Genomic DNA, 69763 nt, shown 5'->3' on the forward strand with positions numbered 1-69763 from the left:
CCAACCAGCCTGACCTTGAACATCTGGTGAGGGCAGTCACAACTTCCCCAGGCAACCTCTTCCAGTGTCTCACTGCTCTCTCAGGACAGAATTTTTTCCTCCTATCTCTCCGAGTTTCAAACTTGTCCTGTCGCTACACAACACCACACCAGCTCCAAGCAGGGCCCGCACTACCAGGAGGAAGGGCTCTCCCGGCAGAGCTGCCCCCATTCCCTCAGGCAGCCGCCGCCTCTCAGAGCCCTGAGGAGAACGGGAGACGCAGCCTCACGCTCGACGCCTTTCCCGCCTTTCACCCCCTCCCCTCCTCTGCGCAGGCGCAGCGCGTTGGCCCCGCCCACCCGCCTCTCGTGGCGTCGCTAGGAGCCCGGATGTGTCAGTTTAGGGCAGTGTGAGGAGAGCGCAAGGGGAGGAGCGGGCAGCGGTGTCGTTCTCAGGTGAGGTGGGAGGGGGGCCGTGCGGGGAAAAGAAGCAAAACCGAAAATACAAAAGGAGGAAAACTCCCCAGGGACCGGGGGGGGATGGTAATGTCGTCTTCCCCCTCCACCGCAGCTCTCCCCTGTGCCTACGCGCGACTGGAGAGTTGAGAGATCCCCCCCCCCCCTAGGGCCCCCCCTGTGTCCGCAGAGCTGTTTAAGTGTCACTGCGACAGGCGTCAGCTCCTTGCCAAATGGTGAACCCCCCACACTGGAGGGGACCCCAAGGCACACAGCGCATGCTCCGTTGGGGAGGGGAGCGCTCGTTGTTTAGCGTCTCCGGCGCATGCGCGGAAAGCATGAGGGGGTGGGGGGGGCGAGGAGAAGCGGGGGGGGGGGGGGGAAGAGCGGAGCTGCGCGGTGTGGGGAAATGCGCATGCGCGCTGTTGCGCTGAGGGGCTGGGGAGGCGCTGTGGTCGCGATGCGCATGCGCGGCACTGGCCGGGGAGGGGAGGGGGCGGTGGGAGCAGCCATATCCTGGGCTCCCGGTGGCGCATGCGCCGTGCGCTGCTGCGGGGACCTGCGGGATAGTGAGGCAGCGCGGGGGGGGCCGGAGGAGGAGGACATGGTGCCAAATAGTGATCCCCAGCTGCTGGTGTGCTCCTAGGGGGGGCTGGCTGCCTGCGGAGTGGTGGTGGTGGTGGTGTGGGGGGGGATAAGGTAGCATTCCCCGGGGTGCCATCCCCACCCGCCGCACCTGCTGAGGAGAAGGCGTCTGGGGCTTCCCGAGCGGCCTCCCCGCAAAGGCTTCGCTCGTAGTGAAGGAGTCACTCGTAGGGCCGGGAGGTAAGAGGGGTGGGGAGGGAAATGGGGTGAGAATGGAGGGGGAAGGGGAAGTGTGAGGGAGGAAACAGGGTCTGAAGGGGGGGGAGAGGTGCGTCTGGGAGAAGTTGGGAGCAGGCCTGGGATTCCTGGAGATTCTCCAGGTACGGGTGAGAGGTTCAGTGGTGTGACAGGAACTGAGGAAGGAAAGACGAGAAAGGAAATAAAAAATCTGAAGCGGAAAACCTGAGGTGGCTTCATAGCGTCACCAAGTAAGGGATTGACAGGTCGTGACTTGGTCACATTGGGCTGTGAGGCAGATTTCTAAATCAGGAGGGAACTTCCTGGGAAGGAGACCCCAGGGTGTCTGGGATCAGTCCTCAGCTGTGTCTCAAGGCCTGTGGTGGTGTTTAAAGGAAATGGTGCATCATGATGCAGTATGGAAAGCCAAATGAATCCCTTCTTACAGTGAAATGTGTCACTAATGGGATGTGAGAGCAGAGTGCTGATGCTGATAGCAGGCACTGTTTTGAGGAGTGGTAGGTGGGGTTGTAAAGGTAAAATCTTCCTGTAGTCTTGGCAAAGCTCTGTGTGCAATTAGAATTGTCTTTTGGGGAGGGGAGATAAAAAAATCAGAGTGTAATTTCATTTGTCATCATCTTTCTGTATCTCAGCATTTTAAATGTTTACGTCCGTGATGGTTGATCATCATCATGACATAATGAAAATACATATTTTTTTGTAATTTCTTTCATTTTTTTGTCCTTTGCCTTCAGAGTTGCAGCTGTTTATATCTGGGGTGGCTTCGTGTGAAGCCCTACAAAAGTCTGAAGAATTTTGCTGTTATTTATGCTTTATAAAATAGAACTCTTTGGTTATAGAAAAAAACCTAAATTACTTAAGTAAAACATACAACTGGCTTGCTTCATTTTCACTGATGTTTTCTAACCAGATGCCCGGAAAGATTTGGTTTCATTATGTCACTTGCTTTGTTATGGGCTGAAGACAAAACAGATTGATTTTTATTTCTTAATGCTACTTTGGCATGAATGTGTATCAGGATCAAGATAACATGATAGCAGAAGTACATCACAAGCTGTCATCCTGTCACTGGATCAGTAGAGGACAGTAACACAAAACTGTACCTACCATAAAATTGTGGGAAGTGCTATGAAATCTGATCTCCTAATTTCCTTGAGTATAGTTACTGCTAGTAAAGCTAATTGTGTTTCTTCCCCATAAACCTCCAGGATTTGCACATAGATACAGATCAGGAAGGGAGTTAAATGGAAGGAGTTTGGGTTTGACACATATTCTCAGTGAGCAAGACCATCCCTGCTTGCACAGTGGGGTGCTTAAAAATACTGTTTCTTGTGTAACTGATCTTAGAATTTGCTAATGTTTTACCACGGAGAAGATACCAGTACTGGCACCAGTATTGGGCTGATTAGACCTGATAAATGTTAAAAACAATTCCATTCACCAGTGTCTTCTCTCAGTTAGTTTCCACAGGCAGCTTGACTGGTGTGGGGGGAGGTTTACAGTTAATGTCTAGATTAACACTACCCGGACCTAGTGTTAGGTGTGGAGTGTGAGTGGAGTGTGTTGCCCTGTGTGATTTTTCTAGATGCCAGGCCAGTTTACAATAAAAAGGACTTAACCAGCTTTATTCTTGGCACCCTCCTGTTCAGGATTTTGTCATGGGGTTTGCCATTCCACTGCCTGGTTTACTCTGGACTTCTAAACTTGCATCTACTTCATTTCTTCCAGGACATAATTTCTTAAAAACTTGGCATAAAGCTGGGAAAGATATCTGTTTCTTGTACAATCAGGAGCCTATCTGTCTGTGAGTGGTTGCATTCATAGTTCCACGTTTGGAAATATCTGCTGTAATTTTGTTAAATTCCTTCTTCCCAGCTTTGGCTTGATTTGTTGCACAGTTGTATTATGTAAGATCTTGCTGTGTTCCTCCATGCTCTGACTGCTGGTGTTTCCTACTCAGGAAATGGAACAAAAATGTGTTTAGAAACCCAAAACAACCCAGAAACCTTTATGGAGAGCATTGTTTCTTGATTCTCAGATGATCAGATGGTGCTGCAGCATTCTGTCTTCTACTTTGTACTTGAGGACCTCTTAAACAATGCACGTGTCCCAAGTTCTACAAACACTTGGTGGTGCAGGAAAAAGAGAATAAAGTAGCATGAGAGTGAAGTATTTGTACCCTTGAGGGGGCAAAGAAGCTGTTGTTTCCCAGAAACTAGATCTATAAGTATATCAAAAGATCTTGATTTCCTGTTGTAAAGTGTCCCTTTACTGAACTCTGTAGTAGTGTTTTGGAAGGAACGAGTTGAGGGATTCTGGAAGTCTCTTTGCTGATGTGCATAGCTGAGAATTCTAGAAAATCCATGGCACACATAAAATTTAATTTGTGGTTTGGTGTTTGTTTTTTTCCTTCACATTTTTAGGACAGAGAAGATGCAGAACCACTGACTGTGTAGCAAATGCCTGGAAAAGACTTGGGAATACATATTTATACTGTGAGTAAATTCTTTGGCTGAAGGCAGGAGTTGCACTGTTGAGTTCTGTGAGGTATAGCTGGCCTGTAGATTTTTAGATCTCTGTAGACTTTTTAAAGTCAGGAATGTGGGAGGGATTAAACAATCCCAACACCAAATTCACAATTGGAAGGATCTCTTTTGACCATTGATGTCACAGAAGCCAGTAGGGTACTGGTGACTTTAGGTGGACTGATTACAGAAAACAGCAGTAACATTTTCATCCTGAGATCTCTGTCCAGCTTTTCTAAGCCTTTATTGGAGGCCTTACTCAGTAGGTTATACTACATGACTTTTAAAATGGCTTTCATCAGAAGTCTTGTGTGTATGTTGTGCATTTTAAATTGTGTCTGATGTAATGTCTGAAGGACTACTTTTTCTCTGGAGATAACCTCCCAGCCTTTGAGGTAATAGAGGTACAAATGTAAAAAATCACACATTTTTATCTATGAATATGCAGGAATGGTGCTTGTGGAGGTGGACAACATTATTTGTGGGACTTAAACAGTGATGTGTAGTTATTCAGGGCTTTTTTAGCTTCTTGCCATGAGAGCTACATCCCTACATTTACCAGTAAACAGCTATCTCCAAAATTAACATGTGAATATCTCTGTTAGGGTTGTGACAAGAACTGACAGTTAAGCTAAGCTGCACCAGCAGAGAGTATAGTCTAGAAAAATGTTCTCATTTTAGAGCCATACAAGGAGTACAGGTTTAGAGGTCCTGATCATGTGCAGAAGTAATTTAATTGATATATGTATATTTTTTTAAGTGTGGCTTTAGTTAATATTCTGCCCACATTCTTTGCTAATCACTAGAGAAATTTGTTCCACAGCTCCTAAATCAGATCAGAATTGTATCCAGCAACTTTTCTCTGACAGCAGTTGTTTACTAGTGGAAGACTTCCTGAGATGATTAAGTTTTATTTCTTCAGCTTAGATTTTAAAGGTAGTAAGGCCTCACTTACCTTCTCTTTAAAAGAAATCCTTTTTATTTTATTTTTTTTGCTTGAGAAGAGGGGGTTTGCCTTTGTGTCTGAAAGAACAGCTCAGATGACAGCCCTGGTTTTAGAGACACAGCAGTGAGGCTGGAGAGCAGGTGGAGACAAGTACACCAAGTGTCTGGAGCTGCTGTATGGCAATGCAGAGAGGCTGCCTGGCTGCCTCCCAAGTGGTGCTGCATCCAGAGGCTCCAACAGGCACTGACTGCATCGAGGGAAAAGTTTTCAGTTCACATGGCTGGAATCATGCCTGCAGATTAACTGTGGGGACTGTTAAAGAATGTCATCCTCTCCCACCCTGCCCAGAGTCCTTTATCTTAGGGTGAAAAAACTTCCTTAGGTGCGTGGAAGGCAGGCTGGTGTGGGCACCCTGACCTTATATCTGCCTTTGTCACTTCAAAAATCACATTGAATGACACCCCTACATGGGTGACTTCATTTCCTGAGCTGCTGTTTTATCAAGGTGTGCAACCTCAACAAGTTGTGCTTAAAAAAAACATTTATCTTTTGGGTTAAGTTCAGAGAAACACTTGTGGGAAGTCAGTGAAATGCAGGGAACAGTATTTGACTGCTGCTTATTTGGGAGAGGGATGGGTTTCTTAACATCTGCTGTTAGCTTGTGATTTTCCTCATCCTTTGTGCCAGAGAGAACAGTGTGTCAGTGTGTTTGAGTCCAGAAGTTTGGAAAATCTCAGTGTTGTGTTCTACCATGCAGACTTCTTTCTAGCAAGAAAGATGACAGTGAAATGGTTCTTCTTTAAGGTTTTATAGAATATAATTTTAATAAAAGCATTACAGTAGATTGTGTTCAGCCATATCCTGGCAATGATCTGCAACATCCTTGCTTCTGGTTGATGCCAACTCTTACCAACCCTGCAAGTGTGATGAAAGTCCTTGTGTTACTTGGTAATAAAGATTTATAACTTGTGTGAGTTAGAGTTGTTTCTTGGCTAGCAGATAATTGTTGATTCTCTTTAGGTAATATTGCCCAATAGCTTATTAAGCTTTTACTATTGGAAAACAGTAAATTGAGAAAAACAAAATAAATAGAAAAGAAATAAATAAAATAATAAAAATAAATTAAATAAATAAAATTGGGAAAATAGGAGGAAGAGTTTTTAAAGGCTTCATAAGAACAGAAGGGAGTAACAAGAAAAAAATCAATAGCAACACAAACTGGTTTCTTCTTTGAGGTTGTTTGTGGAGATGGTTCCTTGGTGTAAAACAGGACATAAATGCAGTTCTCTTCTGGGAATTTATTCCCATGCACTTTAACATTTCTTACTGTTTTTTAAAGATACAATAAATTGCTGATGCCAACAACAGCTTAGAATATGTAATTAAAATTAAAAGTCAGCAAATCAGTTCCCTGTGTCCAAGATAACTGCCTCTGAGGAGCTATTTTCCCCACTTGTAATGCAAGTTACAACTTTAATGATGAAAGCAATGGGATAAGTGCACCTTGCTGCCCTGCTTCCAAAGTGTCACTGATAGAAATAAACGTATAACATGGCCTCTGACCCACTCTTTTTCCTGTTGACTAAGACCATATTTAATATAGAATACCTAAGCTACCAAAATTTTTCTTTTTTGTCTTATTAATTCCATAATCTTGGTCTTGAATAGTTAGGATATTGAAATGTGGGTGTTTATGAGTGTCATAATTGTTATTTTTAGAGTGGTTTATGGTAAATTTTTATGTTAATGGGGATAAGCTTATTAAAGTTATGCTAGGAGAACTAACACACCTTATTGAAGTGACATGTTTTATAGAAAACATGGAAAATGTAGATGGGTTGGAAGTGGAAGTTGGCTGGAATTTGACTCCCATGTCCTCCTTCTTGTTCCTTCTCATGTTGATTTATGGTGAGGTCAGAGAAAAGACTAAACAAACTAACTTTGCAAATTAAGGACTCTTCCTGCCTGTAAAACCAAAAGTGTCAAAGTGACATTATCTGGTAGGATAGGCTGCAAACACGGAGTCTTTTCCACTGCTTGTAATTGCCATTTATTATATACTAGAAATCAGTCCCTGTGTGAGCTTTCTTTTGCAATAAAGCAAAGAGTTGGTTTCTTTTCATGCTTTTCCAAAAAGCAGGGGTTTGCATGCTGATTCTGTGTCCTTTCATTTAGTGATCAGATGATCTTTACACCTAGCAGGTTAAAGTAATTCTCATAACCATTTTAAATCATGCTGCAATTGCAAGTAGTTGAAAGAATCCACTGGTTTGATTTGTCTGGTTTTGACCACGCTTCCTATTCTCTAAATCTGTTGTTGAAAGCTTAGTTTCCAGAATAATAATGGGAGAAAACTGTATTTTAGCTCTGGTTGGTTTTGATAAGCTCTTAGGAATATTAGGGCAAGATGGCAACTGGAAAATGTTGTGTGAAGACTACCAGATGTTTGTATTACTGGAAAGTTGATATAAATAAAAGGCTCCAGGGGGGATTATAGTCTTGGTGGTTTGATAGAGGTCAGCTCAGCAATCTCATTTGAGTGCTTCAGTGGTGTTTGGTTCCAGGTCTCAGCATAGTAGGCTGAAAAATTCAGCCCTGCTTAATTTTCAGCTTTTGCTTGGTCTCTGATTAGACACCATACCACTTAGGCATTTTCTTCTACTTATTTTCAACTCCCCAGGAATCTGTTGGGATTTTAGAGGTGTGAGGTATTTCTAACAGTGTGTTGCTCTTACAAGAGATAAGTTACCTACAGAGGGGAGAAAACCCCCCTGCTGCTGCCAGCCTGCTTTCAGAGCCAGAGCCTTCCCCAGGATGTTAGGAAGTTTTCTGGGAGAGAGTAATTTGCATGGCTTTCTCTTTTTAATTTGGAAGAGGACTTAGGTGCTGTGAAAGTGCAAATGTTTTGCAGAAAAAAAATCCCAAATAATAATTGCTAAAATGGCAGCTGGGTTACTTGACAAGAAACAGAAAACAATTTACCCTACAAATAGAAACTGAAGCTGTAAAAATACATTTTATGATTTGCCCATGAGAGAGAATCTAAAATAAGAGTTCATGGGCCATAAGAAAATCCTGCTTTTCAAAAATAAGATCAGGTTTCTTACTGAAGACAGAAGTCTGCTCAGGCTGGTTGTTTCTCTCTAGAAATGTTTCTCCTTACCAGAGGGGAGAAATGAGCAGGAGTAGATTGGCAGCAGGGGAAAGAAAAAAGGTGAAAAGACAAATTTTGAGAAAAAAAGCAGCAAGATTTTTAACATCCTTATGATCTGCATTAAAAATTATGAGGAAGGTTAACTTCCTGAGACCTGAGAACAAACAGTTTTGAAGGTTTAAGCTTTAACCATTTAGGGCTGTATCTCAAGAGTATTAAAAATAGCAATAGAAATGAAGAGGCAAGCATCTAGTTAAAATAGGAGTGGCAACTTAAATGAAGCAGTAACTCTAAGAAAGTTTTGCTAGCTTTTAAGAATTTGATTACTTCTTGTATTTACTATACTTAGGGTTGGATGTGATTAAAGGGGATCAGGTATTATGCATTTCTTCAGACACCAGCATGATGCAGTCTTAGAAGAATGTCAAAAATATGACTAGATTTAATGACTCCAGAGCAGAAATTTGCAGTGGCAGATTTGTTTATAAAGGCAGAAAGTTATTTAGGGAACTTACTGACTTCCCCTCTTCCTCCTTGATTTAGTTGTTTGGTATTTTATCTGGTATATTTGGGGAAAAGGGGGAAGGGAAGGGAGCTGGGCAAGAGCTAATGAAGGATAGTGATTTTTTTTTACCAAGAATATATAAAACTTGTCATTCTCTTTACGGTGCTGATGTTTCACTGGCAGTTGTCCTATCCTGTAATAGTTTCATACAAGTTATGATTTTTGTGGGTGACCAAGCCCTCCCCACCCTGTTTTTTAACTGGAGAATTGGTCTAAGGAAAAGAAAAATTAAAAGCATTACAAGAATGGAAAAGAAACACTTAGTTTTGGAGCATTTCTCCAGGTGGAATTTTGGTTAGGCTACCAGTGTTCAGTGCATTTTTTTGAGAACTCCATCGTTCTGTCTTACTGTGCTGAGAATTATTTTTATAGGTATCTGAAGCGGGAGGAGCCCTTCTTGCTCCTAGGGCTGATCCTGAGGCCTCGGGGTTTAGCCCATTCCTGGACGATGTCCTAGGGCTGTTCCTGTGGCCTCGGGATCTACCCCTTCTTGCCTGCTCCTGGGGCTCCTCGAGCTGTGGGCTTCTCCATCCTCACTGAAGAGTGAGAGCCCTCTCCGTGGGTGTCAGCTGCTCTCTTATTGGCCCCCTGCTCCTGCACATGCTCAGGAGGGAGGCCAGACACAGGTGAACCCACACCCACTCATCAGTAACTCAGGGCACCTGGTCCTGTCTCACTACAGGTATCTCTTCTACATTTTCATCATCTGTCATCTCAAAAAAACCCAAAAAACACAAACCAACAAACAAACCAAAAACCCAAACCAAACCCCACAATAACCGTGGATGTTCCGACTACATAATGAGTTTTCTGGAATAAACTAAATTAAGGTGTCTATGTTGGCCTTAATTAAAATAATTTCTTATGCAGTGTCCACAGGGCCCTGTTGTGATTTCAGGAATCTGGCCTTTGGTATAATGGAGCCAACTTAAAATCTGAATTAGGACTGATCTGTATTGCCTTCAAATGAAGTGAAAAGCAGGGCACTCTCAGCTGTTGAGAGAGTTTCTCCTGTATTAAAAAACCCAAAAACCATATTATCTCTGTTGCTTCTGTCTCCCAAATGAGAAGTTGTAGGTCCTTTAGCTTGGTATGCATCTTCCCAGTTCATTCCTTTTATCTCACTGCTATGATTGTGTTGCTTTTCCAGTCTGTTCTCTTATGACTGAAGACTGTAAATGAAACTTGGATGTGTCGTTTTGAGCTCAGCAGTTTTGTGGCTCTTAACAGGGTACAGGTTAAGTAAGATCTGGTTTTGGATTGAAGAGCTCAGAAGGTAAAAGTATAATACACTGTTCCCAGATTTAGAAAGTGTTCAAGCTTAATACACCAGCCACTTTCTTTTGGCATAGATAATGCTTCCCTCTAAGGTACAATTAAGTCTGTATATATCCCACTCAAGTCACTCCTTCATAGTTTGTTTTTTCACAGGCAGTGATTGGCTTCTTGCTGTAGAGATGTTCACATTTCTTTGTTTCAGAAAGATAAGCCTCTATCTTGTGTAATCTAGAATTCCTTCAGAGATGTGGCTTTTTGGTATGGGTCACTTCCATCTTTCCTAAGTGTTGATTTTTAATCTCAATCTATTTTTATTGGTAAAGTTTGTTTACTACCTTGGTGCAGTCTGTTCAACACCACCATGTTAATGATTAGGCAACTTGGTGTAACCTCTGGAATTCACTGTGCCTGACTTGTAACTTGCATTTGCAGCTAAACGAGATTTCCAGGCACATCAGAGACATTGCAACCAGTATCACTTGGCAGGCTGGGAGTGCTTTGCCCATCATTGCTTTCTTCTCTGGTATGACAAGTAGGAGGAGAGGTATGATGCCCTGTTTAGTGTGTACACTGAAATCTGAAAACTTATTCTTCCAGTAGTTACATTACATTGCATTGCATCCTACTTTGCTCTTGGAGTTAACTTGTCATTGTCTTTTTTTTTCCCCATGTCTTATATTTCTTTCTCTACTGCAGCAAATTCAGACCTTCCGTTGTCCTTTCCAAGGCTTTGAAGAATGCAGGAAGATAGTGGTTTTTTCCTGTGCTTCCATATCTCATCCCTTTGTTTTATTGCTCCAATTACCTTTGTCCTGCTCCTTCCTCTGTCCTGTTCTTGGGTAATCTTTGATATGTTGCTGGTCCAAGAAGCAATCCCCACAGAAACACTTAATTAAAAATATACTTTTACAGACTTCTTTAAAATATCTTTTGCTGAATAGAGCTTACTGAAAAGGAATGTACTTGGAAACTTCACTTGGAAACTTCACTAGTAGTTCACTTGGTGTGAACTACTGGTTTTTTAAAAGGTAGCTGGTTAATTTTGAAGAAGTAGAACCTGACAGGCTGTTTAGCAGATTATAGTAATTTTGAGGCCTCTTTTAGAATTATTTGTTGAGTTTCCTCACCTCTCTCGGGTCAGAGCTGCTGACAATAGTTTTAACTGTTGATATCTACAGGAGATGAAGTTCTGAGCTGAGATGGTCAGATGGCTTGGTACAGCTGCTAAGTCAGAGGATTATTATCAGAACAAGGTGGCAAGGGAATATTTCCTGTGCTTCAGAAAGCACTTCTGGCTCTGGTTCTTAGATAAAATGTCTTCATCTGGAAGTGGTTTTAAGTGAGGTGAAAATTACTCTTTTTGTTAAATGTAATCTTAACTATATCCAGAGACAAGTGCTCTTTGTTATTTATATCCAAAGAAGTAAGAGACTGGCAGGCTGTACGTGGGCTCACAGGGGTCCATAAAATAATTTATTTCCTGTGACTTGGTATTTATGCCTGTTCCTTCAAGGCTGTCCCTGCCTCTCCTAACCATGAAGAATTTTGATATCAAGACAAAATGTTTTCAGATTTAAAAAATGTTTTCCTTAAAACCTCTGGCTGCAGCACTTTTAAATTCCCTCTTAGTTCAGAGGTGCCAGAGCTGGTAGTGAAGATGTGTGAACTGGTGAAGTGTTAAACATTCATGAGCAAATAAGCACCGGGAGTGCCCTGCTGATTTTAGAAACTTTACCTTAAGTCAACTGTGGTTCCTCTTAAAATGCAGTTTTAAGTCCATTGGAAGGTGGAACAGCATGTGGCAATTTCTAAGCCACACTTCTGAGAATATATTTCAGTGACCTTTTATGTGTTTCTCTTGTTCCTGTGCTTTCTAAGCAGGGCAAGCAACAAGCTTTTCCTTACTGGTAATTTTTGCAAAACACAATTATGGTTATTACCTCTTTTTTCCCATTCTAACTTGCTACAGCAGTAGAAGTCTCCGTGATGTCACTTGATGACAAGTTATTTGATGGTTGGTTGCTGTTTTAAGGTAGGAATGTGTTGGGTTTTAACATCTTAATTTTTTTTAGCTGTATTCTGCAGCCTCGCAAAGCAACTGTAGAAAGCTTTGACATGCCAGACTGAAAGTATTTTTTCAAATAATGGAAAACCTTTAAAATCTAAAATCTTTGTCCCCTTTGGGCCATTTTGAAAGCATCATGAATGACATGCTGACATGCAGCAATTCTATTAGCACGTTGTCATAACTTTTATTACCACCTGCCTATCCAAGCCATCTGGGAGGAAAGGCTAGAAGATACAAAAGTGACAGTTATTCAGAGAAAATTAAATAGTCCTGAATATCTCAAGCTCATTGATTTCTCTTGCCTTTAGACCACAGAGGCTTTCTTAAAACTTCTCTACCTGTGTAAGATGGAGGTATTATTTAGGTACATCGTATTGAAATACAGAAAGTAGCTGTTAAAACTTTCAGGTTTTGAATCGTGGTTATCTGTTTCCTTCCCCAGTTGTATGATTGATGGTTACAGTCTTCTGGAGTGTGCTCCTTGGAGACCTACTTTGCCTTCCATCCAGGAAAGCAACTCCAGTGTGTTCCACCAGGCTTGATGCATGTGCCACTGAAATATAAAAAGTTGTTTTCTCTTTCCCTCCTCATGAATCCCTCCTTTTCCTGCCATAAAGGGAAGTGTTACCATGAAATTTACCAGTCTGTCTTTGAGAAGGACCCACTGGAGTCTTTTAACTGTTTAATTACCTTTGGTGTTAAAGCACTTCTCTAATGTGCATGTTGAGATATTTTATTACTTCAATTCATCTGGAAATAGAAGTCACCTTACAGCAAACTGCTTATTGCTGATATATACCTTACAGGGAAGGTGCTTTCTTAGCCAAGCTCTTCTGGATTTGTTCCTTGTAATTACTCCAAAGCCAGGCAGGGAAAACTGCATTGTTTAGCATGCTGCTGATGTTCTCCAATTCATCTCCTGCTGAAGGAGTTGGTGGATGTTATGGCAAGACCCATCTTGATCATCCTCCAAAGGTCTTGGGAGCCTGGGGAGGTCCCAGCAGACTGGGAGGTAACCAGTGTTATTCCAGTTTACAAGAAGGGTGTGAGGGAGACCCAGGGAGCTACAGACTTGTTACTCTGACCTCAGTTCCTGGAAAAAATTGCAGAGTATTATTACACATCTTACTCTCCTTTCAGGAGTTTGTGTCCCTATTGGTTGTATCTGTGGCATGAAACAGATCACTAGAATAATGTAGATTAAAAATTGCTGTGAACAGAACAATATAAGAGCCTAGGTGGAGTTGAGCAGTGCTTCTGTGAACCAACCCCAAGGCCACTGAAAAAGCTTGGGTCTCTTCTGCCCATGGACTAAAAGAGGCAAAAAGACCTCATCCTCCCAGCCAAGGAGAGGAGAAGATATTTCTTGTTGTTTGTGCTGGAATTTCAGGTTTTATCTGTTCACCAAACAGGATGGAGGTAGTGAATGTCCAGAGGCAAGACTGAATGTTGCCCATGGAAGGGGCAAAGTATTCAGAACTCGTGTCTGCTAAATTTGGCTTAATTTGAATGACACAGAGTGGTTTAATTGAATTTCTTTGGAGGAAGTACAGTAATTTCAAGTTTAATGTAATAAAACCTGCATTAAGTACCTAAAAGGCATATTGATGTCCCCTTTCTTTTTTTCTCCTCATTCCACATTCACAGCACACACTACAAAAGCAAGAAGTTTGTAAAGCAGTTTCCTCTGAGAGCACTGGGTTTTACTCTTGTGCTGCTTGTCTGCAGATCAGATCCTACAGTTATTTGTTTGCCCCTGAGCTCTGCTCTAGGAAGTAAATTTCCATCGAGTTAAGTGTGCATCTCTGCTAGGTTAAATGCTTATTTCTTAGCTCCTGGTAGCCAGTATTTCTCTTACAATGTTTACATGGGTTCATTTGTGCTTTTTTTTAAAGGAAATTACACTGGAAATATCTCACTCGTGTTTTACTGTTAGATGATACCTGCGTGCCAGTGTTTCCAGGTAATTTCTGAAGGTACCCAGAATTCAGAACCCAAGTACACAGCTGTCAACTGGAGAGGAGGCTGATGTGAGCCCTGCTTAGAAGAGGTCTGGGCTGCAGCTGGAGCCTGCACTTAGATTCAGACTTGCACTGCAACTGTGCTTAAAGACTCCAAATTATGTTGGTAGCAGTTTTGGACAGGGAAATATGTGCCTATGACTGTGTTCTCATTCTGAGTACTCTGGTGTTGTTTTGAGATGTAGCATTTTTAGGTATGTATTCTCTAGGCTTTCAACAACTACTGATTGAAGAGCAGGAGCCTGTGCTTTTACTTTTCTCCTCCAACAAACCTCAGGATCAGCCTTTGATTTAAAACAATTGCAAGATAACAGTTCAATGTCTTACTCATCATGGTTTTTTACCCTTTTGGAGGACAAAACTAAGAGCAGTGGAGGTTCTGTGGTTCACTGGCAGTTCTGTGCAGATAAATAGCACCTGTGAAACAGAAAGTGTTTAGCAGAAGGCTTAGCATGGAAGTCATGTGGTGCTTTTCTGTCTGCCAGAGTTATGAATCCCAGTTTCCAAACTCATATTTGAAGAAGTTTTCTATATTTGCCTTAGGGAATAGGTCTTGGAGATGGTTTGATTATTCTGTTTGGTTTTCAAATCTCCTGGTAGTTTGGTGCCTGTTTTATCAGTTGTGTCTGTGTATTTATTCAGGTGTGTTGCAGTTAAAACATACAGTTTTAACCCCATATGTTCTCTGCAGATGACAGTTTGGCACATGAAAGCTTGGAACTTCAGGAGCATATAAAGGAAATGAGACTTTCCCTCTGGACAAAACTATTTGGTTTGAAGTAAAGCAATAATAACCAAAACCTTCCCTAGTAGTAAGGCTTTGGAAGAAGGTTTAACCTATAGGAAAATTTTCTGTTGATGTTAGCAGAGCCACTGTGAACCTAGAATTTTGTTTTGCTGTTGAGTTTGGGTTGCATGTTGATGCCTGTGGCTTTTTCAGATTAAGAACTTCATTTGTCACATCTGATCTGTGCTAGTCTGAGACTCTCAAAATGAAAATAGGAAGTTGAAATGGTGGCCTCAGGATAACGTAGTAAATCCCAAGTTGAGTGGAGAGTCTTGTATTTGAATCTTGGGCTCCTGAAAGGAAATTACATGCTAGGCTTACTCCTTTAAGGAGCTGCATATTGAAGGAATGAATGGAGGTGGTAGGTCAGTAAAAATATGGTACTACTTTGAAATGTTTAAATGTAACATATTTTGAAGGTGCTAGGGAGAAGGGAAAAAACATCCCTCAGGGGTCGGTGCTGGGACCGGTGTTGTTTAATATCTTCATCAATGACTTGGATGAGGGTATAGAATGTACCCTCAGCAAGTTCGCTGATGACACTAAGCTGGGAGGAGTGGCTGACACACCAGAAGGCCGTGCTGCCATTCAGAGAGACTTAGACAGGCTGGAGAGTTGGGCAGGGAGAAACATGATGAAATTCAACAAGGGGAAGTGTAGAGTTTTGCATTTGGGGAAGAACAACACGATGTCCCAGTATAGGTTGGGGGCTGACCTGCTGGGGAGCAGTGTAGGTGAAAGAGACCTGGGGGTCCTGGTAGACAAGAGGATGACCATGAGCCAGCAATGTGCCCTTGTGGCCAAGAAGGCCAATGGCATCCTGAGGTGCATTAGAAAGGGTGTGGTTAGTAGGTCAAGAGAGGTTCTCCTCCCCCTCTATTCTGCATTGGTGAGGCCGCACCTGGAGTATTGTGTCCAGTTCTGGGCCCCTCAGTTCAAGAAGGACAGGGAAGTGCTTGAAAGAGTCCAGCGCAGAGCTACTAAGATGATTAAGGGAGTGGAACATCTCCCTTATGAGGAAAGGCTGAGGGAGCTGGGTCTCTTTAGTTTGGAGAAAAGGAGACTGAGGGGTGACCTCATCAATGTTTTCAAATATGTAAGGAGTGAGTGTCAGGGAGATGGAGTTAGGCTTTTCTCAGTGGTGACCAGTGATAGGACAAGGGGTAATGGGTGTAAATTGGAGCACAGGAGGTTCAAGTTGAATATCCGGAAAAATTTTTTTCCTGTAAGGGTGACAGAGCCCTGGAACAGGCTGCCCAGGGGGGTCGTGGAGTCTCCTTCACTGGAGACATTCAAAACCCGCCTGGACACGTTCCTATGCGAAGTGCTCTAGGTGGCCCTGCTCTGGCAGGGGGGGGTTGGACTAGATGATCTTTCGAGGTCCCTTCCAACCCCAAGGATTCTGTGATTCTGTGATCATGGCTTTAACTTGTGTCCTAGGAGATTTAACAGCACTTATGAAGATATTTTTCTCTCTTCTTAGTTTTGTTGTTATTGTTTTGTATTTTTTTTTTCTCTTTCTTGGGGTCCAAAAGAGTGAAGATCAAATCTAAATTTCTTCTGCTGAGTTGTGAAATTCTGTTTAATCTTCAAACTGGCGATGTCAAGGGTTCCGAGTCCTCCTCCTCCGGCAGAAATGTCGAGTGGACCTGTAGCAGAGAGCTGGTGCTACACCCAGGTAAATCCATGATATGCTGTGAGATTCTTTATGTGACACAATTAGAACCCAAAAGAAGTTGAAATCAAAAGAAGTTGAGAGCCTGGATTTTCAGACAAGGTCGTGCAACAACAAGCACTCACTAAAGCAAAAGCAGAATGTTGCCTTCTGCCCTTGGCAGAACTTTGGAGGAGGCAGTTGGAGAAGTTGGAGCAGACATGGCTGCCACTACCAGCTGTTTCCAGGCCCTATTGTCTTCTGCTGGGGATTGTTTGTCATGCAAGTGACTCAGTAAAACGTAGAGGTGTTCAGTTTTTGCCTTTGGAATGGTGAGGTGAATGAGCATAACCCTGAACCACCTGTTCTTCTGTTTTAAGATCAAGGTGGTGAAGTTTTCATACATGTGGACCATAAACAACTTCAGCTTCTGCCGAGAAGAAATGGGTGAGGTCATCAAAAGCTCAACCTTTTCATCTGGAGCCAATGATAAACTCAAGTGGTAAGAACTAAAGCAGATGAGTTCACCCTCTGTGTACAACTGGGTGAGAGAATTTGGGGTTCTGTAACAGAGGAAGTAAAATACTTGTAGTGAACACAGGATCTTGTTTTGGATATACAGTGTATGCACAGGAAGAAAGTACTGTTGCTTCAGCATAGTGTTTGGGCACACAAAACAAATCTGAAGAAATCTGGCTGTTCACAGTGTTTCTCTGTTAATGGAAGCCATCAGGTATTGAGAACCCATAGCTGGAAGGGAGGCTACATCCTGCCTTGAAGCAGAGATCTGCTGTGGAGGATTATTAATGTCATAAATTTGGGGATTCTTTTTGCCTGATGTTTTTCTTGACCATTTTTTATAGACCAGTGAGAGTCAACAGCCAGTGTATTCAAGGGCTTTTTCAGCCTCTCAGTTTCAGTCATTAATACTCCATGTTGTTAAAAAGTTAATTTTTCCCTGCACTCTAAATCCTGCAACTTGAGGCTCTTGCTGCTCTATTACCTTGCTCTTCATGGTGGCTCTTTCTGAATTAAGAGACTTAACACAGAGATGATTGAAGTACCCATGTTGTATAACTCCTTCTGCCCAGGAGGTTCTGCTTCTTAAAGATGACAGTTTTTCTTGCCCTTTTTCTTTCCCTTAAAACTCTGCTTATCTTCCTGATCTCTCAAGTAATTTCCAGTAACTCAGAGTGAACTTTGCTCTGAATGTGTATCTATTGTTAGCTGTGTCTGACATAGTAGGTCTGTAGACACCTGGTTCCTTATATTTTGTTGCTGATATTGTCTGTTAACATTTTTCTTTAAACCTCCTTAGTACAGATTGTGGAAAACCAGACACAAGTAATTCTCTGTGTGTCACACAGTTTGTGTTAGTTTCCTTTGGGTGGCAGACCTGTGCTTTCCTTGGGTTGGTTTTTCTTACTGAATTACTTACCTTTATAACCTTTGCTAGACAGATCTCATTCTTATGCCTAGATCTTTCTGAATTTATTTTTTTTTTGTGCTTGTGTGGTTGAGCTGTTAGTCACTTGGCCTCGTTTTTGCTTTTTGTTAGATTCTGTGTCAAGTTTCAGATCATGGAAGTGTTTATGAGTTAAGCTCTTCCTGCACTTAACTACCTTTTCTTCACAAAAGAATTCTCTCCCTTTGCCCTTTTCCCTGGTATTATGTTTTTGAGAAACTACCAGCCTGCCAGAAATTCATTTTTCTTTTCAGTTGTTTCTTGTGGAATTATACCTACCATTTCTCTGGATTTGTTGCACTTCCTTGAATCCTTTGCCTCCATTCTACTATTTATTTCACTTCCCTTTTGTGAAAACTGACATTCAGGGTACCTTTTAAACCATACCCCTCTCTTTTTTTTTTTCTTCCCCCTAATTGGTTTACCCATATTTACTGCCTGTATATTATTCTTTCTGTTACATATAAGCATGTAACTGTAAATGCAGTTCCTCTATTTACCTGTCCATTATTTCCTTGTGGCTCAGTGGCTGATAAACCAGTTTTGTTTGCTGTACATTTTATTGTGAAAGTTCTACAGTGCCCTTGCTTTGAAAGCTACCAGTGACCTGCCAAAAACTGTTCCTGACATCTCACTCAGCTGCCTGCTTCTCCAGGTGTTTACGTGTGAACCCTAAAGGCTTGGATGAAGAAAGTAAAGATTATTTGTCCCTCTATCTGCTGCTGGTGAGCTGTCCAAAAAGCGAAGTTCGAGCAAAGTTCAAATTCTCCATCCTGAATGCTAAAGGAGAAGAAACAAAAGCAATGGGTGTGTAAAAACTCTTTTCTGTCTGATAGGGTCAGTTGTTTGCCTTTTGCTGTTTGATCAAACAAGTCACTCAGCTTATTTGGAGCACCATGTCTTTCTTCCAGAGAGCCAGCGAGCGTATCGATTCGTACAAGGCAAGGACTGGGGTTTCAAAAAATTTATTAGAAGAGACTTCCTTTTGGATGAGGCCAATGGACTTCTTCCAGATGACAAACTCACTCTCTTCTGTGAGGTAAGTCTTCCTGTGCAGCTGAAAGAATAGCAGTTCCATTAGCTTAAGGTAGATGTAACCTTTTTTTTTCTCTCTCTTTTTTTTTTTTTTTTTCCCCATCACTGCTTTTAAGGAGTCAGGTGTCAGGGGAAATACTGGATGTTTATGTGGCACTTAGATTTTTATTTGTGTGTGGCTGGTGGCTTTTTTTATGTGTGTGATTCATCGCATTTCACTTCCAGTTATTATTTTTTTATATTTGTCTTTTACCTCTGGTGATGGTAGGCATTAAGCATGTTTGATTATCATCCTGCTTTAGTGAGAGAGTTGGACTAGATGATCTCTACAGGTCTCTTCCAACTGTGATGATTCTCAGATGATTTACTTCTGGTTTAGTTTTATCCATCTGTTTGTACTCTTAAATGTGAAACTCAACCTGGGATAATAACCAATGCTACCTCTGTGGTGGAAACTGACATAATACTTGTCTACAGAATAAAGAAGAGTTTTCTTTATTTTCCTAAGTTTGTGTATACACCCAACAAACATTAAAATTTAAGAAAAATCTGTTTTAAAGTAACCACAATTTTGTGTTCAATACGTTTTCTAAACTGCTTTCAGAATTATTATTTCACTAATACTAATTGCAAAGATGCAGTTGTTTCTAAAGCCAGATGTTCAAGTTTAGAAACCTTAATGGGCAAATTTAAACGAATTGAGTGTCTTCAGAGCTTCTGCTGACTTATTTCCAATGTCTTTTTAACTGCAAAACACCTCCTGTAGCTGTAAGTTCTGTCAGAAGACAGGTAGGACAAGTTGTTCTCTCTTTGGATCTCCTGCAGTGTTCTTTGTATGGGAGTCTTTTCTTTTGCTGTGTTTTCTTTCAGGAGTGAAAGAAGTGCTTGTGTCCAAGTTGTTAGCTGTATTTATTTTTATACTTTTCAGTAGTTTGGCCTTTATAAACATGCACCTACTTAAATTAACAACCATCTTCTAAAAGATGTGTATTCAATCAGTAGCATAAATTATTACTGGGGTGGAAGGAGCCCTTTTAACACTCCCAGCAATATGGGGGAGGGCAAGGACAGGGTCTTGGATGCCACCTCTGTAGATCTGGTGATTACTCTTTCTTTTTATCACAAAGGAGGCAGAAAAATTACACAATTGTGGATTGAAACTCAAAAATTAATGTCTGAGAAGGGAATTTGTGAGGTGTGATGTAGATAAACCTGAGATCCACCAGTAGTCTTGGCAACCAGTACTAATTCAAGTCAGTCTGCTCTTTACAGAATTACTTTCTTCAAAAGCTTTAGCTCAGTATTCATGTTTGTTCTGGATGAAGAGAAAACTTGCTGCTGGCTTCTCCGGGCCTTGATAACTTGTTCTCTCTTTCAGTTTGTTCTACAGTCTGGCATGTAGGAAATCTTAAGTTTAGTGAAACAGAGGGGAAGCTTTGGCTGTCTGGAAACAGTTTGACGAGAACTTCCAACAGCTTTGTCTGGGAGTTTTTCCTCCTGCCCTTTTATTTTATTTTTTTTTTTTTTGCATCTTCCCTGAGCCTGTAAGACTCTTAGCATGTAAACCACTGTGCCATATGCTGTCTTAATGCTTCCCTGCTGGCCATGGGTGCTGAGTGATGCTGCTCACATCTGTACTTTTCAGCAAGCATGTTTTCTACGTCAAAACTGTCTAGGAAGTTAGCAAGGATGTTGAGCTGCTTATAATGTGGGGATATATTGGAGTTTTCTGTAGATCAGAAGGTTGCTGAGTGTCTCTGCTGCAGATTCTCATTGTTTTATTGAAGTTAAAAGGAAAAAGTGTTTTGCTCTGTGCTCATGTCCAGTGCTGACCACAGATAATGATTCACTTAAAACACTGTTAAGACAGAGAATGATGTTCCCCGTCAGGCATTTCACATTTGAGCTCATTTAGTTGTCAGTTTGGGATTTTTTTTTATTTTTTTTTTGCCTCTGTTTTGCAGATGGGGTTGATAATTTTCCAACTGCATTATGTTTTGCTGTTTAAATTATATTCCAACATCATAGATACATATAGTTCTGGTAAATCTCCAAAAAGAATGCTCCCAGAGGTAATAGCTCTCTTGAGAGATGGCATTGGCTCCCTTGCTGAGGTACTGAAAATAGTTTAAGTCTGTTTTGACCTCTGAAGCTGGTCACCACTTGAAATCTACCATTCGTGGAACCTAGACTTCTTATATACAAAGCCATGTAATAGGTTTTCAAAGTAACTGACGTTCTACCATGACTGAAGAGGATTTATTTGTTGGCTTGAGACATGATTCACAAATCTCTTTTGGCTGGTCTGTAATCACTATTGGACTCTCCAGCAAGAGATTTAGATTTTAGATTTAGATTTCTAAGATTTAGAAATCTTAGATTTCCCTTCTAATGAAACTGGTTTGTTTTCATTCATCCTTGAGTCCATGTTGCTGGTCCAGATGTCACAGGGCAAAAAGATGTTGTAGTGGTCAAATGAATGACAGAGAACACTGATTTCCTCCCACTTGCTGTAGCAAATCAGTGGTGTCCTTCGGCAAGCAGCATCTGGTGTTTGATTTTGAGTGTTGTAGTGTATACAGTGTGTCTGCCAGCAGAAACCCACTGGAGGTTTCTCAAGAGTCGGGTACGTGCTGTCAGCATTTTATTTTCCTTAGAAGTTACTTCTGTCATCTCTCTCACTTTATCATTTCCTTCTCCTTTTACATAATTGTGAAGTTTTCTTTGCTGTCCATTTTTCTTTGGCCATTGGTTAGTGGCAGAACTGAAATTTAACTTGGACTTGACAGCAAGTCCAGAAGATAGTCTCACGTAGGCTTCCAGGTCTGTCTGCTTGTTCCTTTATTCTTTGTTACAGCAGGGCAGTATTAGTCACTGATCTTTTTTAATTGGAGTCTTCTGCAGAAGGTGTATGATCCACCAAGTGTTTAACAATAATGGTTTGGTGCTGACTAAGCTCTTAACGGTTCTCTTTTCTAGGGAATAGAATGTAGCTTATTCATCAGCCAGTTTGGCTGCATATGGTTCCTGCCTCACCAGGTCTGTCTAAGAGCAGGTGAGCAGAAATCTATCTGCCTTCCCCAGATCTTCCTAATTACTTGACACAAAGCTGGTTTTTTAAACTTACAGTTTTCTTAAATAATGAGATGGAAGCGTTAGACTCTAAGGAATTCAGAACCAGAAGAAGTGAGATGTTTTGGGGAGGTCAGACACTGCCCTTGCAATGCTCACTTATAGAAGCTCTCTGTATACTTCATTTTAATTTGAACCACTGTCTGTGTTGCATTATTGATTGGGGAGGGTTTCAGGGTGTTGATGGAAAGAAAAAACTAGGTCAGGTATGATGTCTGTAAAAACAGAAGAATAAGGCTCCACTTCTTGAGGAAACCAGCTAATGAAGTTACAATTAAATTGGATAGAAGTGCTGGCAATTAGGGGATGAGGAGAAAATCTCTTGGTGTGATTTAGTTAGGGCTTGGGATAACATTCTGGATGAGAACAAGGTTAAGGCAGGGTAGAAAGGATGCCTTAAAGTGTAGACATTTTTAATCACACAGTTATTTTGCTCGAGAGGTGTAGGTTTTGCACTGTATTTCCCTTCACCTGGAAATGAAAACTTCCTGGCAGAAGAGAAGTTTTTCACTGTGGGTTTTTCTTGAGTTTTTGGATTGTTTGCTTTCTTTTCCCTCTCCAGGTGAGTGTGGTACAGGACTCTGTCAACATCTCTGGCCAGAACACCATGAACATGGTGAAGGTACCAGAGTGCCGTTTGGCGGATGAGTTGGGAGGACTCTGGGAGAACTCGCGCTTCACAGACTGCTGCCTCTGTGTGGCAGGCCAGGAGTTCCAGGGTCACAAAGCCATCCTAGCAGGTCTGTATTGAGTTGGATGGGCCTTAGCTGGGTAGGAGACAACAACCTCATGTCAGATGGTTTGGGTTTGTTTTTGTTTTTTTTAGTTCATTATTAAAGGAGCCTTCTGCAGCTCTTTTAGCTGCAGAGCTGTAATAAGAGACTGTTCTGTGAACTGTTAGGTGCAGAGAAGAAACAACTACTCCATTTTTAATTGCCTATCTCCTCCTGTGACAAGGATGGTAGGAGGATTCTTTTGTGGTTGAAGTGACCACATTTGCAGAGAAATGCCTTCTTGTGAAGTCAAGAAACATACAGTTACCACCCACGTACTCTTCAGCCTTGTTTTGAAAGGACAGAAGTTGTTCTTCCATAACCCAGTTTGAAGCTACATCAGCCACATTACATTCTTGCACAACCTCCACTAGCTTTAGCAGTTGTTTTGAATTTTTCCTGTCTACTGTGGGAGAATTTTTCCTATGTTAAGTAGCAGAAGAGTTGTTCAGGTGGTGGCTGCACTTAGCTCCTGTTGAGGAGTTAAAGAGCTTCTCTAACTATGTTTTATTTTCCCCACTGCCATAGCACGTTCCCCGGTTTTCAGTGCCATGTTTGAGCATGAGATGGAAGAGAGTAAAAAGGTAAGTTCCTTGAAGGGAGGAGAAAGTGAATTACTCTCTTCTCCACTCTTAGTATCACTGGGCTGGTAACTTTCTTAGGTAGTGCTTGTGACTTTTGTCACCTTTTAACTGTTTTTCTCACATTAGATGCAGGTCTCTGCTTCAGCTGTCCTGAAGGGAGGAAGAAAGGGATCAAGGAGGCAATTGTTACCTTTGTTACTTTTGGGGAAAGAGTCTGGGGTGGGATAGGGAGAAGTAGAGAACGTGAAATACAACTTAGAATTTTTCTTATTCCATCCATGTCTTCTTCATTATTTTTTTTTTTTTTGCAACTAGTACATGTTCTAAATAGTTTGTCTCTGTATCAAGTTTCTGAATAGTAAAAGAGCTTGGGTAGAAAGAAGCCTTTAGCCTCTGGTCAGGATTTTAATAAGCTTCATTTTTCTGATGCAGAACCGGGTTGAAATCAATGATGTGGAACCTGAAGTTTTTAAGGAAATGATGTGCTTTATTTACACGGGGAAGGCACCAAATCTTGACAAAATGGCTGATGACTTGCTGGCAGCTGCTGACAAGGTACAGTTGGGATTTATGGGGATTCAGAGAGCCAGAAATGGCCTGTGTCTGGCTTTACACAGTGCTGCAGTAAGCTTCTCATGTGGTTGTGTGATGGGGCAGTTTCTTTGAATTGGTTGTGACTTATAAGTAAACCTGAATGTAGTATAGATACATGTAGGGTACATGTAGCTCTGTTGATACATATCTTAACATATATCAATCAGGAATTTTTGTCTCTACTGCTCATTTTTAAGCATTTTCTTAATTTCAGAGAACATCTCTACTCAGTGTAATCTAGTACAACAGCTGGGGCTGAGAAGACAATTTCAAAGTGGACCTGGCAATATTTCTTTTGGTTTTTTTTTTTTCAGTGTGATTATTACCAGATCTCAAAAGTGTTCTGTCTTGGCAGACAGAGCCTGCTTCTCCTTCTTGTCTGGCTGGTAGCAGCAGCTTCAAGAAATGCTCTAACGTGATGGATAGCCAAGAGTGGGAAGATCCTGTTGTTTATTTTCTTTTTTGCAGTGGCAGTCCCTGATGTTTATGGAGAGAAGGGGTGCACTGGAGTAAGCCCTGTGGCCTAACCCATCTGTGGTTTTGCAGGGAGGTGGTGGAGATGTTCTGACTGGAAGGCTGCTGGTTGTCCCTATGTAGCAGGCACAGCTCTGTGGCCTTGCCAGCCAGAGGGCCACTGCCTCCTTCCCTTTACAGCCCCAAGGACAGAAGAGAGTGCTCTGCTGGCCAGTGAGCCATATTAACCAGTGAAAATTCATAATATATAACCAAAATTTTTATTTCCTTTTTTTTTTTTTTTTCTCTTAAAAGTGAACTTAGTGCTGGTGAAAGATGCCAGTTTGACAGCACTGGAGACTAAAGTCCTGAATTTATCCATTGAACAGGTTCAGCACGGGTAGCAGCAGTGCAAGATTCTCCACACTGCCCTGCCAATGTGCCTCAACTCTGACCTGGAGGGACCACCTCTAGGGGTGAGAGCGTAGTTCAGTCTCCATGCTTCCTCAGTCCTTGGATTCTCTTGTGGGTGCCAGTTAGGGTGGTGGATTTTAACATGTGGATGCATGTAAACTTGTTCCACGCAACCACCACGTGGCCATCAAACTCCCTGTCACTGCAAGACCTGGGCTTCATCAGAAATGCTGATTTTAGAGGTGAAATGCTCCATTATTAGGCCACTGCAACTTAGAATTCAAATGGGAAATAATGCAAGGAGAATCTTGGCTTGATTATAGTCATTGCCACATATTTTATTCAATATTTAAAGAGTATTGATTGAGAGCTCACATACCATCTTAAACTGAGACAAGTGTAAGTAAGAAGCAGTACATTAAGGACAGAACAGGCTTTAACTTTTAGTTCCCTGGTTTTTAATGTAGCTTTTTCCTTTTAAACTCATTGTGTATCTTTTAAAAGCAGAAATAAAAAATCTTTTGTGAAAGCACATAAAACATCTAATATTTACTCAAGAGACTGAAACAGTTCCTTCTGAGTTCCTCCTGTCTCTTGAGGAAAATATGTAATTAGACCAAAACCAAAACAAAGCACATCTTCTCAACCCAGGAGATACTATTTCAGCCTCTTGGGTAAGTATGCTATTAGGTAGGGTGGTTTTTTAAAAGTGTAATTAAGAAAAGGGGGAAGGGGAAATCTTGGTACCTGAGAGACCAGAATGGTCACTTTTGCCAAACTGTGTAATTGGGAGCTGAGCTATTTGTAGGGAAAATCAAAATAAAAACTGTACATGCATGGAGGAGAATATTCCATTTACAAAAGGAATAATTTTTAAGATTTGTTTGCTGTATTTTAAGCTACTGACAGACAATCATATAAACTAATGGATTGCCCCTCATTTGAAACTGTTTTAGTTATTGATACAGATTAAGCAAAGTAAATTTGATTTGCCTTCTCAGATGGTCCTGGTGGGAGAAAACTGATTATGAGTGCCATGCCTCAATTGAAATAATTATTATTGCTGACTCTTAAGTGAAAAAATGTTCTTATAATCTAAAATGATTCATTTAAATTTGATCACAATGGGATGCAAGTCTCAGTCAGGATATAAAATCGATTTATAGTAATAGTGCTTATCATATGGCAAGCACTCTCATCATCATGCAGATGAGCTTGTTACCAGCTCTCTGACACAGCAGCCCTTAGGAATTTGGTGTCTTTCCCAAATGCAGCCTCACATTCTGAAGAACTTGCATACCACGTCATCTCTAAGTTGTCCAAAAAAGCCTGATAACAATATGAAAGATACTCTCAAATGCAATTATCTGTCAGATAATTTATTTTTTTTTTTTATTCTTAGAAACATCACTTAATTTGAAGTCACAGCATGAAGGAGACTTAACTGTGTTTAATCTTTAGGACAGTTTATTTAGTCCTAATGTTATTATGTAAGAACTGCATTAGAATTGACTACTCTCCTAATCCCTCTGAAATGTAATCATGGTATCTAGAATATTCAGAACTATTCAGAAATATTGTTTTCATCCAAAAAGCCACAAACCCCATAACTAGAACACACATACCAAGATTTTCAGAAGTGTCTCAGTCTTACAGTCCCTAGCTGGGGTGTTGCAAAAGACACTTTGAGATTTGGGGGTTGGTTTTATTTCTTGATAACAAGTGGCTTCAAGTTTTCAGAGTCCTGACCCTTCTGAAGTCTGTCTGAAAGCACTGTGTTGCTTTTGAAAATCTTGGCCATGAATGTGTGTTTCAAAACTGATTGAAGTGCTGCAGAAAGTGTGAAATTTTATTAGACCCTTCTTATTAGCATATCCTTTGAATTTCTCAAACTTGTTGACATGGCCCAAGCCTGGGGATCTAAAAACGTTGAGGTAAATTGACAATTGAATGGTTGAAACTCTGATTGACAGCATGAAGTTAGAACAGAGCCTTTACCCAGGCAGTACAGACCTGTGTCATGTTTGATTTCCAGCTGGATAGCCCCAAGGAATCTGGCCATTGTTGTAACATTTTAATATTAAACTAGTAGCATGTACTTGAGCAAGGCTGATCTTAGTGTGAAGGTCATTAATGGCAAAGAAATTGAGTGAAAGCTTCCTAAAGATCTCTGGAACACCTATGGAGCATTCACTGTTAGATCTTCCCACCAAACCCAGGTAATGCTCTCATGCAGCAGCAGTGAGAATAAGGATTTGCTTTGGCTTTGTGTGCCATGAAGTAACCAAGATAGGAAGTGACCTGAAATCCTCATTTCAAACCATGAACAAAGCCTGTAACACAAGGAGGCTGGGATGAGAGTTATGGTGGGTGTGTTTCTGCTCCATTGCTTTTTCTCAGGGTGGGCACATCATGATTCTCCTTTTTTTCTTTTTTCCGTTTTTTTTTTCCTTTTTCTTTTTTTATCTTTTCTTTTTCTTTTTTCTTTTTCTTTTTTCTTTTTTTCTTTTTTTCTTTTTTCTTTTTTTCTTTTTTTCTTTTTTCCTTTTTTTCTTTTTTTTTCTTTCTTTTCTTTTTTTTTCTTTTTTTCTTTGTTTTCTTCTTATTCTTTATTCTTTATTCTTTTCTTCTTCTTTTCTTCTTCTTTTCTTCTTCTTTTCTTCTTCTTTTCTTCTTCTTTTCTTCTTCTTTCTTCTTCTTTTCTTCTTCTTTTTCTTCTTTCTTCTTCTTTCTTCTTTTCTTCTTCTTTTCTTCTTCTTTTCTTCTTCTTTTCTTTTCTTTCTTCTTTTCTTTCTTCTTTTCTTCTTCTTTTCTTCTTCTTTTCTTCTTCTTTTTCTTCTTCTTTTCTTCTTCTTTTCTTCTTCTTTTCTTCTTCTTTCTTCTTCTTTTCTTCTTCTTTTCTTCTTCTTTTCTTCTTCTTTTCTTCTTCTTTCTCCTTCTTTTCTCCTTCTTTTCTCTTCTCCTTCTTTTCTCTTCTCCTTCTTTTCTCTTCTCCTTCTTTTCTCTTCTCCTTCTCTTCTCTTCTCCTTCTTTCTCTTCTCCTTCTCTTCTCTTTCTCTTCTCTTCTCTTCTCTTCTCTCCTTCTCTTCTCTTCTCCTTCTCTTCTCTTCTCCTTCTCTTCTCTTCTCCTTCTCTTCTCTTCTCCTTCTCTTCTCTTCTCCTTCTCTTCTCTTCTCCTTCTCTTCTCTTCTCCTTCTCTTCTCTTCTCCTTCTCTTCTCTTCTCCTTCTCTTCTCCTTCTTCTTCTCTTCTCTTCTCCTTCTCTTCTCTTCTCTTCTCTTCTCTTCTCTTCTCTTCTCCTTCTCTTCTCTTCTCTTCTCCTTCTCTTCTCTTCTCTTCTCCTTCTCTTCTCTTCTCTTCTCTTCTCCTTCTCTTCTCTTCTCCTTCTCTTCTCTTCTCTTCTCTTTCTCCTTCTCTTCTCTTCTCCTTCTCTTCTCTTCTCCTTCTCTTCTCTTCTCCTTCTCTTCTCTTCTCCTTCTCTTCTCTTCTCCTTCTCTTCTCTTCTCCTTCTCTTCTCTTCTCCTTCTCTTCTCTTCTCCTTCTCTTCTCTTCTCCTTCTCTTCTCTTCTCCTTCTCTTCTCTTCTCCTTCTCTTCTCTTCTCCTTCTCTTCTCTTCTCTTCTCCTTCTCTTCTCCTTCTCTTCTCTTCTCCTTCTCTTCTCCTTCTCTTCTCCTTCTCTTCTCCTTCTCTTCTCCTTCTCTTCTCCTTCTTCTCTTCTCTTCTCTTCTCCTTCTTCCTTCTCTTCTCCTTCTCTTCTCCTTCTCTTCTCCTTCTCTTCTCCTTCTCTTCTCCTTCTCTTCTCCTTCTCTTCTCCTTCTCTTCTCCTTCTCTTCTCCTTCTCTTCTCCGCTTCTCCTCTTTTTTTTTTTCTTTTTTTTTTTTCTTTTTTTTTTTTCTTTGGTCACTACTTCTTTACAGTTCAGATGCATATAGCAAAGCAGAGATCTTCTGTATCATAGAGTAGTTTGTTACTGGAAAGAAGGAGCACAAGTAAAGCTTCACAGCAGGTCTGGTGTTTCTTTTTTGTGATATCATTTTTATTTGTATTTTGCAGTACGCTCTGGAACGTCTGAAGGTGATGTGTGAGGATGCACTGTGCAGTAACCTGTCTGTGGAAAATGCAGCTGAGATCCTCATCCTGGCTGACCTCCATAGTGCTGATCAGCTGAAAACTCAAGCAGTGGACTTCATCAACTAGTGAGTTTTGTTTTTTTTTTTTATTCCTGGGTGAAACAAACCTAGAAGCAACTTGTTTATTTGCAACAGGCTGCACAACTGTCACATACAGGGGAGATTCTTGTAATCCAACACACTTTTCAGTAGATGTAAAATGATTACCAAATACTTTGATGTCTGGAAATATTTTAAGTCCTCCTTGTCAGCTAATAGAGCTTTTGTCAGTACATCCGATACTGATTTAAAATACTTCTGTACTGAGTAGTCAGGGTAGGTAAGTGCTGTGTTCCTGGTGTCCTCCACCTGGAATCATGAATGTTAAAGCTTTTTATCTTTAACCTGAAGGGCTGTCCAGCACAGAGTTACACCAGCAGAGCCAAAGCTTGCAGCCCTCTAAAGATGTCTGAACATACATCCAGAGTGATCCTAAGACAGTCCACATCAGGTTTCTCAGGCATGTGTGGAAAGAATCCATTTTGTTAATCCTTTTTTATCCCCAATTGATAACTTCAGCTTTATTCTCTCTTATTTCCAGTCATGCTTCTGACGTTATGGAGACATCAGGCTGGAAGTCCATGGTAGTGTCACATCCCCACTTGGTGGCTGAGGCGTATCGCTCCCTGGCCTCTGCACAGTGTCCCTTTCTGGGACCCCCACGTAAGCGACTGAAGCAATCCTAAAGTCCTGTCTTGTCACACCACCCCATGTTTTTCTGGAAGCAGCATCAGCTGTTGCTGCTGTAACCTTGACCACCAGGTAGACAGCGAAATCTGTGGAGCTTTTACTCTGTTGTTGGGGGGAAGAGACTGCTTCATGACACCCAGACTTTTTAAAACAGCACCAAGTAACTTGGGGAGAGGGGGGAGGGTGGGCCTGGGGCTCTGGGGCTGTTCAACCTAATGAATCCCTGTCGCTGCATCGTCTGTGTGTTCCCTTCAACTTGGCTGAGTCAATTAAGTACAGGGTTTGGTTTAGGCACCAACCCAGGTTGGGATAACCCAGCAGTGGTACTGGGGAAAAAAACAACGTCTCTGCGTCTGGCAGCACAGAACAAATCGTCAGATGCCTAGAGCAAGAGGACATTCTAGCTTTGGAGAGTGTTTAGGGGTTAAAAAAGAATTTTTCAGTGAAACTCTGGAAAGGAAAATACCTGATGGGAGCTCCAGTAGTATTTATGTCAAAAAAAAAAAAAAAAAAAAAAGAAACAAAACAACAAAGAAAAGAGAATTTAAGTCCTTCCAGCTGAGCTAAAAACTGGACCTTTGTGTAACTCCTTATTGCCATCCAGCAACAAGAAGATCAGTTTCTCTGTTAGTAGCACTTGTATGTTAATTGCAAAAAAAAAAAACAAAACACAAAAAAACCCCTAAAAACCAACAACCCAAAACCCCCCCACTTTTTGTAAAATGAGAGATTGAAGTGAAATGGGACAGTGAAATGGTGAATGTTCTGGAGGTGTGAATAGGCTGAAGGAATCCTTTGGCAAGTTGATTGGTTTTGAAAGGACTTGGAAAAATCCTTGATCTGGAGTGTGCTGTCTGACAAGAGCAACGGTTACTGTTTTTAGATATTGTGGGAAATGTTTTTGGCATTTTTCCCTGCTTTATTTCCCTCCTCCCCTTTTTCTAAGAAAGCAAAAAAAAAAAAAAAAAGCAAAAAAAAAAAAAAAGAGAAGTTTTATTGTTCATGAACGCTGCGTCAGAAGTCCCTGTCCTGAGTTGCTAAATGATTCTTAACAACTGTTTGTACCTGACTTGCTGACTGTATAGGAGCCAGTCCTGTTCCTTTCTATTAGTCACTCTTCTTACAGGGAAGAAATTTCAAAATAGCTGGTAACTTTTTTTTTTTCTTTTTGAAAATATAAATAATTACTATTTTGTACTGTGTGGTATCTCTTGTCTGTTTTGTTTTGGTTTTTTGGCTTGTTTCTTTTGTTTTTCCTGGTTTCAAACAGGCTCCCAAAGGGTTCACTTTCAGTCTGCTGCCATGCACTGATAATGACACACTGTTCCTGGAGCTTGGATGGGATTGATTAAGGAATGCTGCACACAGAATTACAATGCAAACCTCTCTTTATTTCTCATAGCAGGTGTTGCCAAAATACTTCAGAGCTTAATGATGGCTGTGTGACCTGACCCCATGGTCCTTCCTTTTACCTGTACCTGTCTGGATGTGGGAAGGGGGAACAGGAGAAGCTACTATCTGTTTTTTAACATAGAGGTGCAGTGCAAGATATCTGGGTAGGAGACACACCATCCATTTATGTCATCATTAGCCCCAAATCTCCAAGCACTACAGGCTGGGGACAGAGTGGCTGGAGAGCAGCCAGGCAGAAAGGGACCTGGGAGTCTGGATTGACAGGAAGCTGAACATGAGCCAGCAGTGTGCCCAGGTGGCCAAGAAGGCCAATGGCATCCTGGGCTGGATCAGAAACAGCGTCACCAGCAGGTCCAGGGAGGTGATTCTGCCCCTGTACTCAGCGCTGGTGAGGCCACACCTCGAGTACTGTGTCCAGTTCTGGGCCCCTCAGTTTAAGAAGGATGTAGAGGTCCTGGAACAGGTCCAAAGGAGGGCAACCAGGCTGGTGAAGGGACTCGAGCACAGGCCCTATGAGGAGAGGCTGAGAGAGCTGGGGCTGTTCAGCCTGAAGAAGAGGAGGCTCAGGGGAGACCTCATTGCTGTCTACAACTCCCTGAAAGGAGGCTGTAGTGAGGTGGGAACTGGACTCTTTTCACAGACGACCTTCAACAAGACAAGAGGACACAGTCTTAAGTTGTGCCAGGGGAGGTTTAGGTTAGATATTAGAAAGAATTTCTTCACGGAGAGGGTGATCAGGCTATGGAATGGACTGCCCGGTGAGGTGGTAGATTCTCCGTCCCTGGAGACATTTAAAAAAAGACTGGATGTGGCACTCAGTGCCATGGTCTAGCAACTGCTCCGGTGGGTCAAGGGTTGGACTCGATGATCTCTGAGGTCCCTTCCAACCCGGCTAATTCTATGATTCTATGATTTACATACACAGTGCTGGGGCAGTGGCAAATTGATCTGACCTTAAGATGCTCAGGTAGGGCATGTTATAGATTACAGAGAAGAACCCTGTTTTGTCTAGAAAATAGATAAGTTATCTGTTATCTCTGATTTTTCTTTCAGTTATCATACTTTTTCTCTCACAGCCTCTTCTCCCTTGTGTGAAATAGAATCCCATTCATACCCTCCCATGTTTAATCAAGCTGCTGTCCCTTTTTATCAAATGGTGACTCACTAGTGGGTCCCTGCCCCTTTTTGTGTTCCCCCACCAAAGCTCTCATCACAAACACACAGCTGTCTGTATTAGTAAAGCCTTCGTTTTACACAATTCACAAAAGTCCCATACTGCATCTATTGCTTGAATTGCCTCTAATTCCTTTTATATTGGATTTAGAGTGCATTCCCTTTTAGGTAAGCAAAGCATTTAGTCATAAGGAGGTTCTTCCCACTACCCTGTCAGAACACATACCCAACATTTCCAGTTTATAATTGCATCCAGACATGAAAAGTTCATTGCCAGGTAATTGCAGAAGTTCTTGGTGTGGCAGAGAGATGTTTAATTTTGCTGCAGTAACTGCATTGTTTACAGAAATAATCAAACCTGAACAAGCCCTTTTACTCATGTCACATTAGAGTGACCAACTTTTCCAGGAGTGTCCCCAGCTCAGCCTTGCCCTGGGAAGCAGACATACCTAGAGGAAGGAAAAACAGTGTTCAGCCTGTTTTTGAGGAGGTGTTTGCAGGAAAGCAATAGGGATCTGGCAGCCTCCTTCCCTGGAGGATGGGGAGATACCTGCAGGAAAAGAATTTGTTCTGGGGCTCCTCTGTCCCAGCCCTTCCTGCAGAGCCAGGTGTGGTTGCTGAGTACACTCTCCTGGAAGTTCTGAAATGAGATCCACAAAGGAGGCGACTCATTCAGATGATTCTGGTTGCAGGTGAATTAATGATTTATTTGTCAAGTTCACTTTTTTTTGTTTTTGTTTGTTTTTTTTATTGTAAATGATACAGCTGAAGCCATCTGGTTATAACAACATCAGAGCTAGAGCATACTGTTCATAAACCTCCCACTGACATCCTCCCCTCCCCAGATCTGAAATGTAATTCAAGTTAACTCACAATCTGTGGCATGTGTTGTTACCTCAGGGATGTCCATGCCAGTTGAACAGTTGGAGATTTGAATTCCACGAGGAGATGGCATATTTATCAAAACAATATTTCAGAGAGACATTTTTACCAGGTCTTGTCAACTGCAGCTTAGCTACCACAGGTCAGAATTCAGCTTGGAACCTGGTGCTCCTGCTTGTAATTCCTTCTCTTCCCCCTCTTCAAGGGTGTTACAGAGGGACATTTCATCCCTGTGTGCAATCTTTCATCTGCTTCCTTCTCCTTATTATCTCCTTGCTCTTGCTTCCTCTGCTTGCTTTTGTGCTGACCTGGGAGGGTTGCAGCCTTCATCTGGGCATGGGGAGGGGAGCTGGGAAGGAGAAACCTTGCTGGATCCTGACCTCTTCCTGCAGCCCTCGGATGTGGGTATGCCCTGCACCCAGGAGCAGGCAGCTCTCTCTTGACAATCCAAACACCATCTATTTTTTTCCTGGCCAAAAGATTCCTTTCTGGCTGCCCCTTGGGCTTTGTTATAACAGACTCAGATTCTATTGAGGTATTTTTCTTATTGTGTGAGTTTTTCCAGATGAAAGGAAACAGCTTGTCTGCTTACCAGCAGAACAAACAGCAGAGTGGGGAGAGCTGCTGTGCTTTGAAACTCTCTCTGGCTTTGTTCTGGTTTTCATACTGCTGTTAAGGACACAATACTCTCTCTACTTTTTCCTTTTTTTTTTTTTTTTTTTTTCCTTGAAGGAGCCAAATATATTTATTTATTTTTAAAACACCCCATTTCAGGTTTCTCAACTTCTGTGCAATTAATTGCAAAAGGCTTTGCTGAAATAATTATCTTGTTCAGTCAGCTTGGGCCATGCAGTTTTTCTTTCTCTCCCTGACTGCCATTTAACTTGTGTTGTAGAATTTCTTAACTCACTTATTTCTAATGACTTTTCTTGGTTAATCTAATACAAAACTATTATAAAGGGGTGTCTTTTTTTTTTTGACCTGCTGCCCACTTGGATTTTTGGCTGCAAATCCAGCCACATGCTGCAGCTGATTTTGCTTTGGGCAATTCTGGTTTCTTGTGTATGTTACATTTAAAGTTCACTTTAAAACTGCCAGAGGTGCTACTGATGGATGCACAGCAAGGATGGGGTAGGGCAGGTGAGTGCCAGCTTGATCTGCACAGGGAGATCATGGGCAAAAGAAACTGGGAAACATCTGGAAGGAAAAAAGACAGCCCATGAAAGAGTTGGGAAAATAAAAATGCAGTTACCTGAAAGGCTTCTGGAAAATAAAAATGAAAAAAAAAAGGCAGGAGTAGTTCAGCACAGGAGGTGGCCTTTTAGTCCAGTTGATGTTTGCTGGGCAGAGTGCAAGCAAGTAAATTCAGTTGAGTTTTGGGTTGGATTTTGCATCTTGTTCCTGCTTGGTATATTAGACTTTGACTCTGAGACTGAATTATTAAAATCACTTGAGGAAATGCATTAATTGATGGAGTTTGGGAAAGGATTGAGAGAGAATTGCAATTATTCCATCAAATTACAAAAAATCACAGTCAGGAGAGGTATAAAACATAGAGCTCCTCTTTGAATAATTGCAAAGTATCAATGGCTGAAAAAAAAACCCCTATTAGTTAATTGAGATAGTGGAAGATAAAGCTGGATGGGAACTGGAACACTTCCCTCAGCCCTCCAGAAGAGAAATGATACCCTGTGTTATGCTGGAGTATTTTTCTCTAATCTGAATGCAGGAATGTTGCTTTGAGCTCTGCTATCGGGTAACCAAGCAGGAATTGAAGAGAAAATCGTTGACTTTTGCCACTGGGGAGCAGTGTTGAGGACAAGAACCCTTCAGATGTTTGTTACTGAGCTGCTAATGAAACTTTCTGAGGCTTTGAAATAGCCAGAGGTTGCACATCCTAGGAGTAGTGGGATGAAAACCAACAAATGAAAACCCGTTTTTGAGCTGTTGTTCCACTTCTGGAAAACTCCTGGCAGATGCAGAGGTTATCCCTGGGCATTTCTGAATCATTTAAAGCCTACTAGAGAAAAACACTTTATCTAACAGGGATCTGGGTCCATCACAGGGGGAGGTGGGTGTGTTGGTCCTCGATATTAAATACATGGCATTCCAGAGAGTGAGATCCTTGCGTGGATGTCAGCACACCTACTCCTTCCTGGAATGCTTTTTATCTGCTTTTTTCCTCTTATAATTTTAAGATGAAGCAGTGTAAGTATTAACTTGCATCTCGTAGCTGGGTTGGGTCCTTTTCTTCCTGTTTATGCCTACTTCTACTTCACTCTCATGGTAGGACTTCAAGGTTTTGGTTTCTTCTATATCTTGGATTAGGAGACCTTCACACTTGATGCTGGTTGTTGCTGCATTGCAGTTTGTCTGCACTTCCTTTCTTTCCCACTCTTTTTTTCACTCCTCTAGGCAGGTGGCATTTGCAAAATTATTGCTTATTACTGAACCTTTGCCAAACAACAAGATGCTCAACAAAAATAGATGAACAGGATGTTGAATTTTTGAGTCTGTGGCCAGGTTAGAGCTCACAGCCAGCTCTGTTGGAGGCTTGTCAGGGTTTCACCCTCATTGCAAGGACAACCAGCCTGTGCTTTTTGTGGCCAGTGATGAGAGAGCTGGCAGACTGGAAGTTTTTATATTGTCTGTCTTTGTGGATTTAGGGAAGTTGGTTTCCAGCCTGTGTGCTGTACAGCAAGGAGACAGCAAACTCGGGTGAGATTATTGCTGTGTCTCACTGTTCCTATTGGGAGGGTTGGAATTCCAGTGTTCTGGAAGGGTGTGAGCACCCACCAGTAGCCTCCAAGGTAAGTTTGTCTTCAGAACAGAGCATTTTCAGTTGGAAGAGACTTCCACCAATCATCTAGGACAGCTGTCTGCATCTCTCTGCAGCTGAGATGCAAGTATTTTGTTGGACAGTTGCTTCTACCCATGTGGGCTGCCAGGAACTGGGTTCACACACTTTACATGCTCTTTGTGAGGCTCTGTTGGGGGCCAAGCAGTCACTCCATCCCTTGCAGTCACTGCTTGGAACTGTAAAACATTCAGACATAAACAAGCAGGAGCTATTCGATGGGTGACAATAATTCCTCAAGAGGATGTGAAATTAAAAGTCCTTTTCTTTATTCTCTTTTGCCTGGTGTGATTTTACTTCTAACTCAGATTCTCCTGAATTCAAAACAAAACCAACAAAGGAATAAAAAATAAACCACCTTGCAGATTTGATTTCTAATGTGATGTGCCAGATGGTAAAACCTGAATTAGGTAGCAGGCATTACTTAGCTGGGGCCTGTAAACAAAACGTAGCTCTTTAATGAGCTAGATTTATTTCTAGGTGCCGAAGCCTCAAAAGACAAGAGAAAGAGAGAAACATTTCACATATGGTAAATGTTTAAATAAGCCTTTTCCTTCCTTTCAGCACCACAGCAATAACTCCATCCCATTCCAGGGCTGCTGGGACTTTCAAAACACATCATTCATAGAATCATAGAATTAGCCGGGTTGGAAGGGACCTCAGAGATCATCTAGTCCAACCCTTGACCCACCGGAGCAGTTGCTAGACCATGGCACTGAGTGCCACATCCAGTCTTTTTTTAAATGTCTCCAGGGATGGAGAATCTACCACCTCACCGGGCAGTCCATTCCATAGCCTGATCACCCTCTCCGTGAAGAAATTCTTTCTAATATCTAACCTAAACCTCCCCTGGCACAACTTAAGACTGTGTCCTCTTGTCTTGGTGAAGGTCGTCTGTGAAAAGAGTCCAGTTCCCACCTGGCTACAGCCTCCTTTCAGGGAGTTGTAGACAGCAATGAGGTCTCCCCTGAGCCTCCTCTTCTTCAGGCTGAACAGCCCCAGCTCTCTCAGCCTCTCCTCATAGGGCCTGTGCTCGAGTCCCTTCCATGAGGTTCCATGAGGTTATTTTTTTTGGGTGCTTTAGCGTGGCGTGAAGCTGGGCTGTTAGGACATAAGTGGTGTTTTTGTTACACTGATGAGCAGTTTGCTTTTTGAATCCTGTCTGTATACTTGACAGTGCAGTTCTCCAAAATCAGAACAAATGCCTTTTCACCTGATGCCCATGATGCAGCACAGCTTTTCTTTGGAACTGCTCTTGTGGCTGTGATGATGCCGAGTGGTTGATAGCTACAGGGAGATATTTGCAGTGTCAGTGGCTGATGGGCAGCAGCCTGGAGATGAAATGCTGGGGATTTAAAAGCTGCAGCTGTTTTGAGTAGTGGCTCCAGTTGTGTTTTCCTCTTCTGCCCCCAGCACTGACACCTCATGTTTCTCAGTGTTGTGTTCTTTGCCTGCAGCAAGTGGAGAGGAAGTTCTCAGGCTTCCTGGCTGCTGTAAGCAGACTTTGCTGTTTGCTGAACAGTCACTAGGTATTTAAAATAATGTGTTACTACCTTCCTGCTAATATTTGAAACCTTTGGCTTTGTGTTACACACCCACAGGCTTTTTTGTGGGCTTCTGTAAAATAGCAATGTAAAGCAAACAGGCTTTAGAAATGGTGGGAGGAAAGCTTGATGCATCAGAAAAGAGGTAGGATGTGTTTAACAATATGACTTTATTTTACAGAGCTCTTCTATTTAAAAAACAAAACAAAAAAACCAGCCCCAAGACTTCAAAGCTTTACTATCTTACAACTCTTGGAGTTTTACCAGAAATGCTTTGCTTTAATAGCCAGATGGTCTGTTCAAGACAGGGGTCTCAAAACATGATCAGTTTTGACACTCAGAGGTCCCACCATTGGAAATCTCAGCAGAAAGCTGTGCCTAGGCTGGGGCTTCATGTTTATTCCTGATTTGTTAGCATGGGAGATTTGGGGCCACTTGAATTGCCACTCCCTCTGCTCATGCTGTTCCTGGCAATGGGTGCATGGCTAGAGAGCTGCCAAGAAAAAATTGGGCCAGTACCTTGTTTTCCAAGGTTTATTGGATGGTGCAAGCATGCTGTAATGCCACATCTTGTGGTCAAAGAGTTTTAAGCAATTTTAACCTCAACTTCCACCTGTTTTCCAAGCCTCATTCCCAAAACAGAAATAAAGAAATTGCAGAGGAGATCAAGCCCACCCTTTTACTCATGAAAATGCAAATGGGAAGTTGTGTCTTCTGAGACCTGCTTCTGCTCTTTTGGTGCTTTAGGGATGAAATAGCTCTCTTCCAAGTAGATGAAGAGGGATGTTTTTCCCAAATTCAGTTCCATCCCTAGACACAAATAACCCTGTGTAACAGAAACAGACCCCCAAATCAGGAGGTTTCATAAAATGGTAGCTAGGGGGGGATTTCTGCCATCATCACCTATTAACCACAAGCTTGTCCCTGTTGTCTCAGATCAACCATAGAAATAGATCCTAGCCATGATTTCTTTTTCTTGGGCTTTTCTTCAAGAATTATTTCAAAAGGAGCCAGAAGAAATAAATCTGACACATTCTGCATTCCAAGAAGATTATTTTAAAATTGGGTTCAGACCTCTTCATTGGCAGTAACTTCTCCCCAGGACATGTGGAAAGCAGGTTACAATCTACAAAGGAAAAAGCTGTGGATCTTCAGGTTCCTTGCTGTAGCTTGAGTTGTTGGGAGGACGTGGGTTAATACCCAGGAGTCACATAAATCCGTGTTTTCCAGCTCACTTACTGGTGTGTGTTGTCACTTCAGAGCTTGCTTCTGTTTGTTTTCACTACACAGGGAGGCAAAGTTTCCAGTACAAAGTTTCCAAAACTGTTGATAAAATTCAGCTGGTTTTAGGGCTGAGGAGGAGGAGTGGTAGAAAGAAACTCACTGGGCAGCTTTTACTGCCTGTCATTGATAATGGTGTGAGAGGACTGATGGCTGCTCAGAAAGCCTTTCACTTGTGTCCATTTTTTTTTTTCCAGATCCTACTATAATATGTAATTAAAGTATACTAATTGAATTAAGATCCCATCTGTCTGAGTTCAACAAGCCAACAAATCCCATAATTAAGATATCATGTTTGCTATAACAGGCTGCAAACATAGAGCTGGCCACCAGTTTTACAAGCAAATATCTGTCCTCCCATCCCAGAGCATCCAGTGGGCTGAAGGAATCCAAACCAAATCTGCAAGGTAAGCAGCACTTGCTGGTGGGATAACAGATGTAAGGCTGTTCTGCTCCTTCTGACAACTGAAGAAAATGCCAGGTTGAGTTGGGCACAATTTTTAAGCACTCAAAGGTAGAAATGTTGACTCTGCACGGGGTCTGATCACTCTCTCTGTGGGTGATGTCTGATATTGGAGACAAGGAGAACACAGACATTAAAATTGGTGTCTTTGGGCTGCAGTTTTGAAGGGCTTCTAAAGCACCAGTGTATCCTCAAAAAGATCAGACAGGAGGCTCCTGGACTGCTCTGCCATGGGTTATCTGGTTATATGGTGTTCCCCAGGGATCAGTATTGGGCCCAGTTCTGTTTAATATCTTTATCGACGACTTAGACGAAGGGATTGAGTCCATCATCAGCAAATTCGCAGATGACACCAAGCTGGGAGGAAGTGTGGACCAACTCGAAGGCAGGAGGGCTCTGCAGAGGGACCTGGACAGACTGGAGAGCTGGGCCGATTCCAAGGGGATGAGGTTCAACAAGGCCAAGTGCCGGGTCCTGCACTTTGGCCACAACAACCCCATGGGGAGCTCCAGGCTGGGGACAGAGTGGCTGGAGAGCAGCCAGGCAGAAAGGGACCTGGGAGTCTGGATTGACAAGAAGCTGAACATGAGCCAGCAGTGTGCCCAGGTGGCCAAGAAGGCCAATGGCATCCTGGCCTGGATCAGAAACAGCGTCACCAGCAGGTCCAGGGAGGTGATTCTGCCCCTGTACTCAGCACTGGTGAGGCCACACCTCGAGTACTGTGTCCAGTTCTGGGCCCCTCAGTTTAAGAAGGATGTAGAGGTCCTGGAGCAGGTCCAAAGGAGGGCAACCAGGCTGGTGAAGGGACTCGAGCACAGGCCCTATGAGGAGAGGCTGAGAGAGCTGGGGCTGTTCAGCCTGAAGAAGAGGAGGCTCAGGGGAGACCTCATTGCTGTCTACAACTCCCTGAAAGGAGGCTGTAGCGAGGTGGGAACTGGACTCTTTTCACAGACGACCTTCACCAAGACAAGAGGACACAGTCTTAAGTTGTGCCAGGGGAGGTTTAGGTTAGATATTAGAAAGAATTTCTTCACGGAGAGGGTGATCAGGCTATGGAATGGACTGCCCGGTGAGGTGGTAGATTCTCCGTCCCTGGAGACATTTAAAAAAAGACTGGATGTGGCACTCAGTGCCATGGTCTAGCAACTGCTCCGGTGGGTCAAGGGTTGGACTAGATGATCTCTGAGGTCCCTTCCAACCCGGCTAATTCTATGATTCTATGATTCTATGATGTTCTTTATTGAATCATCAGTCCCATGTGCATATAGAGTCTGTTCAGGAATCTCCTTTCAGACACCATATCTTTGCTGGATTTGGTGTTGGGAATGTAATTTTCTGAACAAGACTTACATTTCAGAGCCCCTGTGCCTGAAACTATGAATTTCCTTCTAGTTTGGGTTGCTATGCCCATAGCACCCTTTCCCAGGAGATCGTTTCTAACCAAAGAACTTGAAACTCTCAGTTTGTAACTGTCTCTCTACATTTCCTCATCAGTCTTCTGAGACTGTGTTAGGGTGCTTTAAAATTTGGGAGGACAAGTAGGCACAGCTCTTTAGGTTCCTCTTTACAGCTGGGGCAAAAAACTGCACTGGGGGGACCAGGACAGGCATGAGGCTGTTGGGTCTTCCAGAAGGATTAGCAGAAGTTGAGGATAAAATTCTACAGATCTGTGCCTAAGCCACAGGCATTTCCTTGATGGTGCAATGCTTTGGGTAGATGGCAGCAGATAATTGATTTTTTTTTTCTTTTTTTTTTTACCCCTTATGGGAAAATTTCCCAGTGAGGAGGCTGGATGAAAGTGGATGCTTCTCAATACACTTTGAAAGCAGAAAGACATCTGCCAGGGATCAGAAAAGGCTGGCAGGTGGAAAACACACCAGCCCTCCCTTCTCCCTGCTTCTACCCTGGATGTGGCACCTTTCTGTTCCCTGTGTGTTGCTGACACTGGCTCTGTGGTGCTTGTGCAGCAGCAGCAGAAAATCCAGAGTTTCCTAGAGCATGGTGGTGGCTGAGACACTGACCTCTCCTCCCTCAGTCCCAGCAGCTTTGTACCTTTTCCACCAAAATATCGCACAAAGCTACAAGGGCCAGGAGGATTCTGCAGCTCAAGAGCACATAAGTAAAAACTGAATTATTTAGCATATTTTTTAGTGCAAGCAGGTGTGGGGTCGGAAGTGGTTTGAGTTGGGAATTCTCTGCAGAGGAGTTAAGGTCTGGTGGGATTTGAAAGAGCTGGACAAGTTCTCCATTCCTGTCCTCATGCTGCTGCTTGACAGCCTTTCCCTTGGTTTTTTTTTAGCTCTGAATTCTCATTTTCTTGTGTTTTCCATCCCCTCTAACTTCCCCCTCTTCCTTCACCTGTAACGATCTGGTGAGCACTGACAGCACCACGGTACCAGCAGGCGAGGGGTGATGTGGCCTCTTCATCCCTGGGGACCTGGCAGTCTCGTGCAGACACTGAAGCTCACACCCTCCTGAGCAGCCAGATGCTCCTTCAGCTGGAAACTGAGCCACCCAGGCTTCCCAAAAGGCTTGGCAGGAGGCAAAAAGCTGGCTTTGGAGTTGGCTTTGTTAGATTGGGTTTGCTTTGTTTGCCTGGGTGGGTTTTGGTGTGTTTTATTCAGGTTTTGAAATTGAATTTTAATGGGTTGAGAAGATGAGAGGTGGGGGGGTCACAAAGCTGTGTGAGCACTGAAGCAGAGTGCCCTTCATGCTGAAAGGAGAGGACAGGGATGGATGCACAGAGGTGGCTCGGGCAGCTCCACTGTGAGCCACGTCTGAGTGGATTTGTACCAATATTCCCTTAAAATCTCTTTGTTGCTCTGAAATCTCTTCCCCCATCAATTTTCTTCAGGCACTTGGGACTCTGTGCATGAGCAGTTATACAGACCCTGTTCTCCTCCATGATCTGCTCAGCTCCATCTCACCCTGATTTTATTTTTCCTTCAGCCTTTGGTGCTGGTTCATCTGCAAATCTGCAGCTCAGGGCTGTGCCACCATCTGCCCCAGCTCTGCCTGTCCCCTGGGGCAAAAAAACCAAAACCCAACCCTCCTCTTGTGCGTGCATGGAATGAGAGCTGTGATTGCAGCCACCCTCGCACCCCAAAGCTCTTGAATAATTTTGTGCAACCCAAGTAAGTCAGAATTATCCGTGCAGCCCTTAAATTAAAATATTTCTATTAAAAAAAAAATATAAGCCTTGTTCTTGCACTCAGCTGCTCTTTTCTGTTTGTTTGCCACCTAACAAGAGAAGAGAAAACCCTCAGCAGGATCCCCAGCGCAGCAAACGGGGAACTGCACTGTAAGCAGTGACCTTAGGGGTCCTGGAGGAGAAAGGGTTATTGCATTCTCCTCTTTGTGCACAAGGCTTTAGGAAAGAAAACATTTGGGTAACAGATGGGTGCTCTGGTAGGTCTGGAAACCTCTCAGGCAAAAGTAAATCCTTCCTTCCCACCAGGAGGTTCAGGCCTTATTCTGTGGAACAGAATGTACGAGCTGAGCTCCCCTAAGGGAGCAGATTGCCCTATTCCTCCAGCACTTGGCTGGGTGCACTCAACAGCAAAGCAGCCTCATTGCTAAACCCTCAAGCTCTGTCCCTTCAGCCAACGCAGTGTTTGATACTCTCAGGTAGGTGAGGGGTTTGGGGGGGATGCCACAGCTCCCTCTCGGGCTGGAAAGAGATGATGGGTGAGCGGTTGTTGGGGTGATGTGACAGGCCATGTTTTCAGCTGCTTTCTGGGAGAGCAGTGCACTCTGCCATTAATTGGAGGGAAAACAATCAGAGACCTGCTGCTTTTGGAGTTTGTTGAAAGCACAGGAAGATGGGGAAATGTTGGTGTTTATGCAACAGCAGCTGGTGCTAAGCTCTGGCAGGGGAGAGGGAGGAGGAGGAGGGGAAGCGGTTGTATTTGGGTTCTGGGTCTAATTGGCAAAACTGTAATAATTCTTAGATCAAATACATGATGCATTCAGCCCACTTGCGTTTTTTATTCTGCTGCGTGTAATAACAAGTCATAACACTGGGGATTTCATGAATAATCATTTCTGCTTGCCTCCCTTTTCAGTGGAGGATTTCCAGAGTGCTTGACGATCCTGCAGTCTCACTCCATCCCCAGAAGGCAAATGAATATTATCTTTATAAAGAGAGATAAAGGCAGACTAGACAAAGGCCTGGAATAACTTGGTTAAGTTTATCAGAAAAGCCAATATCACAATCAGGATTTATGCCCAGGAAATAAGAATCTTCAGCCACTTGGAGAATGAGACGTCTGCCCTTAGCACAGCTTGTGCTGCAGAACGGCTGCAAGGAGAAGAAACTCTTCCCTTAGCACAGGAAAAGTGAGTGGGAACCTGGGCACCTGCCCTGCCCCAGCCCTGCTGCTTGACCCATCCTGAGATCTGTGTTCAGTGTGAGGCACTGGGCATAACAACAAAATGGGATCCAAAGTTGTTTTTGTGCACCCAGAAGAGCAGGAGGACATTGATGCAGCCAGGAGCTAGCTACCTATGGCTATTGAAATGGGGGATTGCAGCCATAAAGGCTTGGCTGTCTCACGAGACCTCATTAAAGTCTAATAATCTCTATAAAGATGCAGCACTGCACATACACAGCAGCCCTGGTCCAGCTGAGCTAACGCTCAGTGAAGTCTCTATTAGCCATTTGATAGTTTGGGCTTGAAACTCTTAGGATGTGTTTATTTGTGTTGTGAAAGCACTTAGGGCAGGATTCCTCCTTGGGGCTCAAGCTGGGCTACTTTCAGGAACAACAGGGCCAGGCTTGTCCTGGGCAAGCAATGTTCCAGGAGCTGTGACATCGCTGCCAACCCAAGGAGCTGTGCTGGAGCTTTGGAGGGGATGCAAAAAAAGCAGGAGGACCAAAATGTTTATACTTTGAGCTGCCAGTGACCTCCAAGCAACACACTGTGCACTCACCCAGCTGCAGGAACTTCAGTATGGTTCCTGGTTTCAGTCAGATCATAAAGTGAGCTGGATGTAGACATCATGAAATGTAATGCAGATTGAGACTTATATTTGTGTTTTGACATCTAAGCCTCTAGAAATCCCATTTTCTTAGGGTTTTTTTTTTTTTCTGTGATTAAGCTGATTGTTTTCCTGGAAGCTGAAGTTCTGGAGTAACCAAGTAGCTGCAATAGCTGCTGCTGCTCTGGGAACTCCTCCAAATATTTCCAAGTTCTGGTGAAAACCTCAAAGGTTGGCAACTCTGCAATGTAAAATTTTCACATCAAGGAGGGCTCCTGTGGCAACAACCTTTTGTTGCTCATGAATTTATACTGAAGCTTTTCATAACAAACTTCCTTCTTCCTTGAGATCTTGGCATCTATCTGGAACCTGCTAAAAATGTTTGTTTGAGGGGAAAAAAACCAACCCAAAGCTGCCTGACCCTGAGGTGAGGAAAACTGATGCCTTGAATCTGTCATAGTAGTGAGAAGGGTCTGGTTGTGCCAACCTTACATTAAATTGTACCTTCCTGTGAGATTTGTCCTTTCTGAAATCCTGGAGCAATGCATTAGCACATTTTGGAGGTGATAGCTGGCCACAAGAGTCTGGGTTTTTGGATATGGTGAGTAGGAAACTGTAGAAAAACAAATTCTGATTGATTGGAAGATTACAAAGAGTGAGGAGGTCTCAGGGACCGCCAGAGAGATGTATTTGGGTTTCTTTGAGGTTGCTGATTCCAAATTATTTCTTAAGATACAGGGCAAAATGAATAGTGGAATGCTTGGACTGGGCAGAGTTGAGAATTAACTCAGCGCTGGTGAGGCCACACCTCGAGTACTGTGTCCAGTTCTGGGCCCCTCAGTTTAAGAAGGATGTAGAGGTCCTGGAACAGGTCCAAAGGAGGGCAACCAGGCTGGTGAAGGGACTCGAGCACAGGCCCTATGAGGAGAGGCTGAGAGAGCTGGGGCTGTTCAGCCTGAAGAAGAGGAGGCTCAGGGGAGACCTCATTGCTGTCTACAACTCCCTGAAAGGAGGCTGTAGCGAGGTGGGAACTGGACTCTTTTCACAGACGACCTTCAACAAGACAAGAGGACACAGTCTTAAGTTGTGCCAGGGGAGGTTTAGGTTAGATATTAGAAAGAATTTCTTCACGGAGAGGGTGATCAGGCTATGGAATGGACTGCCCGGTGAGGTGGTAGATTCTCCGTCCCTGGAGACATTTAAAAAAAGACTGGATGTGGCACTCAGTGCCATGGTCTAGCAACTGCTCTGGTGGGTCAAGGGTTGGACTAGATGATCTCTGAGGTCCCTTCCAACCCGGCTAATTCTATGATTCTATGAAATATTCTTTAGCTTTTTAAGAAGATGGTGAAAGTCTCATCATTTAAGTCCTTAAAGCCAGAGGAGGCGGAAGAGATGGAAGCCACCACCCTGGGGTGGAGAGAGGTGTTGGGACTGGGGAGAGGCATCAGGCTCCCAACAAATCCATTGGCTCCTGATTATTTTTGGTCCTGACTCATCTAATCCTCATCCTGGGGACCCCGGATCGAATGGTCCCCACCAGCCTTAATAAGAGCAATTAATGGCTGGGGGCTGCTGATTGACTTATGGAGGGTTCTGGGAAGCCAGTTTCTAAATGTGCAGAAGCACAGGTTGGGCTCGGCTGGGAGATTCATGAAATTTAAATTAGGATGATTTTGTGGGGAAGAGGAGAAAGTATTAACAAACTAAAGAGAGCTAATTACTGGAGATGGAGAACATGGGCTGTGTGGTTGTAGATGACAGCAGTAAGTAGTTCCCATCAGGGCTTTTCCTGCTTTGGAGACAGAGATTGGCTGTCCACTGGGTTATCAGAGATGATGAGAGGTTGCATTTTAGAAATGGAGAGAGGCTCTAATTGCAAAAATGCCTGTGAATAATTCTGGGGCACTTTGCTGAACCCTGGTGCCACCGAGGACTTTTGAAGTCTGCTTTCCACTGTCATTATATGCTGCTTCATTTGTAATGAACTTTTGCAACTCCTGGAACTTCATTTGGATAAATTCTTAGCTCCCCACCCCCAAATCTGTTTTGGTTTGGTTTTGTGGTTTGGTTTTTGTTGTTGTTTTGTTGTTTTGGTTTTTTTTTTGTCCACCTACTAATGGAGATGGAAATTGAACCTTGGCTCCTTGTGTAATATCCCAGCAGAGGCAGTCGCAGGGATTGAACTCCTCCTCCAAGAAGCAGAAACAACTCCATGGCCAAGCAGCATAGCTCCAGCAACACCCCACAAAGCAAACAACCACGAGGAAGAAGTGAATGCCCTCAAGTACACCTTGACCTCATCTCTACCGAGGGAGACTTTACCAAATGAATCGATGCAAAGACTCTCCCTGTAGCAGGGGGTGAGATGGGCTTAGGGTGTGGGGATTTTTATTTTTTTCTCTGGGATCCTTAGCCCTCCAGCTCAGCTGAAATCTCTCTTTCTGAGTTCAGGTTGTGACTCCTCTAGCAGGAATTCTTTTCTCCCAAGCCCGAATAATGGCCCATCCTGGTCTCCTAGTAACTGCAGCTGCCACATCACTTTTGACAATGGAGCATCCTTTGTAGCCTGGTTCCCTGCTCCTGCTGCCTGCTCTGTTTCTTCAAATGGCAATTGTCTGAAATTTCTCCAAATGAGCAACTTTTGTGTGTGCTGGGTTTGTTTGGTTTTGTTTTAGGTTTTGTTTTTTTGTCTGTGCTGGCAGGAAGGAGTTGAACATCTCTTTTTGTGTTTCCTTCCTTAAAGCAACCCACTGAGGAATAGAGTTTTGTGAGATAGCTCCTGGTAGGGTTGTTTCTGTGTGTCCCCCCCACCCTCCAGTACCAAATATTGCTCCTGTTATTGTTTGAAACCAAGCTCTCCGAGCATTTTAAACTTTCTGTTCTGGGAGTAAAAGTCTTCTCATTGATTATTGCACTAAAAGGTTTTTCTTTGCTCGATGGATTTTTTTTCAAACTGGCCTCTGTTTTCGGTGTAAAAGTGCCTATAATGAAACTTTGCCAGCAGCCAGCAATTCTCTCTCCAAGGTGGAAAGAAGGAATTTGATTTGTGAAAACTTAAAAGTATGAAACCTGCTCTGCTGGCAGTGCCCATCCTGAAACTCAGCTGAGCTTTTGTTGGCATAAGGGGAGTTGGCATAATTGGAGGTGTCCTGGTGCTCTGGATATGAGGAGCTTTGGGGTGGAAGGAGTTGAGAAGCTGCTTTTTGAATTTTTCTCTGCAGGAAGGAATAAATGGATAAACAGAGCCCAAAGTTTGGATGTGTGGGAGGGGGAGGAGGTTGGGAATACCCAGATGAACAAACCAAGCATATTGGTGAAAGTCCAAGTCCTGGCAGTCCCCAAAGCTGGACTCAAGGGTGGATTTATTAGAGGGACAAATTCAGATGCATCTGAAAGGAGACAGATTCAGGCATAGATTGTGGCCATGCTCTGTGCTTCCTTCACACCCCCACCACTTTATTGCCCTTCTCTTGCAAGGAGACTGAGACTGCTGTCAGGAAAAACACTTGACCTGCCTCAATGCCACCGTGAAAGCTTTATTCTCTTTCTTAAAGGACAACGTTGTTGGGTTTGGGTTTTTGTTGTTGTTGTTGTGTTGCTTTTGGTTTTTGTTGTGTTGTTTTTTGTGGTTTTTTTTTTAAGTAAAATGCTACAGTCAGAGCTCCACTTCACACATCCATCTACACCTTTGGACCAAGGCAGGGAGCTGGGTGAGGATGGGAGAGGGTGCAGTGGTGGGGAGCAGGGCTGAGCTGAAGAGGCAAACGTGTGAATCACAGCATGTCAGGAGAAGCACATGAATCATAAGTTGTGTCAGCAGGTTTGAAGATCCAGCAGGATTTTTCAACCGTGGTTCCAAGTCCCCTTGGCACCCTAAGGAGGTCCCTCCCACCCATCCTGACACCGCTTTTCCAGCCCTTTGCATCCCCAGGTGGGAAAGCTCTGGTCCAGCTCCCACCACTGCAGAACTTGGATGGGAAGGAGATGATGCAGTTGCCCACGGATGTCCTGCAGCCACGGAGGACATCAGGTGCCTTTCACACCCCCCACTTCCCCAGGGTCTGCCCCTGGCTGCTTCTGGAGCCCTCTGTGCCTGGTCACCAACTTTTTAGGACCACGTGGCCTAAGTTCAAGGCAAATCCATTATTGCACTGAGAAACTCAAGTCCTGATCATCGTGGCTTTGCATCCTATTTTCTGTACCCTAGATTCAGTCCCTGCCTTCACATAACAAGTCTCTAGAGACCACAAATCCAGACCGGGTTTAGTGATACTGGTACCCCAAAAGCCTTAAAATTCCTCCTCCTGACTTTGGGAGCTTTTGGGGAAAATGGAAAACTCCTCCTCTTCCTTCTTTGCTTCTGGCTTCTAGGGACCACTGTGCCCCCACCCCTGCTTACAAAACTGTCCCAATCCCCACCCCCTCCCCAGCCCAACCCCCCCAGCACCCTCTCATCACCAGGACATCCTGAGATGGGCAGAGGGCTTCATCCCGAGGGGTAGTAGGGGACATCACTGTGGTAGTTGTAGTCGGGACACACTTTCTGCACCAGCCTGTAGTCTATGCTGTAGAAGGTGATGTAGATGCAGATGACTTTGAAGGGCTTGGAGCAGACCCAGGAGACATGACTTTGGGTGTGCTCATGGTAGCAGGTCTTAGATGGATCGTATGTGCAGAGTGTGGTCTTCTTGGCTCGATCCACTTTCTCGTACTCCACGCGGCAGTTGAAGATTTTGGATTCTTTGGCCTCGATGAAGATCTGTTGCTCCAGGTCAAACTCCACTGCCTTGGTGGGAGGGACAAGGCTGACAGAGATATTCCCTTGCCCAGTAGAGTTGTGTCTGAAGAAGACATTGACTGTGCCATTGCCGTGGTCAACCACCTTCCCGGTGATCAAGAGGTTCAACTTTACTGTCTTGATGTTGGAATAGAAATCTCCCCAGCCAAATATTTTTTTAAGCTTGCCTGAGCCTGACCCCAAGTCCCTCTGTCCTCTGGGATGTGGAACATGGTCATGCTTGGACAGGTGGTCTAGGATATCCCAGAGCTCCTGTGAGCTGCTTATCAGCTCCGGGAGAGTCATGTTGTGTGGTAAGGTGGGAGTTAAGAGGGACTTGGGAGGGAGCAGCTCTCCGGGCTTCTGTACTTGAGCTCTCTCCTGGCTCTTGTGTTCGTATTGCTCAGCACCTTTCCCTGATTCGTGGCCAAAGATCACCTGAACAGAGCAATGGGGAAGAATGAGAGATGGGTGATGGGTGCCTGCCCCCCTCCTTGCCCAATCTGGCTCTCCAGAGCTGCCCCAGCCATCTCCAGATGTGACCCCAGCCATCCTCTCTCCTTATTTCCCTTTTCTCCTGCCTTTCCTCTCTGCTTCTCTGTTGTTCATATTTCCCTTCTGGCTGCAGTTTTCCCCTGCTCTCATTCTCCTCACCTGGTTCCTCAGGGAATGGGTGAGAAGAGCTGGGATGGGTGCAAAGAACCAGGATGGGTGCCTTCTGCTCAGTGATGGTGAAAGCTGGCAGTGGCACCTTCTTGCACCCGGAGAACCTCTGCAGATGCTGGGGAAAGGGTACTATGGGGATGGGTGCCCACCTCATGGCCTTTGCACCAGTCTTGCAGCTGCCAGCATGTCCCAGGGACCCCTCTGCTGACCTCCAAACTGCCACGGGATGGCAGAGGGATGGAGCTGGGAGCAAGGTGGCAGCAGGAGGGACAGCAAATTGCAGAGGTGAGTTCTCACCCTGGGGAGATGTCCTTGGCCTCTGAAAGCCACACATGGGCTCCTCAGCCAAATCTGCTTCTGCCAGCATGGGGGGGCTGCCTGCCACCAGCCAGGGACCCCAAAATCAGCACAGATGGTAGTGGTGGTGGGGGCTGTGGGTACCCAGCGGGCTGGGAAGGTGCCATGGTGGGAGGTGGATGCTCCATCACTCTTGGTGCTGCCCACCGTGACCCCTGGGGTGTCAAGGACTCAGCTGGCAGAGGTGACACTGAGGAAACTGAGATGGGCCCACGGGTGGTGGTGGGGGGAGGTTGAGCTCTCCCCAGCAGCTCCATCGGGACTGCCTGGGCAGGAATGGCGGTGGTGCAGAATTTTAGGGTGCTCAGGAGGACCCTTTACAGCAGCCGTGCCTGCCAGCCCCTGCAAAAAAAAACCCCAAATCCCCCAAACAGAAGTTGTTTTTGGACAATTGTTTTGTATAAACGGGTCGCGGTGGGGAGGGGGGGTGGGGGTGGACTTCGGGAGGGGGAAAAATTGACTTGGGAAAGGTTCCTGGCTGTTAACCTCCCTTGTCCCTGGGGCAGCCCGACCCCTATCCCCTGCACCCCCTTCCCCTCCCCAACACTCACCAGCAGAGAGATGCTCCTCTGGATGAGGAGGACGATGCAGCTCCGAGGGAGATGCATTTTCCAGCCGGTGCCGCCCGCCTTCGCCGGATCTCAAATTCAGAGATTTTTATGGAGGGAGGCGGGGGGTATTATTTTTGTTGTGGGTTTTTTGGTTGTTTTTTTTTTTTTTTCTTTTTCTTTTCCTTCCTCTTTCTCTCCTTTCTTCCGAAGCCAGAGATGTCAGCCAGAGGGGAAGGGGATGTCCCCCTTTAGAAGCTGCTTCCTAAGCTCCCCCCGCCCCGGTCCATGGTGGCTCCGGCGGCTCCCGGACCGCTCGGCGGCTTCACCCGCTGCCTGCTCCTCGCTGCCTTCTTGGAGACTCAATGAAACTCCTCTCCATCCATCCCCTCCTTCTCCCTCCCCTGCCAGGTGCTGAGAGCGGAGCGGCACCCCCCACCGTAACCCTTTGCTGTCTGCAACCCAGCAAACCAACCCAGGGAGGGGCCCCCCAAGAGCTGCTGGGGGGTCCCGGGAGGCTCAGCGGGCTCTGGCAGGGGGCGTGGGTCCTTTGGCTGTCGTGCAAAAAGAATCCCCAGAGCTCCTCAGAGAGGAGCATCCCGGGCTGCTGGTGCTGAACTTGTACAAAGGCAGCAAATTGAGGTGGGGGGGACAATGAGGGGGGGACCCACCGGGGTCACTGGCTTTTAGAAACTGTTTTGGCACCAGGGGAACAGGCAGGATTGTGGCAATGCCCTCTGCCCCATCATTCAGCTCTTTCCCCATCCTGTTCCCCCTAGTCTGGCCATCAGGAAAAAGGAAAAGGCTTCTGCTGTGCCCTTTGGGAGGTGATAGACATGGTGAGGGGACACTCTTTGGGCCTGGGTTTATTGGGGAGCTTTCATTTGTTTTTTTGTCCTCTAATACTGGCTGCTGCAGCTATGCTTCCTACCCTGTCTTGTGGCTGTGCAGGCTTTCCCTCCCCACTCATAAAAATCATTACAAATAGAGAGAAATGTAAGATTACCAAGGTCTTTTGATTTGGGGGTCTGTGTGTGGCCATTTTTACCTGCTCAAAGAGGATGCAGAGCATTTTCTTCCTTCTTGGAAGGTCTGGCATCTCCTTTACAAGAGGCAGAGGCTGGGTAGGACGTTTATTTTGAATTTATTTGTGATTTTATTTATGTGCACGTGCTTGTCCAAGCCTGGGCAATGACATTCTCTTCTTCCCTCTTCATGGGTAGTGGTGGAAGGTGCCAAATTGTAGCCATGCCAGGACACCTCTCCTCAACTTGGTAAACCAGGGAATGGCAGAGCCTGCTACTTCATCCAGGAACTTTTTCTCCCTTAGTCCAGAAGCAAAGGGATGGAAGGTTGTGTTGTGCTTAAAAAGGAACCAGAGGCCATTGGTTTGCTGTTCCAGACAGGCAGGATTGCTTGGGGTGGGTTTTGTCCCAGGGAAGGCAGGGGTTGTCCCTTTTCCCATCTTTCAGCTATAAACATTGGAGTACTGAGAAATAACTTTCCAGGGACAGGACGAGAATGAAACCCAGTGTTTTCTCAACGATGATTCTTCTTCTTCTTTCTATGATTCACTTCACCTTCCTCTCTGTATCCTTTATTTTTTTATTCCCCATTTTTTCCTGAGCTGCTTTGGAAAGCCAGATCTTGCAGCAGTGCTAAAGATGAACAAATAAACGGGGGGAAAGAGCCCATGAAGAGCTGCAGGCTGCTCTCACCCAGTGCCCTGCTAGCACTCCCATCTGCACAGCAAACTGGTCCAGCTTTTTCAATGCTGGAATCTGGGCAGAGAGGGTTTTTTCCTGCAGTTTTGGGAAGGTGGGTGCCAAATCAGTGTGGTAACTTCTGCCTAGGGCCTCCTGGTTTTGTTGGGAATCTGAGGCAGGTTGGGATTTCCATCTCAGGTCCCATGGGAATTATCTGAGGGCTGAATCACTTTTTACTTGGTGCTGAGCAGCCTGCTTGATTTTGGTGGCATTTGCTCCCATGGAGTGGTGACACTCTGGGCCATGTTCCCCTGGCCAGCTTGTGCCAAAATGAGCAAAGGAATGACAAATTCCTCAAAAAAAGCCCCTTCCTGGTAGCCAGAGCTATTAAGCTTCAGAATAATCATCCAAGAGCAGTGCTGGAAGGACTCTGAGGCATCCTAAAACCAGAAAGAACACAGTGCTGGAGGATATATGGTGGCACTTATGCTGTCCTGGGCCCCAGTGGAGTGCTGGGAACCTTTAATAGGCTGCATGCCCCTAACTACTGTGATTTCCATAAAGGATCTTCATAAAACTTCCAAATGCCTGTCCCATCACCTACATCTCCTGCCTGGAGCAGCCTGTGCTGCATGAGCTGGTGGGGTCCACACCACCCCCTCCTCCCATGCTGGATGCATCCCATTTGTTTCCATGCTGGTGAAATGATTTTGGGGAGCAGCACTGTGGCTCTGATTTGGCTCCTCACAGCTTGGTGAGGATGAGCTGAGGTCAGTGTGGCTCAGTACGAGGAGGAAGAACAAGGGGTAAAAATGATTTAATGTGACTTTCTGTGTTTCTTCGAGTTTGGAGGGAGCTGGGGACTGGAGTGGCATAAAGAAGGACTGGTTTAGGAGCTTCTCGAGCTCCAATGGCTCCCTCTGGAACTCCTTGAATAGCCCAAGTGTGTTGAACAGGGGATGGTGCTTCTACCTTCCTGGGATGATGGTGGGGATGTGTCCCACCCAAGGGATCTGTGAGTAAAACGGGCTTCTTCACCTCCCATGTAGAAATGAGGCCTTGTCAGTGGAAATAAAACCATCCCAGGGTGTCCCAGGCCAGCATTTAGGGTCATGTTACCTTTTAACCATCAGTGAATGTAATCCTATTTCTGGAAAATTGGATGAGGCTGGGGTGGGAGGAGAGGGAAAGGTTGGGTGCTGCTTTCTGTCCATTAATGAACACTCTTGTCCCTGCTGCTTGTCCTAGGAGGGTCCCAGACTGGGATGGTGGTGAGGTTGGAAGGGGTGTGGTGAGGATGGGGGGTGAGTTGGTGCCAGGGTTTTTGCTCTGACTTTGCTCAGCTCAGCTGCTCCAAAGCTGCAGCTCTGGCTGGTGGGTTCCAAAGTAGGTTTTACAAGTTTATTCTGCTGAGTATTGTTCATCATGAAAGATCTGGGGACCAGAATTGTCTTATGATGGGTTCTGCCCTGGTATGATGGGGGGTGAGGGGGGTGATGGGGCTCTTCCAGCTGCACTTTCTGCAGCACCAGTCCAGCCACCCCAGAGCACTCCAGGGCAATGCTGCAAAAATATTCTCTCAGATTGTGCAGATTTCAAAAATCAAACGATACCCACCTGTTTCTGGTGCTTTGGGAAATCTCTTTCTTTCCCAAATCCAGGGGATCAAGCTCTGGAAGGGATGCTCCTGCCAACATGGGAACTTCTGGGGAGAAGGAGGATGCAGCCTCTTGCATCTCACCCCACACCGATGCTCTCCTGGGGGAAGGGCTCCAGGGAAACAGCTGGGATTTAATTTTTATTATTTTTAATGGTGATTTACCTGCACGCTTAATTGAAGACAGCCTTGGCCGTGCTGCCAGGCCCTCTCTCCCCTCTGCTGCTCTGCTCAGAGCCTCTTTTCTTTGCCTTTCCTGGGTTTCTGTTGCCCTCTAGTGGGACCCTGTGCTGGGAAGATGGGCTCAGCTCTGCCGAGGGTGCTGAGCAACAGGAGGCAGTTAGATGGGCAGAGGAGAAGCTCCTCCTGTTTCCAAAGGCAGCTTGTTATTAAGGGATTTCATTTTTGGAAGTATTTTTCTTTTTCTTTTGCTTTTGCTTTTTTTTTTTCCTTTTCTTTTTTACAAGGCATTACAAACCTCAGCAGAATTAAGGCTTGAAGGAGACTGGAAAAACAAACACCACCACCCCTCCAAAAAAAAAAAAAAAAAGCAAGGAAAGGGAAATATGTTTTTCAGCAGAAGGGTTGCAGTGAGCTGAGGTGCAGGTAGGGGAGAGGCTGCAGGAAAAGGCAGGGAGGAAGTTTGCATTTAGCTGCAGCAGCAGCTCCCTCCAGTTTTGCTGCAAGCATCCACAGAGGGACAGGCAGCTTGGGACTGGGGGAGGTCCTGGTGGCTTTTACAGGATGCCAGGCAGGTGGCTTGGAGGTTCAGCACCAAAAAGGAAAGGGCTTGGTCCTCTCGTGGGGGAGGGAGAGGTAGCACAGTGGGTCCCATGTCCTCAGGAGCCCAGGGTGCATGCAAAGCAACCCCAGAAAAAATCCCAACCATGGGAGAAACAGCAAAGATGGGGAGGTCGGGAAGCCTGGATTGTGCAGAGTTAGCAGAAGCAAAGGAACACAGTGAGAGCAAGAACCCTGACAGCTGGGAGGGGAGGGATAGAATTAATGCAGGTGTTGATTACAAATGCTGTGTAGCCCCTGGTGCAGCCCATTCCCCTGCCTCATTGCCATCCTGATTTTTTATCTGGCCACAGGGGTGATGTTTCAGCTCCTCTATGCCTCTGCTCTTGCCTCCTCTCCAGGGGCTGCTGGATGTGCTCTGCCTTCTTCCCTTGATGGTTTGCTTGGGAGGGATGTGCTCCCAGCTCCCAGGGAGCAGGTGGGTGCTGTTGGCACCCACAATCATGAAATGAGATTAATCCAGACTTTGCTCTCAAGAGTCTTTCATTAGCAGGTGGACAAAGATTTCTCGAGGCTGGTAAATGGACTTGTTCCAGCTTGATTTGAGTTGGGGGGGCAGAAGTAAAGCTGAGGAGAGGACAAGGCAGCTTCCTGAGTGCCAGTCGGCTTTTATTTTGTAATAAATGGCTGTGAAAGGGGTGTTTGTGCTCTGGGTTCCAGCATTGTCCTGGGAAAACATCTTCTAACCCCCTGGATCTGAATTCAGATGAAAGGAGCTGACAGCCCCATCTCTGGAGCACCCTGGGCTGGTGGGAGGTGTCCCTGCCCATGGCAGGGGTGGCACTGGGGGGGCTTTAAGGTCCCTTCCAACCCAAACCGGTCTGGGATTCTGGGTTTCTATGGAACTTGGGGGAGTGGGCGAAGCTGGAGCCCAGTATCCCGCGATGAAGATGCATTTGGGGGTGCTGGGATGTGGGGTACACCCTGGTGGGAAGCCGAGGCTGGGCTGGGGGTGTGAATTCTGCCTTTGCAAGAGGCCCGGGGGGAGGAGGAGGAGGAGGAGGAGGCTGCAAGTGGTGGGAGCCCTTCTGCTGAGCGACTGCAGAGGGTAGCAGGGAGCTGTGCTGGGCATCGCTGCTTCCTGGGGACACCCGAGGCTGCACAAGGGCACTGAACCCCAAAACCTGCCGGGCTGGGAGCCGTGGGTGCTGCGACCTTCCCCATCAAAGGGTTATTTACAGCCCAGGTTGCCTGTGAAGATGGAATGATCTGTTAAGAGACCTTTCTGCAAGCAAAAACCATGCTCATCCTGGGAAATATGGGGACCCCAAAGGCTGGTTGTGTCATAGTTTCTTGATTTATTTATTATATATGTAGATTTTTCTGGTTTTTGTTTTGTTTTTTAATAGGTTTTACTGAATTTTCATCCCCATCTCCTTTGGGTTTCTCTGTGTTGGCTCGTTTGGTTTTCCCAGGCCAAATGGGAGAGTAAAGAAATGTCTCTGCTCTGGAGGGGGTTTGGAAAGAGGTCCCTGTTGGTTTGGGGTGCTGGGAGAATGGTGTTGGTGCTGGCTGGCCCAAGGGTGCTCAGCTCCAGCCTGAGGGGCCCAGTGGGACCCCCCCCTCACTGGGCTGGGTGGCTCCAATTTCCCTTCCCACTCTCTAGCGCTGAAAATCATTTCATAAAAATAACCAAAGAAGCAACTGGAGCCTCTCTGGGAAAAGAAATAATCCCTGGGAAAACAAAGCCATGCCAGAAGAGTGTTTGTGCAGAAGTTCGGAGCCATGAGCTGCCCTTCCCTGTCTTTTGGGTGGAGAGTGCAGGATTATTCACAGAGCAAGGCTTGAATTGGACCTGCAAAAGAGCAGAATGTGTGCAGCCCCAGGGCCTTGAAACCACAAACCCCAAGGGGGAAAAAAAAAAAAAAAAGTCATTTATCCTGTCAGGTCTGGGGGTGCAGGGCATTGTGCTGGTTGGCATCTCAACCCAGCGTCTTCTTCCTTCCCAGCAGGATGGAGATGAACAGCTCATTTCTGCTGTGCTCAGCAAACAGCAACCCCACCAGCTTTCCAGGGCAGATATGAAATGATAAATTGGAGATGAAAAGGGTTCACACTCTGGAAGCATTTTCCTGGGGTCAAGCCTTGTATTTACATCACACTCCTATCACTGTGAAAAGGCAACAGAAATGTGATATAATCTATTGGCACAAAAACTGCACGGCTTGCAGCCATCCTCAGGCTTTCTTGCCCCAGTTCTCAGAGAGGGGCAGAGCTGAATGAAATTAAAATGATCAGGAAAAATGCTGTGATGCCTCTGGCTGCCCCCGAGTTGTCTGAATGCCTTTGGGAGGGTAGGAAGGGAAAAAAAAACCCCAAATCTCTGCCTGTCAAATGCCCTTGGTGCTATTTTAACCTGGACAGAGAAGAGGCTGAAATCTTTCTGGTTTGCTGCTGGAGCTGCAAAAATATCTTAGCAGCAAATTTGGGGGGCTCAAAGCTCTGCTTTAGCTCCAGAAGGACATTCTCTGCCAGCATCAGTGGGGTGCAGAGGGCTGCACCCACCCCAGTCCCTCCAGGGGCTCCCTGCTGCTGTTTTCATCCTTCCCCCCCCCCGGCACTCGGTGAGATCTCAAACATTTTTGTTAACCTGATTGCATGGAAACTCATTTTTGTGATGTGCAGTCCTGGAGGGTGACCGAGTGCTCTGGCAAGGTTGGCTAATGATACTCCCCAGAATTCCATATAATAACGAAATAAGTAAAAACGTAATTTTAAAAAATATTTTTTAGCAGCCTGTGGGGAAGGAAGAACGGTGAAGGCAGAGGGCAGGTACTCAGGGTTGTGTTTCCAGTGTTCACACTCCATCAGCAGCCTGGGGCAACTCCAAGCCGGGGGTGGGAGTTCCTGGCCAAGCTCAATCCCCACCCCCCCGCCTGGGCCGGGTTCTGGAGCTGCTTTCCGTCCCGGGAATCGGGTTGCCCAGAACGAAGTGTCTGAGCCAGGTGGTTTGGGCTTATTTTGGGACAGATGCGGGGGGATTTGGCCCTTGGGCTGAGCTAGATGTGGGCTGGGGGGGCAAACAGGGCAGGTGCCTGGTGTGGTTTAGCAAAAGGAGGTGACAGCACAACACGTTGTGTGCGTGGTTTTGTGTGACATCTCTGTGCTGTGGAACCAGAACAGCATCAGCTCCAGTCCTGCCTCAGTTTGGGGTGACATCCAGGTGAGACCCTGCATTTTTCCTGCTTTTTTTTTTTTTTTTTTTCCCCCAGCCCCTTCTTTTCATCGTGGCAGTGTGTTCTCTGCCTCTTCCATCCCAGTGGCGATAGAGAGGCTGAACTGAGATTTTCCAGACCTTTGGCATGGCTCAGCCCTTTCAGTTCAAACACAGGATCCTGCAGGTTGCTCACCCTCCGCCAGATGGGTTTGGATGCTTGTGGTCAGCCCCCAGCTCGGGATTCCTCTTGGGTTTATTTCCAAAATAAAGCCCGAGTGAAACCCCGAGTGAAAATACTGCATCCATCACAGGTGCCTCATGGGCTCCACTCACCCCTGACCCTCCAGCTGCTTCATCCCCACTGAAAAGCAACACATCCAGCCCCAAAGCTGCAAATCTGCCCCTTGACATCTGCACTTCCAGCTCAGCTTTGTCCCTGAGGAGGGGACCAGGGCCAGGCGGGCAGCAGGTCCTGGCCCTGAGGGGTGGATGGGGCCGGATGAGACTGTGATTGATAAGCCACTTTCCTGCCCTGCAGGCCCACAGTTTTGCTTGTACAAGGGCTTGGGGGGACAATTTCTACCTTTCTGTAGGCTCTGCTTTTCAGTTCGTTGGGTTTGGAGCCTTTCTGCTCAGCCTGAGAAGCCTGAAGAGTCAGCAGGTGGTGGGAAAAGCAGCTTTTAACGAGCAAGAGGCAGCAACACTTCTCAGCATTGCTTTTCAGGTGTGATATCACCCGTTTTACCCCCAGACTGGCCCAGTCTGCTCTCTCTGAACCCCCTCCCCACAGCCCAACCCAGCGCTGGCTGTCACAGGAGGGGGGAAAGCGTGGCTGGTTGTGTGAGTTTGTGTTGACAAGCTCAGACTCCCCAGGGGATAACCCAGATGGATTTGCTCTTGGAAACCCCTGCTTGGGCTAACCATGTGGCTTTCCTAATTACTCCCGATGGCCACATCCCAGACAGACAGCAGAGAGGAACTCAGTGGCTCAGGGCCACTTTGGAGGAGTTGAGGCTTGGGGTCCATCAATGCTCTAATTCACAGGACAGAGCAGCAAGTGGCCTCTGTTCCATCGCCTCAAGCTCCAGCAGCAAAGGGAGTGATTCATGGGAGGAAGGAGGATTTATTAGATCAGAAAGTCTCCCAGTGAATGCAAGATTGTTGGGGTTTTGGTTTTTTTTTTTCCCTCCCAGCTAAGCAAAGCTAAAGATGAGCCTCAGTGGGGTGGGCAAGGGAGGGGGATGCTTGCTTAAGGGTGACATCCCAGACCAGCCTGGGGAGAAGAACCCAAAACTGGAGCATGTAAAGGTCATGGAGACTACTTGTGCCTCTGTGGGGTGGTTTCTGGCCCTTTTCCAGGTTGAGGGAGACCACATGCCTGTCCTCCTTCCTGCTGGGGGAGGATTCATGTGTGTCCTTTATTCCAGGGTGAGCAGCCAGGGGTTAGGGTGCATGTCATCCCCTGGTACCAAAAGCTGTGGCTGGAGATGGTGGCTAGCAGAGCCCTGTACACCAGGGAGAGGGAGCCCTGGCTTTCCTTCCCCTGCCAGAGCCCATTTATGCATTTTATCCAATTACTGCATAATGCAAAATGCATAAGGAGCCCTTGGAGCAGGAACAGAAACCCACGGCTCGGTTTTGTCATCCTCGTCGGCAGAGCAGACCCTTTAGGACAATTTCCAGCCTCAGCTGAATGATTTCATGAGAAGATTTCTCTGTCTCTCTCTCTCTCTCTTTTTTTTTTTTCCTATTTATTTAGTTCCAACCAGTTGCTGCTTAATTTTCCCTCTGATTTAGGAACAAAACCCATGTCTGGAGGCTGAATTTGCTTCACTTAAGCGTCCCCACCGCTGCGGCTCTGCTGGGCTTTTGCTGCCAGATTAAAAGCTTTTAGGCTGGGGAATTGGGGCTGCTTTGAAGAGGTCTTGAGCTGGCCCACCTCACACACCATAAAAAAAAAAAGAAAAAAAAAAAAAGGGTTCTTGGGAGGTGTTGAACCACCACTGGCACTGCAGCTTCCCAGCTAACCTGGCAGGGTTGGCTGTCACTTGACCTGAGGCAGGAAAGAAGGAGCTTGTACAACCCAGCCCTGTTGTGGCTTTTGAGGTTTTAGCAAGTTAAAGCAACAAATTGTCCATTTAAGTGAAACCTATACTGCAGTCCAGCTCCCACGGGAGCCCCAGAGCCCCGGCCAAAATCTGAGAGAGCAGTGGGGAGAAAAATCAATCATTATTATTATTGGAAATCGAGCAAACTCCAAAGCTTTTTCTCTTCTTCCCTTGGCAAATCCCTTTTGTTGGCTCCTGTTTTCACATCCTCATTTTTCAAGCAGACAAAGGGAGATAGGGATGAGGAAGCATTTCCCTGCTCCTGGGTTTTACCCTGAAGGAGAAGCTGAACAAGGACCCTGAATCTCTGTGGATTTAGTAGAGATGCTGATTAACCACAGACCTTTTGCAAGCCTGGTGAAGCATTTTTCCAGCCTAATTGGATTTGTTTTCCCTCTTTCTGCAGCTTGTGTGCTCCTTATTTTGTTATTTATAGAAAACATCTGTCAGAGTGTCAGCCAGCTCTTAGGTGGGAAATCTGGGCTTGGTGATTCCTTTGCTGTACACCAGTGGGGTGAAACACCAGCTCTGCTAAAAGAAATAGTTGTGACCCTGCTGGGTTCTTTTGGGAGGATAGCAGCAGGTTTCATGGGTGATGAATTACTCCCAGGAGCCTCTTTGCACCCAGTGGTGGCAGGAAAGTAGGGGAAAAACCCCAATTACATGAAAAATGTAGGTAAATCCTAGTGGCAAACAGCCTTCCTCTGCCCCAGTCCTGTTGGAAAGGGCAAGGAAAAGCCAGAGGTTGTTTTCCCAGGTAAGAAGCAGTCCTGCAGGATGAGAGTGTCCTAATGCTGACTAAGGCATTATTACAGCTCTCATTAAGCCAAGTAATTAATCTCAGGACCCAATGTGGTAGGGGTCAAGGTTTTCAGAGCTGCTTGGCAGATGTGGTGATGTAATTACTTTGGAAATGTTGATTCTTCTCATTCACCTCCCCCTGCACCCACTTCTGCTCATCTTTTATGGCTTGGGGAAGCTTTTTTTTTTTTTTTTTTTTTTTTTTTCTTTCCCTTTCTTTTTAATTTGCTCTCTTTTCTCTTTTTAATTTGCTCTCTTTTCTAGAGGAGTTTGTGCCAGTGAGGGCAGCAGCACAAACCTTCCCTCTCCCTTTCTGTGCCAACAGGGCTGGGGAAGGGGGCCAGCTGCATGCAGCCAATGGGACAAACCAGCTGCAAATCCCTGGATGCAAAATTGATGGGTGGGAAAAGGGATGGGAACTGAGGCAGGGTGGTGGATTAACTGGGGAAGATCATACAGTGAGCTTAGGGCAGCTGGAAATCAGCTGCCTCCTCCCCTGTGCTCCATTAACCCCAAAGCATCCCTCTTCCTCCCTCAGCACCTTCCTGGAAGCTTTCCTTTGTATATAAGAGCAAGAAGGTAAGAGCTGAGCTCCTGAAAACCATTTATCCTGGGGCTTTTGGATCACAAAGATTAATCCTTTAAATCAAAAACAATGATGTGCAGTCTGGGGGAGGACACACACACCCCTTCATGGCTTTTATTTGAGATAAGGTGATGATGCACCTCGATGTCAGCCCCTGGGGAACTGGGGTGCAGGGCACATGAATCCCTCTGGATGGTTTTATTTGGATCATGAGGCACTGCTGGCCAAAGGAGCTTTTGGGTTGTAAAGGGAGGATTGGCTACTGATAGCAAAATGATTTGTGGTGAGGCTTAGGCCAGGCAGCTCCAGGAGTGCTTTTATGTGATGGCCTAATGATTATTAATTTGTCTGGAATTTACTGTAATGCTATTAAATCCTGATAGGCTTGTTGCGTATTTAATGCAAATATTTTAAGTGCTTCTGTGGGATTGTTTTGGGGTTTTTTTTTATTCCTGGAATGGTTTCTCCTGAGCTGCAGAGCTCTCATATGAGCAGGAGCTCCTGTTTCGAGGGGAAATTTCAATTAATTTCCCCTGGCTGCAACGGGTGTACCACAGCTGAGCTCTTCCCCATCCCCTTGAGCAAGGCTCCCAAGGTTTGTCCACCAGCCCCTGTCCCCCAGGTTTCAAATTCCTCTTCTCTTTTTTCCAGCTCTCAACATCTTTCATCTCCTTTTCTTTGCAAGAGAGCCACCAAAATTGCCCCTGTCCCCAGCTGGGGCTCTCCTGGCTCACTCCTTTCCTTTCTCCCTCCCTTTGATTCCTCCCTTTACGCGTGGGGTTGGCAAATTGAGCTGTGACCATGTGTTTCTGGTTAGGTGGCCTTGACAGATTGAGGTTTCCAGTTTTTTTCTTGGTGGGAACCAGAGCTCCAAAAGCTTTGGAAACGTGTGAAGGTTGCAATCCGATTCTGCCTGCGATCCCCATTCCCCCCTCCTCTCCATCCCCCAGCACAGCTGATGCCAGAGCTGGAGGAGGGGGGGGGGAGGAAATACAGGAAAACAAACAAAAGAAAAACCAAAAACCAAAAGCAAAAAAAAAACAGGAATGAAAAATCCAAACCTCCCAAAGAAGCTGGAAAGAGATGTAGGACTTTATCCCAAGATTAATTAAATAAATCATGAGCAGGGACTGTGACAATGGCAGGTTGCTTGGGAGGAAGCAACTCCCAAACCCTGGAGAGAGCTGGCTCAGGGAAAAGAGGAGGGTGGGTGGGAAAAAAGGGGTTTGGGTGCAGAGCCAGCACCCCAAATGCCTGGGATGGGAAAAAAAATCCTCCCAAATTAATCTTAAAGCCAGGGATTATTCCCTGTGTGTTTCCCATGCAAGGACCACAGATGCCCAACTCCACAGAGGTTTAAGCCTGGTGGGGGTGAGCAGAGCTGACTGGGAGCTTCAACCCCCCCTTGGAGAATTACAGCCGAGCACCCCTTGGTGCCCTGGGGCTCCTTCTCTGCTATCCCCGAGGCTCTCAGCATCTCAGCTCTCAGGCTGGGGGTTGACAAAGAGCCCTTTGAAGTGGTTGGAGACGTGAGTCAAGGGCTCATGGGGCCCCTGCGGCCAGGGGTGAGCTGTCTGCCTCAATCGATGGCTTTATCCTTTCTTTTCTCTCTTGTCTGGAGCTCCTTAGTGAAAAACCAAGCCAGATGCCCAGCATTTTGGCCAGCCCAGGGCTGTCAGCCCTCATTTTATGGCTGGTGGCCATCAGCAGCCGCTCCCCTGGACCCAAGTGTTGTCCCCATGTGGGGTTCAGAGGGCATCTCTGCTTGGCCATGGGGGTCCTGTGTGGCTTGTCCTCCTGCCTCTGGCTGGCTGGAGTTGGGGATTTCAGCCTCCCTTGGCTGGAGGAAGATGAGCAGGTCTCCTCTTGTGGCCTTCTTGCCCAGCCAAACATCAGGGCTTGGCTTCCACTTGTTTTGTTCCCAGCTGAAAACGACTTTCTGGGTATGGGGAGGAGAGAGAGGTGCTTTCCACCCTTCCCCAGAACATTTGGGAAGAGGTGGGTGTGGAAGTGTCCACCTGGTGGGTGCAGCCAGGTGATGCCAGTCATGGATCCTTCCCCAGAGATGGGAAGGGGTTGGGGAGAAAGTAAGGTTTGCAAAATGGATTGTTGGGTATTTCCAGGCTGGAACACATCATGGGATAATGGACGTGAAGTTCTTCTTGATATCATTTCACAACAAATTGTCCAGGCAGAGCCCTGCCTTTTTTTGTTGAATGATTCCTGATGGGAGCTGAGGGTTTGCCAGGAGAAGGGTGGATGGAGAGCACTCTCACCCCTGGCTTTGGAGCAGAGGATGGAGTTTGAGGCTCTTTCTCTGTTGCAGGAGCACTCTGGCAAAGCTGGGCTGGCATTTGGCCCACTGTGCCCCGGTGGCTGCAGCTGCTCCTGGCCAGATGTGCTGGAATTTCAGTCCTTTTGGTTCCCAGCATCTGCTGCTGCCATCAGCCTGGCCTCAAAACTTTGCTCTCTGTGGGCGGCAAATTTCTTCTCCTGCTTTCACTGAGGGGGCCAAGAACAACACACGGTGGTGGCCAAACGTCCAGGACTCCTCTGAACATCCCTCCCCAGCCAATCCTCCCAGTTCCTGCTGGAGGAGGAGGGGACATGAAATGGGAGGCAAATAATGGGACTGGGGAAGGCAAATGGGAGGTAGGGCTGCTGGGAAGATGGAGCCAGGTGGTGGGGAATAATCAAGAATTTTTGTATGATTCCCATCCCGATGTGTCCAGCTCAGGCAGAGTGTCCTCAGCCAGGAAAAGGGGAGGTTAAACACCACCACTTGGTGCCTTTTGGGCTCCAAGAGAAAGCTGGAGTGGAAAGCAGGATCTGCAAGTGCTGAGGTTGAAGAAAAAATAGAAAAATAAATAGAAGGGGTCACGTGAGTTACTGGCTTGGTCTGGAAGGATTGAGTGTTTACATGAGGGCTTGGAGAGTTTGGGTTGTGCTTCATGCTGATGGAAAGGGTTCTGGAGGAGAGGCAGGGGTTGAGCTTGAGTTAATTAGGAGGAGGATGTTGTTTATAAGACTTGGAGCTGTGATGATTCCTTTTGAGACCCGGGGATGGTGGCTGACAGAGAGCAGACTCAGGACAAGATGTGCTGTGGAACTGCTTGGCTGATGACTTGTCCCTGTTAGTTGGGTGTCTTTGGGTGCTCTCTGCTTCCAGAGCTCCCAGGAGAGCTGTTGGTGGTTGGATCCAGTGTCAAGCCATGGCCAGAAGCTGGCTGGACATCCCCAGGGATGGTTGGAGGTCCTGGCACTGGATGGTCCTTGCCCAAAGCTGGGGCTGTCGGTGGGGTGGCCTCAACCCCTGGCAGACTGTGACATGGGGACCACTGCCAGTACCCTCTCTGTTCCTTAACCAGCAGCATTACCCACACCCTTGGGCATCCCTTGTGTCAGGAGAAGGTTGTAATTTGTTCCTTTTGTTTGTTCTTCCTTTTGAAGCCATAATCCTCCTGCTCTGCCATCACAGGCATGAGCACTGTGACTCATTGCCATGCCAGGCTGAGCACAGGAACCCAGCACCCCCCAGGGTGTCCCAGCCCCTCCTTTAGAGGAGGATCACTGCCTCCTTTCACACTTTTAAGAAAACCAATTCTACTTTTGTGACCCAAATCTCCTTTAGCATTATGTTTCTCCAGGAGATGATGTGAAAGATCCCACCCAGACACAGCTCAGGTTTGTCTTTTCTTGTTGTTGTTGTTGTTGTTTTTATTAATGTGTGACTCACTGAACTATTTCCAGTCTCCTTTTATCCCCTGTTAGAATAAAACATCCCATATGCAGGGGGGACTTGGTGGCTTCCTGTCCCCCAGCAGCCCTGACAGCATCTTTCCTCTTCCCCACTTTATCCCTGAGTTGTTTTGCTGTTGTTTTCTTGTTTATGGATGGTAGAAGAGGTCTGGGTTGCTTCCTTTCATTTTTCTTACTCCTCTGCTCCCCACCGGCTGGAGCAGGCAGGGAGATTTATGGCTGATCCCAGAATCTGCTTTTGCCTCCTAACATCTGTGTTAACTCTTCCCTCAGGAACAGCATTGCTGGAGGTGTGGACTTGCAGCCCCAGGGCAAAACCTTCTGGGCTGAGCTGGGAGGTGAGGCTGGGATGGTGCTGAGTGCTTTTTGCCATAGTACAGCACTGGGTGGGATGTCCACATGGTGAGACAGGAGAGATGTGTTCCTCCTCTGAGGGTCTCTAGCACATGTGTGTTGTGCTTTACACATCAGCCTTGTTGTCTCATCCATCTTGTCCCCCTCTGTATTTACTTGCCACCCCCCAGGATATGGCTTCTGCCAAGAAAAAATGGGATACTGCCCAGGGAGGAACCGATGTTTTTCACCTAACAGAGCGGAGATTCAGGTTAGACATCAGGAAAAAATTCTTTGGGGTGAGGGTGCTGAGCCCCAGGTTGCCCCCAGAAGCTGTGGCTGCCCCATCCCTGGCAGTGTTGAAGGTTGGAGGGGGCTTGGAGCAACCTGGGCTGGGGGAGGTGTCCCTGCTCATGGCAGGGAGTGGGATTGGATGGGCTTCAATGTCCCTCCCAACTAAACCAGGCTGGGATTCTACCTTAGCAAGCCACAGTTGCTGCTGAGAGATCATGCATTGATAGAGCAGATGAGTTCTGGTTTGCTCTCCAGAAGCCAACATAGCTGCTGGGTCCAACACCAACATCAGCATTTCCTCCAGGAGCTCTTCCTTTGTGTTTGATGCTCCTCTTTGGGCAGGCAGGAAAATGTTTCCACAGCAAAGCAAAAGGTTCCAAATGGAAACCCTGGGCTGCTCCCCAGTGATGGCATTTTGTTGCTTTTGAAGATTTTACCTCTTTGCTGGAAATATCAGGGCACCTTTAAAGATCTCCACAAGTCCTGCCTGGGCTCACGTTCCCCTTTTTAACCAGGTTTCTCCTTCTGCTGTGGCTGGAGGGAGGGAAGCTTTCTCCTTCCCCTGCTCATTAGGTGACTGGTGTGATAATTGGCTCTAAATTGATTCAAACCATTTCCTGTAAGTCTCTAGGGAATAAATTTCCCAGATCAATGGATGCCACCAGCAGGTTGGAAATCCTGCTGCCTTTAGCAGGGCTGGAAGGGGCAGCTCATAGAATCTGCAATTTATCCTGATCTGACCCAGCACCACCCAGTTTTCCTCTTGGGAATGCTCATGGCATGGGTCCCCAGAATCTAAGGAGTGGGACTAAATGGCCTGGGGGAGAGCAGGGGGGTAAAAAAAAGAGTCTGGGGGCTGGGGGATGGACACAAAGGTTGGGGCACAGCCCAGCTTGGGGAACTTGTCCATCCTGCCTCTCCCACAGAAGGCAAGGTCTAGCAAAATTTCCTTTCTGCAAAGCAGGAAGTGCAATGAAGGGGGTTTTGTACCTTTGGGGCAATTTCATGGGTCTTATCCCATACCCTGAAACACCCCCACGCTGCCCCTCCCCCCCAGGGCTCCTCTCCTTTGCCTTTGCTGCTTTTTTGCCCAGTCCTGCAGGCAGGTTTGGGAGTTTCCTGCCTCCAGCTGGGGGCTAAAGGGCTGCAAACCAGCTCATGGGTGTTTCCTGCCACCTCCAAGGTCCCAGTTTAAATAATTTTGGAACCAGAGATATGCTTTTGGGTGCAAAAAGTCTCCCAGGGCTCCCAAGTGTGTCCCTACTGCTCCATCCCTGTCCCCAGCTGCTTCAGGACAAAGCCTCTTCTGAATTAACTCGATCAGGGAGAAGATCTGGGGAAATATAGAAATATCCCTCCTGGAAAGCAGATGAATCCCATTCCCTTTGCTGCTTTCAAACCTTGTAATCCTCCCTCCAAAGCTGCTCCCCCCAGATCTCAAACTCACGGCTGGAGATTTATTGATTCTTGGGTGCTGCTCTCTCATTGTTCTGTGGTTTCCAGGGGCTATTGTACTAATGATTTCTTGCCTTCACCTTCTCACCAGCTCTGTGCATGGTGTTTACTAAGTGTATTTTAATGTATCCACCTTTTGCCTCCCAACTAGACATGTATTGATCCAAGAGATCCCCAGGAAAGGCTGGGGAGGGGATGGGGAGCTGCAGCCCCACTGGGCTGGGCAAAGGGGATGGTGGCAGCTGGAGACAAGCCCATGGCAGAGTTCAATGTGGAGAAGATAATTGCTTTTCCTCCTTCCTTCCATGCTAGGAAATGGTTCCATGAGCCTGAAAATGCAAATAGTTGCAGTGTTGCTATTGAGGAGTTGTGCTGGTGGCAGAAATTGGGAGAACTGTGTGCTTGGCTTCCATCAAGGTGTCCAGCAGGGACATTTATCCACAGAATCATAAGAATGGGGCCTGGTGTGAGCAGATCCATTGGGATGCTGGGGTAATCCAACAGCATCCCTCCCATCCTGTTGTTTCATGGGATGCTGCAGCATCCCCTCACTCTCCAGGGATAAAAAACTTGGGAAAATGGACCCCTGGTTGCTCCAATTATTTTTTCCTGGGACCAGGACCAATATGTCCCTGTGCCTCAATGGAGCTGTTCTCTTGTTTCCTTGGCCAGATTTCATAGGTGATTTGGGGGCTGATAGGTGGGGAAGACTCCATACCCAGAGAGGTAGCAGTGAAGGAGCACTTTTTGATGAGCAAGAAACACAACACGTGCAACCATAAACCACAGCCTGGGATCTTGGACCTGAAACTGGGCCCAATGGGAGGTAAGAGGTAAAAGCTGAGCTGGCCCAGCTGTTGCTTGGTGTTTCTGCCTTGCTAGTGTCACAGGGAAAAGGCATTTCTGTAGGGTCGTGGGAGGGACTTTGCTATCTGGGGTCCTCAAGGGGGGGCAGGTGGAGGGGATGGGAATAGGTTTTTGCCAGCAGATTTTCACCTCGGGGTCCTCTCCAACCCTCTCCCCCGTGTCTGGCCCAAGAACACAGCTGGGCTGCAGCCCCCACCACCCTTCCTTCCAGCTTGCTGGAGCTGGAGAAACCTCCTGATTCCTTTTCTGAGCTGTCTTAACCTTCGCAGGGGCTCCCATGGCACTGCTCGAGCCTCCTTGCTGCAGGGAGCCGGCGGGGAATGTGGAGAACAAAGAGGCCAAATGGCCAGCTTCCCCCCCAAGCATAATCCCTCCAAAGTAAATAGGATGCAGAAACCCCTGCAGTGTCAGGGCAGTGATGCTCCAGCAGAGGCAGGGCAGACAACCACCTCCTGGGGGTCTACGAGGCCATTTCCCCGGGGAAATTAGATGGAGAGGGGGTCAGGGCAGCCCTGGAGCCCCCCAGGGAGCAGAGGGATGAGGCTGGAGGGGACCTGACCTCCTCCAAAGAGCATCCGTGCTGGAAAGAAGCCCTGAAGAAAGCCCAGAGCTCCTGAATGGGCAGCACCAAATGTCCCCATTTCTTGCTCAAGATTTTTTTTCTCTCTGGGGAGGGGGAGAAGAAAAACCCCTGAGGTGGTCGGTGCAAAGGCTTGAATGAGCTGGCTTAAGGGTCATCAAGAACAGCCCCCCCTCCTAATTTTGTTTTTTTGATAAACAGGATGCTGGGTTTCCATTTCACCCCAAATCTTCATTGAATGTGGCTGTTTTTCTAGCAGCTTTATTTATCTTTTTCTTCCTTTTCGTTGGGAACCAGAGAGTTTTCAGCTGATGGAAAGCAGGGGAAGTGTCAGCTGCTAAAAACAGGAATTATAAGTATATGCAGTGACTTTCACTGAAAACCTAAAACCTCCTCCCAAGGGGAAGCCAGGGGTAGAAATGGGGGGGAGCAGCAGGGATGGAAAATGGGATAAAGTTTCCTCCCATTCCTACTTGTGCTGGTGCTGGACTTTGTTTGAGGAAAGGTGATGATTTACCCGGGGTGATCCTCAGGCCAGGGGCTTGAGGGCTGATTTATGAAGCACTAAAACTGAACAGTCTTGTCTTCATCATTGATCAGGTTATCTTTTCTCTCTTCTTCTTTTTTTTTTTTTTTTTTTTTTTTCCCATAAAAGCTCACAGATATTATCTGCCTTCCAGTAAAAAAAATCCCAGCTTAGCAGAGAAGTTGTCCCAGCTACATAAATCTTTGTCTTCCCCCCCCCTGCAAAAAATCTCATCCTGAATCCCAATTCCCACCATCAAACACAGCCCCAGCCAGGGTCATGTTGCCAAAACCCAGCTTCTACCCACAGATTTCTGGGCATCCCGTGCTGGGTATGGGGTGGGCTGACACCCTCCATGCAGAGCCCAAAGGATGGGGAACAAATCCTCATCCCTCATCCCTCCTCCTGCTCTGACCCATCTCACCTGCGTCCCCCGGGGACTCCCTGCAGCCGGGGCTGCCAGGACCCAGCCAGGTGTAGTCCAAGTTTAATTCGTTTTAAATTAATGCAGGAAGTGTCGCGGGGGGGGGAGGAGGGTAGGGGGTTCGAAGGTGAAGGAGACATTTGCTGGGTGGGAAAAAAAAACCCCAAGGACCTTCTGGGTTT

At 45.4% G+C, this 69763-nt stretch overlaps 2 protein-coding genes across 6 annotated transcripts; one reads left to right on the forward strand and one right to left on the reverse strand.

Moving 5' to 3' along the window:
• Positions 1-332: 332 nt before the first annotated feature.
• SPOP (speckle type BTB/POZ protein) lies at positions 333-30776 on the forward strand. Of its 5 annotated transcripts, none has more exons than XM_030466067.1 (11): positions 333-434; positions 3701-3772; positions 16157-16299; positions 16656-16777; positions 18396-18547; positions 18652-18779; positions 22470-22647; positions 23209-23264; positions 23697-23819; positions 28778-28920; positions 29435-29899. In XM_030466067.1, exons 3-11 carry the CDS (start codon positions 16222-16224, stop codon positions 29577-29579), a joined length of 1125 nt encoding a protein of 374 aa, XP_030321927.1. In that variant the 5' UTR covers positions 333-434; positions 3701-3772; positions 16157-16221; the 3' UTR covers positions 29580-29899. The 5 variants fall into 5 exon arrangements, with proteins under 5 accessions (XP_030321927.1, XP_030321928.1, XP_030321926.1 ...); XM_030466066.1 differs by lacking the exon at positions 333-434 and adding an exon at positions 968-1259; XM_030466068.1 differs by lacking the exon at positions 3701-3772.
• A 17889-nt stretch (positions 30777-48665) lies between these two features.
• On the reverse strand, positions 48666-50608 carry NXPH3 (neurexophilin 3). Its single transcript, XM_030466015.1, has 2 exons — positions 50531-50608; positions 48666-49394 (listed from the first exon to the last, which is right to left on the reverse strand). The coding sequence occupies exons 1-2, from the start codon at positions 50585-50587 to the stop codon at positions 48666-48668; spliced, it is 786 nt and encodes a 261-aa protein (XP_030321875.1). The 5' UTR covers positions 50588-50608.
• Between the last annotated feature and the right edge of the window lie 19155 nt (positions 50609-69763).

The sequence above is a fragment of the Calypte anna genome, chromosome 27 (assembly GCF_003957555.1).
Source record: "Calypte anna isolate BGI_N300 chromosome 27, bCalAnn1_v1.p, whole genome shotgun sequence".
Lineage (NCBI taxonomy): Eukaryota > Metazoa > Chordata > Aves > Apodiformes > Trochilidae > Calypte > Calypte anna.

Bases quoted from the DNA above. Each gene is read 5' to 3' on its own strand.
- SPOP (XM_030466067.1), top strand. From the start codon at position 16,222: ATGTCAAGGGTTCCGAGTCCTCCTCCTCCGGCAGAAATGTCGAGTGGA. The intron at 22,648-23,208 runs GTCTGTATTGAG...CCACTGCCATAG, and splicing joins TCACAAAGCCATCCTAGCAG to CACGTTCCCCGGTTTTCAGT. The intron at 23,265-23,696 runs GTAAGTTCCTTG...TTTCTGATGCAG, and splicing joins AGATGGAAGAGAGTAAAAAG to AACCGGGTTGAAATCAATGA.
- NXPH3 (XM_030466015.1), bottom strand. From the start codon at position 50,587: ATGCATCTCCCTCGGAGCTGCATCGTCCTCCTCATCCAGAGGAGCATC. The intron at 49,395-50,530 runs GTGAGTGTTGGG...TGCTCTGTTCAG, and splicing joins AGAGGAGCATCTCTCTGCTG to GTGATCTTTGGCCACGAATC.